Source organism: Carya illinoinensis, chromosome 7 (assembly GCF_018687715.1).
Source record: "Carya illinoinensis cultivar Pawnee chromosome 7, C.illinoinensisPawnee_v1, whole genome shotgun sequence".
NCBI classification, from domain to species: Eukaryota; Viridiplantae; Streptophyta; class Magnoliopsida; order Fagales; family Juglandaceae; genus Carya; species Carya illinoinensis.
The window spans coordinates 6,443,463-6,512,594 of record NC_056758.1 but is presented as its reverse complement, the minus strand read 5'-3'; the positions used below and the strand labels follow the sequence as shown (position 1 = coordinate 6,512,594).

Genomic DNA, 69,132 nt, shown 5'->3' with positions numbered 1-69,132 from the left:
AGACTTACTCTGAATGATAATATTTTTGGAAAGTAAATTATTAATTTTATTTTTGCAAAATTCTAAAGTCTCACTATTCATTTGAATAGGTCGAGCTTTAGTTAAAATATTTCTTATAAAGTAAAGAAACAACATATTTTTTCCTATGCCAAAAGACATTTGGAAGATTAGAACAAATATCAACAATCAATCTATTGTTAAAATCTTCAATTTTTGATTGAAGTAATTTACTGGACAATTGTTCAGAAATCTTTTTGAATCTGATTTCCTGAAATTCAAATGCTTGGATTTTACAGAAAGCAAAGATTTCAAACTTTTGTTAGTATCAATTTCAAATTTTGAAGCAAATTTAAACTTGACTTTCTAGCTAAAAGGATAAGTGATAGTACCATCATTTTCAGAAAGAAATGGATATAAAGAGGAAATAAAAAGAATGTCTAATATGACTTTATCAGTCATAGTTTTGACAAGCACGAAAGGAATTTTAAAACAAACATTATCTTGGCAAACATGAGCAGTATTGAGCTCATACTTGATCTTCATCTAAGATCCATTTACTGAAAATAATCTTTTAGTAGATTTTTCATAATATTTACTGAGAATTGTTCCTTCATGGATACAATTCATATTCGAGCCAGAATTAATCATAGCAATTATAGAAAATTCAAATTCATGACAAACAATGATAGTAACTTTAGAAAACCATTTTGGAGGAACAATATGGCGTATTAAGCAAATTTGGTTGTCAGCAAGATTATTCCTTTTGATTAGAATTAGAATCATTTAAATGCTCAGTATCAGAAGGAATTAATTGATCAAATTGTTTATCAATCTTTAAACACAATAATTCTTGTTTAAAAGAGTCATTTTTATATTTGAGATTATTAATCTCTATTTTGAGTTCAATAATTTCCTTTTTAATAAAACTAACTTCCCGTTGTAAATCATTGGTAGAAATATATTTGGGTTTTTCCTTTTCAAATCTTCCTAAAGTTTATTGAAAACTAATTTTTTGTTTAGAAGTCTCTAGTTCTTGATGAACCATCGTCTTATTGAGCTTGTGAAGATATTTTTCTTTGAACTCCTGGTTTGTAATATGAGAAATCAAAGTTAATAAAAGATTTTTTTGTTCCTCAGATTTGGATAACATATTAATTGTTTTACCCAAATGTTTGCAACAAGAATCATTACAACCAAACTTAATATTGAGAGAATCAGATGAATTTATTTCTAAGTGATATTCTGAATCACTAGAATTAAATTCATTGTTGTCAGATGATACAAGTGATTTTGATTCGAGGAGGTGAATCAGATCTTCTTGATCGTTGACATTAATATTTAACTAGTTAAGCTTGTTTTTTAACTTATTAGGCTTCTAAGGACATTTATCAGCAAAATGCCCTGATTTGCCACAATTAAAACACTTTTCTTTTGAATGGGTTTTAAAACTCTTTTCTTTATAAAAGGGTTTTTTCTTGTGAAATTTTGAAGGTTTTTTATAAAACTTATCACTGTTCTTTCTCCTTTTGTCTTCATAATTTTTGAAATACTTTGTTGAAATATTCTTCTATCTTGATGGAGCAATAAGAGTAAGGTCAAATTGTTCACAAAAATTTCCCATTTTATATTTGGCTTTCTTACTGTTCTTCATCTGTTGACGAAGCATTTTTTGATCATTACACATACTAATATCAAGTTTCTTAATTGTACTGATAATATCACTATAAGTATAATTATCATAATTAAGGAGTCCCGATATATCAGTAAGTTCATTCTTAACTTTGTGAGCAAATAAGTGAGGTAAACCATCAATAGATTTTTCTTTCCAGTATGGCCTATCACTATCATCTCTAAGCATAACCCTGGATATAAAAACATCTGGATACCATTTATAATCAGACATTTGACGGCATATTAAAGTATTCAAATAATCACTAATAGGATTAGTAATGTTGGAAGGGGTTCTAACAAAATGTTTAATAATGGTATAATCAAAGTATTAACACCATTAGGAATTCTCATTCGTATGGTTTCAAATAGGTAACCCTTCGTCATTATGCTTGATAGCATTTTGAATGGTTTCCTTTGCTTCTACGGAGAGATTTTGTCCCACCAATGTCGAATCATATCCGAAAAACTAGTAGTTAAAATATAACAATCTCAAGTTGTTTGTGATCATTATTAGTATAAGCATTTGCAACTATAAACATTTTACTCATGGTATTGAAGATCTCTTGTTCAGATAATTCATCAATATTCCATTCGTAAAATTTGTCTGTTAAAACAGAAAATTGGGTTTGAAAAATCCTTTCTTCAAACTGTAAATCAGGAAGAGTTGGCCTAGATATCAATTTTTCATCAGACTCATTGGTTTGAGTCATTTTGAAGAAAATCTGGCAATTTCAAGTTTATTTTGTAAATTAATATCTTGAAAATTATTTTCAATTAAAATAAGATCTTTAATAGTAGAAGAATCACTATCAGATGATTCATTAGTGGTATGAAATGAGAAATTATCCTTTCAACTGTTGTTTAAAGCATTGGTATAGGGTTTTTTTTTTTTTTTTTTTTTTTTTTTTTTTTTTAAATATGATTAAGCATTTGATCAATTTTATCAAGAGTTTTGGCCTACTTAGTTTTGAAATCAATATTTGGCCTATTCTTGGGCAAAATAATAAAAAAAAATTCAACAGGTTTTGAAATATTTGAGGATGAAGTAGAAATAGGTTTTTCTACTTTGTGTTTAATCCAATCCAGTTGTTGACCAATAATATGGAGACTTTGGTTAATAAAATTATTTTGTTGAATGATTTTTTTTTTTTTTTCTGTATGAGTGGTAGCATTTGGACTAGGGTCGGAAATTTTTATAGGAGAAGTTTTTATTTGTTCTCCGATGTGAGAAATAATAATTGTCTCCAAAAGAGATAGCTAGATTTAACCACAACCTTATCTTTGTCCTTGACAAAAATAGTTTTAACATCATTTAAACTAGACTTTAAAAGGTAGAAATTTTGAAGAAAATAAAAGAAAAGTATATGCTTTTGGAGCGCATATATTTTTTCTTTCCATTTTCTTTTAACACGTAATTTTTCAGAGCTAGAAAAAGTAACATGATAAGCTTTTCTCTTATCATGGTTTTCAATAGAGTTGTATTAATTAAATAGAGAAATCAAATCAATTTTGAAAACTCTGTTTATCACAGTAAACTGGTTGTAATAAGCAGGTGCAATAGAAACAAACATATCTGAAGTTGTTGGGGACAAAGATGAAGTATTTTCTTCTTCTTTATCAACTTCTTCCTTTATGGATTTATCCTTGGATGTTTCACCATTTTTGGTAGTATAATAGGCAGAAGTAACATGAGAGGAGGTAGAGACTCCTTTCAGTTTTAAATCAGGGTCGACAGGTTTAACTGTCTTGACTGAATCTTCCAGAAATTTTTTGAGATTTTGGTCTCTTCATTCTAGAATTTCAGAGGTAAAAGAAGATTTAGCAACAGCGAAATAATTTCCTATTTCATTGATAACTAGTGGTTAATCAAAAATAATTTTTACAGTGCCATCAAGGTACTGCTGAATATAATCAAGATAAACTCATCAGTTAGGACCTTAGCAGGAGAAACTTTATGTTCTAAAGTCCATTCATTAGGAAGGACAATGTCTTTTAAATAAATCATTTTGGGAACTTGGACATTTGCATTAGGAGTAAAACTTTGAATTAACACAGTCTTACTTCCTGAAAATTTTAAAATAGCTTTAGGGTTTAAATTAATATTTAAAATTCTATAGTAAATACGATGAACGATGGTAAGAGATTTACTTCCTTCTTCCATATCATAACTAGAGGTCAAAATATTCAAAGTTAAAGTTTTTAAAATATTTAGATCATCCAAAGCAAGAGTTAAATTAGGAAAACAGTCAAAGTGGACAAGACCACTAAATAAAGAAGATTGAATCATACCAATTATACTAGTTTTAAATTTCTTGAATCTAGCATCTCGTAAATAAAGAAGTACCGAAACATTGATGCATTTCCTCGTTAGAGGTTTAACAACAATTTGAACAGAATCAATGTGTAAAGATTTGTAACCTTTTACTAATCGATTTTCTATTAAAAATGCAACATTTTTCATGAGCTTTAGAAAGAGCATAGGTCTGTTCTACAGTTTTTACATTGAACTCAGTCTTAAAGAAAGACTGAACCCAAGTAGTTTTGTAAATAGATTTGACATCAATCTTTGGAATACTTCATCGATTGAAATCAACAGAATCAGTTTCTTTAATAGAAAAATCTTCCTCATTAATAATATCAAGCAGTATACTAGACTTAGAACTCATAGATGAATTACTTCTAAACATCCTATTCATATGAAATCAATCGGGAGAAGACTTAGCACTCGCTAACTCTACCCTTGCTCATATCTGTGTTGCATTTCATAACACATACCCTTGGCTCAACCTCATACCTACTATGCCCTACACGTTATTCCCACTTCAACGGACCTTACAGACAATTTAGGATGTCAATTAGAAACGGAGTGGCACCAACACAAACAAGAACTTAAGCATAAAGATAGAAAGTATATACGAAGAAATAAGGTGAAGGATTAGCACAAGGAATAAGAAAGGAACCAGAACCTGATTTTTAATATATTAATATTTTTTTAAAATTTTAAAAATATTTAAATATATTAAAAAAATTAAAAAAAATTTAAATTGTGCTCGACGCCCTGTCATTACTATAGATAACCTAGCATGACTCTTTATTTTTCCACTAAGAATAGGTCTAACAAATGAGATAAGATACAAAATTTTTATTTTATGTTATTTTATCATCATAATTTTTTAAAATTTTTAAATAAAATATAATAAACTATTCAAATTTTTTTAATATTAAAAAATAATATTTTAAATTTTTATTTAAGATAAAAAATTCTCGGCCACTATCCAAACCTACTTCCAATTATTGCATTCGTCTACCTCCTGCTGCCTCTTTTATTTCTCCAATGGACCAATTACTAACGTACGCGCAGCCAGTACAGACATTTAACACCCCTGCACAATCAATCACTCTATTGGAAAATTACTCTTTTATCTTATATTTTTTATTATGTAATATATAAACACATTAGCAGTAATTTTTAAAAAATATTTTTTAAAAAATTAAATACACTAACAACGATAACTTTACTTGAGAAGAGTAGGTAGCACATACTTTCCATTCCCAAAACAACGGTCGGACATCAGACATGCATGCTTTTCTGACGAGTGTACTATTGTATATTAAATTCATATATAATCACCAATATTCTAATAAATCCTTTTGTTTTTCGCTTGCAGGTAAAAAGTTTTGAAGTTCTCAAAATTACTTTATCCGTCGGGACTTTCCTTAGTAAGATTTCACAATATTAATGTTTCAAGAGAAATAACGTATCATTTATATTTGAAACGTTGGTCCCAAACGGCAAAAATTACAAAGTTTGCATCGTCATGTTAAGGTTTTAAATTTGAGAAATGCTTTGAGATTCGAATTTGGGTTCTGAATTTATATGCTGAATGCTTTTTTTATTTTATTTTTTGGCTTTATTCGGTGCGTTCTCAAGCTACGAGTTACATTTTTTGGAAGATGTAATACTACTCTTTAAATATTATATATAGAGAAATGCTACACATCATCCCACACCACACACTTTATATATTAAAATATTATTTTTTATTTTTTTATTTTTTATTTTATTTTATTCTTATTAAACTAATTAAATTATTCTATTTATCATCCACACATTACATATTTATTATAAAAAAATTAAAAAAAAAATTAAAATAAGTGTGTTGTGTGAAGTGTGAGAATAACAAGAAGATTTTTCCTTATATCTAATAGCATTGTTATTGACGTAGCCAAATATTAGTGACTAGTCAAATCATAACTAATTATATTAAAATTAGTGTACATTAAAATAGCCACAACTCAAGTATTTTTATATGTTTTTTAAAATTTGGTCAGTCACTATTCATCTTTTGAATATTATTTTATGATTAAAATATTTTCAAATGTATTTATTAGATAATTAGGTTGAGAAAAAAAAAGTTGGAAAACAATAATTTTAAGTAAAAAACAAATTATTAATTAATAAATAGAGTGTATTTATAAAATATTAAAAAATAAAGAATTATTTTTAAAATATATAATATTATATTATTATTTTGACCCTAAGACTAGTCCAATATTAATTAATATCTCTATTGATATTAATTTTAATCAAAAAATTTAAATTTAATCAAGTTTTAGACTTACAATACTAATGGTCTAACAATAGTGTTTTTTAGTGGCGGCAAGTTAAGTACTGCTCCTCTAACACAACTTTTATAAATAAATCATTGGAAAGAGAAATGATAATATATTTCATAATAATTTACGCAACATCTCGTAAGATAAGAATATTTTTATAAAGTGATGGTAATTTTATAGAGTAGTTTATAAAAATATCCTTCCTTTTAAATATTAATGTTGCATAAAATGGTGGAAAATGTGATGCGTGCATTTACCATTAAAGAGATCACCGTCGAATCACTTTGGACTGTATTTAAAGAGAGACAATAAGATCATGAGCTCAGATATCAATACCACCAAAATGGACGCCATGGTTGATGATCAGCCTAAGAAGCTTCACATAGCCATGTTCCCATGGCTGGCCTTCGGTCACATAATCCCGTTCTTAGAGCTCAGCAAGCTCATAGCTCGAAAGGGTCATCGTATTTCATTCATTTCTACTCCTAGAAACATTGAACGCCTCCCAAAGATCCCTCTAGATCTAGCAGCTTTCATAACTTTTGTGAAGTTGCCCTTGCCCCACTTGGAGAACCTCCCAGAAAACGCAGAGGCCACCATGGATTTACCACACCACATAGTTCCATACCTTAAGATCGCTTACGACAGTCTCCAGGAACCTTTGTCTCGTTTCTTGGAAACCTCCACTCCCGATTGGATTGTATATGACTTTGCCCCCCATTGGTTACCACCAATTGCTATTAAGCTATGCATCTCACGGGCGTTCTTCAGTGTTTTCAGTGCATCATGTCTAGGTTTCTTTGGACCACCAGCAGAGTCGAGTGTGATGGAAGATGCTATACATCCAAAGGGCATGAGGATGGAGCCTGAGCGTTTAACCGTACCTCCCAAATGGATTACCTTTCCAACAAAAGTAGCGTTTCCACTCTTTGTGGCGAATGAAGTAATACTTGCCTTCTTTGAAGAAAATGCTTCTGGTATTTCCGACTGGTTTCGTTTCAGTAAAATGGCTTTAGGCTCCGAAGTCATGGCTGTTAAAGCTTGCATGGAGGTCGAAGGTGAGTGGCTTAAACTTGTTGAAAATCTTTTTAATTTACCTGTTATTCCGGTGGGCTTATTGCCACCGTCGGGGGAAGGACAACTCGTACATGACGATCACAAGGATAGCGCTTGGGGAACCATTGTCGAGTGGTTAGACAAGCAAGAGAAAGGGTCAGTGGTTTATGTAGCATTTGGAAGTGAGAGTGAACCAAGTCAAGAAGACTTCAAAGAGTTGGCTCTAGGGCTAGAGCAATCGGGTTTGCCCTTCTTTCTTGTTATAAGAAAGCAAAACCTCCCGGAAAGTGAAGACTCAGATGAACAGATACCTGAAGGATTTGAGGAGCGAATCAAAGATCGTGGGATTGTTTGGTGGGGTTGGGCGCCTCAAGTTAAGATATTAGGTCACGATTCAGTTGGGGGTTACTTTACACATTGTGGTTGGAGTTCAGTGACAGAGGCATTCCAGTTTGGACGTCCGCTTATTATGTTGCCCATGTTTGGGGATCAAGTACTGAATGGTAAGCTTTTGGAGGAAATGCAGACAGGAGCGGAGGTACCCAGAAATGAGCAAGACGGGTCATTTAGCAGGGAGTCTGTGGCCAAGACGCTAAGGTTGGTGATGAAGGATGCAGAGGGACAGATTTATAGGGATAAAGCTAAGGAGATGATGACCAGTTTTGGAGATAAGCAACTCCAGTACCGATATGTGGACAAATTCGTTGAGTTTCTTGTGAACCACAGGCGTGTGATGCTCGCTACCAAGGGTTAGAAAGTGATCAGTAAAAGTTTCCTCTAAGTTCCAATAAATTAAGTTTGCATGAAGGTGCTGCTTCTGCTGTATTGTGTATTGTGTTGAAGATGCTGCTTCTGTTGGTTTTAAGTTTAAAATAAAGAAGGAAACGCAGTGCTCGTTACAGTTTCTACGTGTTTCTCCGCTAATTATCAATAGACTTTCTTTAAAAAAAAATTAAAAAAATGCAAAATGGGTTGAAAAATAGACAGATAAATTAATAGCTGGCACATTAGTATGCTTTGTAAACTAGAGAACAAAAGAAAATAATAAGTACACTGTAGAAAAAGAAAACTGGTATTGAGGCACGGATGGATGATGATTCCCCCATTGCGAGAAAATCATAGGGCAAACCAAAGGGAAAAAGTTTCAACTGGCAAGGAGGGATTCGATGATTAGGACTGGACGAGCTGTATCTTCTTCTTCCTCGTAAGAGGTAATAGATCAGTGAAAATATGAATGTTGAGAGTTTGTACTTTGTATAAACACTACTGATCTTTGCAAATAGTGCCTCTGGTCTCCATTTTCTGCACTTCAACGACTATTTTAGTAAGCCATTGATGTACGCCATTATAGGCACAACCCTTAGTGGCGTAACCGGTTTGGTTTATTCTGGTTTTGGACAAAATTTATGACCGAACCTGTAATACTGATTTTATATTTTTTAAAACTGATTACGCACCGATTACTTCCCTAAAACGGTACTTCCAGTTTTGATTTTACCGGTTTGGATCCAATTTTTCAATTTTAATATATTAAGTATGTACGTTAATATTTCTAATGCATGTATTTAACAAAAAAAATATGTTGAGAATTTATTAGGCAATAAAATATATTTAAAACATATGATCAAATAAATATTCATGTTTAAAATTAAAATGTTATCTTATAAATTAAAATATATTATTTTATACATAATTATATTGTATATTATATATAATATTAAAAATTAATAAAATATATATACATAATATGTGAACTGGTTTAGTCCGATGTTAGAAAACATAAAATCAATTTCGAATCGAATTTGACAGGTTTTTAAAAGGAAAGAACCAATTCTAGACCAGATCAGTTGAAACTGGACCAAACCATTTGGTCCGGTCCAGGTTTTCTAATTTTTCAATTTATTTTTACGCCCCTAACAACTAACATCGTGAGAGTAAATTAATTATTAGCATGAGTACGTCAATATCCAACCATCATCCAACCAACTGTGGATCAACGCAGCTCCAAATATGAACCAACTAACAAAAAGTAAAATGAGATGTGAGTAAGAAAATCTGACGAAAATTAGGTCTTAACTGAGAACTCAAGAAGTTTCTGATCATCTCTCTTTTTTTAAAATATATGATCACAGACCGTTATACTTTGTTTTATTCTGGTTAATTTGGGAATATTGACAATACTACGTACATGACCGGAATTACTAATTTACTACATCCCTCCACTTACTTGGGGATGTAATATTGCATGCAGCCTGCCTACACATTATAACTGATAATTGGACCACTCACTACAACATATATTGATAATTGGACCACTCACTACAACATATAATGCTTTTTGCAGTGCCAACAACTCGTCACAAAATAGCATTTAACTGTCGTAAATACCCTTTAGCCACGTTTATTTGATCGCAGGCTAAACGCCGCGATTTTTCTCTGACATATGCTTTAGTTTTCGCCGTTGATGGAAATGCCGCAGATGCCACCTATTTATCACGATTTAGCCGCTGAGAATGGTAAAATTTTGCTGCCGCTACTGCTGTCTACCCAATCAGGTGGGGCGCCGCAAAATCCACATACTTCTCCTTGCGAATTGAAGTTCACCGCGATCCCAAAAATGTTATCGGCAGTTTATGCAACCGCCAGTGAAGTTAACTGCGGTGTTCAGCCCCGCCGTAGAAGATCGTTTGGGCTGCGATGGATAGACTAATTAAGGCGTTTTCCCAAAACGCAGATTAGAAAATATTTTGGTAAGATTAATTATCGTTTTTGTCACATTTGGGGATTTAATTTGCCCCCTAGATTTACCCAGTTTCTAACGATTGTTGCAATGATTCCATAAATTCATTTCTCAGATTTGATTAAATTTCTTAAATTTAATAATGTTCTGAGATCGATCTGTGGAAATCCACGTATAACTCCTCCCTACTTAATCACTGCAATTGCTTATGGAACGTTTGACTATTATTTGCTCCGGATGGCTTACAAAGCAATTAGGCACTATATATAAACAATATCCAAGGTACATTTTACACTTTCAGTAACTAATTGGTCATCATTTGATCTTGATATTTCTATATAATCTCCATTGGGTGTGCAGATCATGATATGTTTTTCACACACGACACACATTCATATATATATATATATATAATTGCAAATCATATATATCGCCATCCAATTTGCCTTGTTCTTGCCAGATGCAAGCTTGCACATGGTTTCCATGCAATGCCTGCATCTAGTTTTGCACATGATAGATCAGTTAAGTAAGAATTATTACAACACTTGGTCTAACTGAATATCTATGTAAATGATTCAACCAAATTGCATGCATATAATATCATTCACACCAATAACTCTTGAAAACAACCTTAACTTGTTGGCAAAGAGTTGAAAGACAGCTGATATTAAATATAAGAACAAGCTGGGCAGTTTGTCATTAATCTGGAATGATTTAGATATTACTCTTTCAAATTGCAACAAATGGTAACTTAGTATATATAGCAGTTCCACAATGCATTTATACTTGCTATTTCAAACATGCCAGCAGTCCTACAATCTCTACATCAAGATATACATAATTCACAGAATATTTTACACTTAAAAGTTGTAAGGGGTATTGGCTAGCTCATCCCAAAAAAGCTTTTCCCTTGGATTGTGAATTGACCTGTTGCAATACACATCATGTTTCCAACATCAGTTGCTGAGGGCATATCATACTTACAATTCCATATTACCACCAAACAATTCCATATACCATTAGCATGCATATCCCATGAACATACTGAATTGTCTCTACATGCTAAACATATACATTAGCAAGCAATTCCATGCACATCCCTATGCATCACCATATATATACCATTACCATTAGCGTGCAGTACTACTGAATGCATTATATCATGCTTCATGAAGTACTTGCAATAGCCAAACAAGTAAAAAATAGTGATATAGATCTTATATTCCTTCAGTCTAAAACAGTGTACAAAACTCCCTCCATCTAAAACCATCATCCATCTATTTTCCTTCATTTGCTGTTGGGATTTATTTGTGGTTCAGTTATGTTGAGTAGAAGCAAGTCAAGGGGCTACATGTAATTTATATACAAGCTAAAAATTAATGGCATTTTCTAATCCATATTATGACGAGATTATTTGAATGTCATGAGTTTATATTTACCCGATGTTGACAGGGCACACCTTGACTGGAATACTAACATTTTCTATTTCATGCCTTGCCTATACAAGAACCTGTGTAAAACCTTTGTAATCTCAATTAAATTATTTTTTACACATTTGGTCAATGTACATTACCAAACTATTAATCTAGAGCACTATAGCAATAATCCTGATCCATTCAAACAAGTGTATCCCAAACAATAATGCTCCTCACCAAACCTGCAAATGGTTGCATTAAATCTTCATATAAATGTTCTCATGCATCATAAGCTATGATTTCAAAGCTGGAAAAGCAAACTACCACTTGTATAATTAATAGCATGCATGAGATATTGGGTCATAGTTGAAAACCATGCAGTATAAAAAATACCAAAGCAAATGTTCCCATATAATTTACCTCCATCAGCTTCCTTCACCCTCTCTAACAAGGGTATTTCAAAACAGTAGTTCTCACAGACAAAGTAATGCTGCTACCACATTCACCCCTACACAACTTCATCAAAAAAGTGTACCAAAAGTATATTAGAAACTTTAAAACAAAAGTAGGTACTGCTAGCACATAGAGGATGCCTAAGGAACTGCAGCTTGAGTCTCTCTTTGAGACTCTAATTCTGTTTGCATTTCTGACATCCTCATGTTTAAACTTGCTTCATATTCTCGCATATGCTCCTCCATACCCAAGACATTTCTTTCAATCTCTTTAAGCCGATTTTGGTAATACTCTTTATCCGTCCTATTTTGTTCATTTTCCAAGGCAAGTCGCTCATACTCCTCATTCAGTACGCCAGGTACTTTAGGAGATTCGGGCATAACAGAGTGGCCCATCCCTCTAGAATATCCTGGTCTATGTCCCAAGACCTCTCTAAATATTTTCTATGTGGCTTCATCTGTGCGAGCATCTGGCTCTTTTGCATTCATCTTGTTAACCATCTGCTTCTGTTGAATGAGATCAGATCCACCATCATCATATTCATATAACTAACAGCTTAGAACAAAATGCTACATATGTACTTATTTCCTACACTAAAACAGTTAAACTGGCATATACTAAGCCATAAAAAATAGCTTAGGGCAGGAATAAAAGTTTAATGAAACAGGCTACTCACATAATTGTCTTCTGTAGTTGGTGTGATAAATCTCCCCTTTTTGTTTGACCAATACACATCTTTATGGAAATCAATCAGATTTTTGTCCTTCTACTTGAACATAAAAATTCCAGTCACAGATATTACTTTACCAAATAATATTTTAACTAGATCTAGACACAACAACTAGGACATGAAATTTAGATGTCAATACCATTCTCTCCATTAGTACAACAAATGGTGTCCTTTCGCTTGTGTGGTTGACCATCTGTTTACCCCTATTTTCCTTGTTTTGGATGGACATTTTCTGCAATAAAACAGAGGACAATTGCAATTTATTAAGTTGTTATGAAGATATATGCCAGTAGGAGAAAGTTTAACCTTAAACTAGTTATCTCATTTTGGGGAATTATAAAGTCACTTCTCCAAACCCATCATTTAAAAAGATTACCATTGTGTTCCTGATATTCCTATATAATTACACTTGGAGTTCAAATTATCTATTCTGTTTTATAAAAACTAATCTTATAAATACTATCCACCTATGTTATTCTTTCTATATCAGCCATGTTATTTAGACTTTCTAAATAACTCTAATCGTTTACTATATAAAAATAAATGATTTCAAGTACTTAAGTATATTTTCTAAGTGGACATCACTGCATGTAAATAAATAAACTGTTTTCTTTTCCTAAGTAGCCACATATTTTACCCATGAATGACATGAATCCTACGTGTATAAATCATGTGCGTACCTTAAATGAATCACTCCCCCACCGAGTGCATAACCACTCCCAAACTGGCTGCTCTACCAATGCCCCTCCATTAGCTTTGGTTGCCTCTTCATGTGTTGCATAACTCAAGTACTTAAGGTGTAGTTTGTAATGAAAAGCATTATATGCACGAGATAGCTGACTTGTGACAGTCTGACGATGATTTGTCTTGGTCCAATCCAAGACAAAGTCAGCCTATGATCAATGTCATTGGGTTAAAAAAAAAATTTAGAAATATCTGGAATACTTTGCACAATTCGGTCAAATACTCAGGAAAGTGTTTTAAATAACAAAATGCACAGATTAATGGTCATAAGCTACTCAGTTTTAACTCATGGCTTCATTCCCTTACTTCACATTGGAATGTCCCTACTTTATTTTGCTATCTCAGTTCTAATAAGTAGGGAAATTCATTTTTAGAAACTAAAGATTCATTACACATACATCATGCTTATAGTTTGCCTCTACCATCAAATGACTCATTGAAAATCATCTCAAGCTATTACTCAACACTGCAATCAAATACAGAGTTCAAGTTTAAAGCCATACACGAACATGATAAATAAGTTCCTCTTTCTCCTTTTCGAGAACAACACTCTAGCTAACATGCCTCATTTCTGCATAGTGCTTCATGATCCATGTTACTCTCGTTGTGTAGATAGTTCTGTTGTTGCATGATGGACCTATCTTCCCCTCTTTGATCCCAAGTGATATCTTGCCATATTTTCACATCCTCTCAAACTCCGTACCTTTGGCCACACCCCTACCACGTTTACTAGTGTTTGGAACTAAGACAGCCCCACAAACAGAAACATATTGTTAATTACACCACGTATAAACCATGATGGCTATCAATATAAACTGCCTACTTATATATAGTCTATGAAATACCATAAGGCTAGGAGCTGATGATGTATACATTATATACTTACCAAGGGATGTTGTATTCACCTCTGCAGGAATACATGGAGGCAAAACTGATGGATGTAACTCAGCTGGCCCTTGAGTGGAATCATCAGAGTCTACCCCTTCTTCATCTCTCAAAGTCCAACCTACTGGTTCATGCTGTGGGTTTCGTATAATATGAGGAAAGCCATCACACCCTAGTCCAGAAGCTCCTCGCCCTCTCCCTGTTTTTGACTGACTCATTTCTACTGCACGCAAAACCAACAGTGTCAAAGCAAGTAAATGAAGCTGTAAACTACCAAGTGTGTCAAGCAAATGATAAAAGTATTGCATGGAGTTGTGCAACAGCCCATAAAACCATTTCAATGTATACTACTATGGTTTGCTCTCTAGAGTTTGGCAACCAAGTTATGTTCATACTTTGAAGTTATTGAAAAGTTGTTGGAGCGAAAGAAGATGGTAACTGGAAGTAGGCTACTGCTAAGTATGGCAAGATGGCCAGCAGAAATGAGCAGAGAAAACAGAGAGTTATACTCTCGTAGCTAGTTATGAGATGTCTAGCAGAAATGAAAGAGCAAGAACTGCTAGCAAAAGTGTTTTGCTATCTTCTAGCTAGTAATAAGACCCACCCAGCAAAAGTGTGTTGCTGTCTTGTAGCTAGTAATAGATGATTTCCCAGCAACGTGGTGATGAAAATAACAAAATCCCGCTTAAAACATTTCCCTCTCCCGCGCCTTCCGTTATGAAGAGACGTGATTTGATGTTGAGCAGCTGCAATGAACAGAAGTAGATACTACCAGACTTGAGGTGATAATGTAGGTCCCAGCTTCCAACTTTAATTCATGTCATCACATGTGTATTCTAACAAGTATATTAAACCACCTTGGGTATAAAAATGTAGAAAACATATAATTTGTCCTCGACCAGTCAAGTTATCTAACCTTAAAGCAGTATGAATTGATCATTTATCACATGCGCGCATTGGATATCACCAAAGTTTTATGTATACAAAAGTTATTTGAACTAAATAATGATTATTAATAAAAGAATATACAGTCATGTGATTTATATATATATATATGTTGCCTTCTATATATATTCCTTGTTGTACTTCATGATTTGATCACCTATTTTGTTTTATAATATCCACCATGGTAAACTTTTGGGAGTCCATAGTTTAATTCATGCTAAACTATGGAATTCGAGAAAAAAATCATTATGTTCTCAAAATGATTTCCTCTTTTCATTTCAGGCTTGTGCAAATACCGCACAAGTAGTACTCGGAAAAATACTTCATCATAGTAATTGGAGTAATATTAACTGAATGAGTCACACAATGATAAAAGTACATGTTCCTCATCAAAGAGGGCATCCCCCAAGGGCAGGGGAATTCATGAGATTTCTAGTTATTCGCATTTGTGTCTTTTTAATAAGTTATTCAAATATTGACATGTCGAAAGGGGAAAAACACTGCTCGGATCACGTAGATTCAGCTTTCCCGATGGGGAAGACAAAACATTTGGATAAATAGATATATATATCCACGCCAAACCTAATTAAAAAAACGTTGATTAAATCCTGGATGCACTGGATGGGGGTAGACAAATATTATCGCCCATTGATGTTGATTAATTCCTAATGCATCGTTTCGTTAGCCCGATGGTGAAGTTATTTGTTTTCCTCTATCCTTAGATCCCTCCTCTCTATGCTTCTCTCTCTATTCCACTAAATTCTCCTCAGAATCAGTTCTACCATTTTAGTATGGTTCTTAAAAAATTTCTTAAAAATAACATCTAAATGCATGATCCCTTTTGGTTACAACAAAAAGTAATTGAATTCCTTAATTCCACTGTCACAAATTAAATAAAATTCGTCATGACCTATGCACTTGAAATCCTCAATAAATAATTTTCAAAATTCACCTATGTTTATTTTTAGATTCGTCGTCGCTAAAATCCAAACCAAACAATAGGATGCAGTCAACCATGAATTTCTTTCTTACTTTAAATTATTGAAATCATAAATTGCAAAACATAGAAAGAAAAAGTCTTCTGATCTATTTCTTCTCTCTTGATGACGCAATGAGATAAATCCTCCAAAAATACATTCCTACATACTCCATATATATATTGTCGTAGGCCTCTTGAACTATTATAAATCTAAAGAAAAGTAATATCATCTTGGGGAATTCAAAACCATTATACATACTCAATTACTCAATGTACACAATGCCCTCATGAGGCACACAAAATTGTTTATACTAGCAGGTTACAACAAAAACTCTGTAATTAAATTACCAGCATGCAAAGTTCTGGTGCCATTACTGGCTACATCTTCACCTGCACCTTCACCCACCCACTGCACTCAGACTTTCAGTCACCTGCAGATTACACTAGAATGTAGCTGAAGCAACATCATGTATTACAAATGAAGTAATTTTAGATGCTTCTATATCACCATACAAAATAATTGTGATAATCATGATGCTGCCATTATAAAAGTTGATGCATGAGATTGGCGAAGTTTAGATGTTAATTAGATATCCCTTCCATTTCCAGCAGTCCTTCTACAAGGACTGCACATATTTTTCATCAACCCAATGTGTAAAAAATAAATGTTAATTAAGGTTTCAATTCAAGTTGACAATTTGAGTAACCTACATCCGTACCATCAGTTTTCTTTCTTATGTCTGAATCTATAGCATTGTTTTCATCTTTCTCTGCATCAGATGCTATAATATGAAGTATCTCTTCAACATTTTCATCGGATTGATTCACCACCAACACAGACTACATCAACAATGATGGTTCCACCATCTCAGGCTTAACAACATCTAGTTCTAATTTGACATGATCAGTAAATATATTATCCTTTAGTTCATTGTTTTCATCAATTGACACGGAATCGGTAGAAATAGGATCAGCTTTTACTTGAGAGACAAAAATATGGGCTGACCTCATATGATACCTTGTTGTCTGGGGTAGAACAGTCGAGCTTGACACTCTCAGGATTCTACCCAGTCAGAATCAATTCCACTGAAGCTAGCTTCCTCGACTTCTTCTTGATCCAAGGCTGCCACACAGTCAATTCTGTCAACTTGAACCACAACCTTATCTGGCTCTTTGTTCTTTTTGCCACAATGATCAGCAAGGTATTTAACTGTTTCTGCAACAATAGGCACTGACTGTGCATCTTTTGCACCAACAAAAGGTCGGGGTCACTATTAAGCACATTATCCACATAATTTCCAGCACTTTCTATCAACAATGTGGATAGCTTCATCCAAACGTCTAATGCTGTCATCCTTCAACCCCTTAATTGTCAATTTCCTTCTCTTAAGTTCCTCATTTAGCTTTGTAACCTTCCACTGATCAATTGAGCTGATTGCCAAGAATGGGGTACTGTGACGACATCTTTCCAACTAATTAGAGTCATCTTTTGCACCAATTAATACACTTTTTGATACAAAGAGAATAATGAACCAAGAATAGCTTCAGCAAAACATAAAATAAAAGAGGCAGTTTCTACGTGGCACTAAACATGGAAACTGAAAACTAGCAACGACATAAGAATAAAATTTTTGAGAATGTAGTTTTATCGAATAAAAAACATGACATAAGAGAGACATGGAGCTGTAGATGATGCCCAAATGCCTAAGCAACCTAACATTAGTCCAGTAAAAGAAAATTTTACAGCAGTAAATCTTGTATACAAATCAGTATCAAGGCTGGGGTAACAGGATTAAAGCCATACTTTTTTTATAGGTAATCCAGAAGTTTTATTCATTAGATCAGGATCTTAGTCTATTAAGTAGTTCATCTCAAAATCTATCTGGCATGGTAATGTAGAAAACTAGGGAAGGCATGGTAAACTATTGAATTTGTTTTGTTGTTTCCACCAAAATATATAATATCCAAACATGTTCTTAATAGCCTAACGACATTGTATTTCTCACATGCATGTATCACAAAAGTAACTTTAATGCAAGAAAAACACATCATATTAGAAGAAAAAATAAAACATATCCAAATCTAACTATCAATGGGAGAAAAATACTACCAAGAGTTTCAGTTTTTTGCCCATAACTTACTAATCATTTTTCCCTTTGCAGGGGAAAAACTACACAATGATCAGTTTTTTTCCCACAAATTACACCTATTTTTCCCTTTGCACCTAAAACTACCAAGAGTTTTAGTTTCTACCTTGTCCTTCCTATATTTTTCAGATGGGAACCTACATTACCAAAACTTCCTCAAGAAGCTTGTTGGTATATTAAATAAAGAGGAAGAGTGAAAGCATTGTCAGTTTAATTTCTAAACCAGGTGGGTTAACTGATGTTAATACATTGTAAAGTATATTAGAAATTAAATGTGAATACAGAATGCATTTTGTATCTAGCATTATATCAAAATCTAGCCTCCTAGTAATGAGCAATCTAGTACTATACTTGAAAACTAGCATGGCTTGAGCAAGCTTCTCTTGATTTTGAAATGGTTAAAACTTTGTATATGCCAAATACAGAGTATATACAATAATACTAATACGCATTCAACAAGCATGAACGGTTGACCCTTTTGCATGATATAAAAATTACGCTTGAATGAGCAAAGAGAGATACCAGTTGGAAATATGTAGCCATACAAAAATTACATGAGTCGCCCTCAATCACCTATAAAAATAAAAAGCATGGAAGGTTAAGTACTTCATGAGATAGGTTCAAGTATGCATTACTACGTTAAATGCATCGAAATAAATAGTTGGGGGGGGGGATTGTTAACTTATTGCATGAATGCATACCATTCTCAGACGAAGTTCCACAACTAGATTCAGCTTCTTTGCTTTGACCAATTTCTTCATCATCGGTTCTCTCTATATCGTCATCAATGAAGTCTTCATCACCTGGAATGAATCTTGCATGTTGCAATGGTGTATTAACAGCAACATGGATTGGTTCTATGTCCGACCTATGCAAGGGATTCCTGATGCCACTATCATCATATTCATGTTCTACATTTGCATACGAGGGTTTGTTCTCTTCGAAAGCAGTAAAATCGAGATTCTAATCATGAGTCTCATCATCATCATCATCATTGATCAATGGTATAGTTGGAACATCATACATGTTCCTATTGGTCACCTCTTGCACGACGGACCAATTACCACGTTTACTATTGTCTTTAAGATAAAACACTTGGCATGCTTGACAGGCAAGGACGAATGGCTCATTCCTATACCATTTTCGAGACATGTTGGTGCTAGTTATGTGCTCCCCAACGACTATTCCTCTCCTCATATCACCGACATCAAACCATTCACATTTAAACAAATATACATGATGCCACCCCATGTAGCGTAATTGCAAGATATCAGTCAAAACTTCATAGAAATCAATAGGATTACCATTGTGTTCTCCTTTAACAACCACACCACTATTCTGGGTTCGGCGATTTTCTCCTCTACATAGTGTGTGGAATCTAGCCTCATTCATGATGCAAGCGGAAAATGAAGCAACCCATGGGTCTGGTCCACAAGCGAGTGCATACATATCATCGGATACGTCATCAAGATTTGCTAAACACATTTCTTGAATCTGTCAAATGAATTCAACAAAGTTTAGAAATAACATGAACCATGGAGTTCTAATTTAGAGGTGAGGGTTAATTACTCAAAGAAACATACTCGTGTCCGAAACCAATTGTGGAATTCATTTTGATGTCTACGCTCTACATTATCTGGAGAAATTCCAGACGTCTTCATATAGTGCTCACTAAAAGTGCAGATAAACAAACAATTAGGTTGTTCCGATCATATTCAAATTCAACTATCTATATTAAGTAGAATAATTTGAAAGAAATAACAAAATACTTATTCTACGTACTGACTAATCTCTGCACAATTATTGAGCACGTACCACCTTGCCTTATGAAGTACAGTTTGATCCAATCGATTAGAGGTAGGGGATCCCAAAGGACGTAGCTTTTGTGAGAAAACATAGAAGCCATCTTCACCTGTAGTATCTTTATCTATATCTTTATTTTGTTCCTCTCAATTATATATAGTCTCAACATCATGGATATACAAGGAGCAGAAGGTTAAACATTCAATGTGAATATAGGCTTCTACAATTGAGCCTTTCGGACGAGCCTTATTTCTAACATAACGCTTGAATTTTTCCAAATATCACTCAAAAGGATACATCCATCTATATTGAACTGGCCCCGCAAGAAAAGTCTCGTGGGGTAAATGGATGGTGAGGTGTATCAAATAAGTCAGGTGGAAAAATCATCTTAAGCTTGCAGAGGATGATTGCAATGTCCAATTGTAGTTGCTTCAATACTTCCAATGTTAACGTGCGTGCACACAAAGGTTTGAAGAAAGAACTTAACTCGGTCAATGCAAGTCATATGTTAGGTTGGAAAAACCGGCTTATTGCAACTAGCAATAATCTTTGCATAAACACATGACAATCATGACTTTTCATTCCTGATATCTTTCCCATCACCAATTGAAACACATCTAGAAATGTTTGAGGCAAAACCATATGGGAATTTAATAGATGCTAGCCATTCACAGAAATGTCTCCTTTGATCTAAATCCAACGTGTAGGACTCAAGCACCATGGAGTACCCAATAGTGGTAGGTTATAGATGTAATTCCTTTCTTAATCCAAGCTCTTGCAAGTCCTTACATGCACTAACCGTGTCTTTATTTTTTCCTTCAATATCCATCATGGTTCTTAACACATTGTCGCAAATGTTTTTTTCAATGTGCATAACATCGAGATTGTGTCGTAAAGGCAACGTTGACCAGTGAGGTAGTTCAAAGAATATACTTTTTTTAGTCCAATTCAGTTCAACTGGTAAGCGTTTTCTCTTTTGAGCACCTTTGCCAAATTCCACATTACTAACCTGCCGTAGTTGCTCGATAAGCAAGGAAACATTGAGCTCCTGCGGAGGCAACCGATTCTCCTCATTTCCATTGAATGCAACCTTTTTCTTTCTCCAAGGGTGGGTGGATGGCAAGAAGCGACGATGACCCATGTAACAGTGTTTTCTACCATGTTTCAACCACATGGAATCCATATCCTCATTGCATGACGGGCAAGCCATCTTTCCCTTTGTGCTTCACCTAGAAAAATTGGCATTTGCAGGAAAGTCATTAATAGTCCACAATAGTGCAGCATGTAAATGAAAGTGTTTAGACTTTGATGCTTCATAGCTATCTACACCATCCTCCCATAACTCTTTCAGTTCATTCACTAAAGGTTGCAAATAAACATTGATGTCATTTCCTGGTGATCTGGGGCCCGGAATGAGCAAGGAGAGTATTAAGTACGGCTCTTTCATGCATAACCAAGGGGGCAAGTTATATAGCACAAGTATGATTGGCCATATGCTATAAGGTTTGCTCATATTATTGAATGAGTTAAACCCATCACTAGCTAGCCCCAGTTTGACATTGCGAGAATCCTGGGTGAACCAAGTGTGGTGTTTATCAAATTGTGTCCACATCTTAGAATCAGCAGGATGCCTTAAGGTACTATGGTCATCAACTTGTTCTTCTTTATGCCATTTCATGGACTTTGCTATATTTTTAGACATAAAAAGTCTTTGTAACCTCATCTTAAGAGGAAAGTATCGCAAAACCTTCTGAGGAATCTCCCCTTTTTTTTCCCTCTAGTTGACACCCACCTTGGCTCCTTGCATTTAGAACAAACTTCTTTATCCGCATCATGTTTCCAAAATAGCATGCAGTCATTTGGGCAGGCATATATCTTCATATAACTAAAACCCAAACCATGCTCTATGTGTCGAGCCTCGTGGTATGAGTTAGGTATTTGGATGTCTGGAAATGCAACCTTTAACAATTCTAAAACCATGTTAAATGACTTGATAGTCCACCCACTAACAGTTTTGATATGAAGCAACTTGACTATAAATAAGAGCTTAGAAAACTTCTCACAAGTTGGATAAAGAGGAAGTCTCTTATCCTCAAACAACTGGTCAAATGTTTTCAATTGCCAATCACTCATGGGTGGCTCTGAAGTAGTACCACTTTCACTGAACGCAGGGTCAATGAATGATGCAGCCCGAGTGTCCTCTATCATCTCATCCATATCATCAATAAAATTATGAGATTGAACATCTGTATCATCATCAGACGATGATTAATTGACACTCCAATTTGCACCCTCCCCATGAAATATCCAATGTGTATAACTTAGATCAATACCTATTATAAATAGATGATCTTCAACTTCATTGAATGGTAGGAATAGGTTATCATGACATCTCCTACATGAACACCTTATGGTAGTTCTTCCAGGTGCATGGGCTTTTGCCATGGTGAGGAGATTATTAATCCCTTCACCATATTCACGTGAAGTAAACCTGTTTGGCACGTGCATCCAATTCTTGTCCATTTCTTAGGACAATCCCGATTAAGCGAAATCAATAAAACCTTGCACACATCGATGAAATAATTTAGATAGGTTGGTAAAAATGATTAATTAAACAAGGAAGTCAATGGTTCCAAACACCTTAACTCATTGGCATTTGATCGTACGTCATTAATAATTTGGTATATTACTAACAAGCAAAAAACTTATAAGAAGCATAGAACTTGAGAGGAATTTGTAGACACGTCACATAAGACACTTTATGTTAAGAGGATATAAACAATGAACAGATCTCTTGAATGAATTAGACGAGAAGTCCTTCTATCTTCATAAGTCACATGTTAAAATCATGACATCAGCATCAAAGAAATGACAAATCGAATAGGGATATATACTATATTTTGATATAATGTCATTGCTGGAGTATAGATCTACCATACAATCAATATGCCTCATAAAAAAATATTAATATAAAAAATTTCTAAATTATCTCAAATAATGGTTTCTTGGGTGATATGTAATATTTTAGCTAGTTTGATCGAAGCCCTAGGTCACCCAAAAAATCATTCAACGTGCTCTAATTAAGTTTTCTACCAATCTTAATCACCAATCCAGATATCAAATATGCATGGATCTCTTTTAGGCAATACAAATGGTGTACTTCAGGTATTATTTACAAGAAAGAGATAATTGCTATAAAAGAGATATATCTACATTCTAATTATGTTATTAGAATATGATTCATTCCACTGCAGAAATGGAACCACCACTAACTATGTTTGTGAATCGAAATGGCGGAAGCAATATTCTAGATTAAACACAATATTTGCCAACAGTACTATACGGTGGGCTGCCGAATCATGGTGGGGTTGTCGAATCACGGTGGGCTGCCTACGGATCAGAGGATTAAGCCCCCCTCCCCCCCTGACTCAGAGTAGTAGATAGAACTTGATCAATGACCATCAATCACCAGATCAAAGAAGAGAGAAAGGGTCGGAGAGTTAGTTACCGAAAAGGAGACGACGACTTTCGCGGAGGCTAACAGGATCAGTTCCGGTGGTTGCCTACAGTCTTCGGTATGCCCTATTTCATTGCCGAAGTAGAGTAGTGAAATATTGGGAAAAATAGAATGCGAAGATCCCTTCTTCGTCGAAAGCTTGGGAATTAAAAAAGAAAGTCACTGCATGTAAAATCTGATTTGTTGAAGCGAATGAAAGTGAGAAAGTGACGCAACAACCAGTGATTTTGCTGCGATATTAGTTGATGTGCCGATTTGCTGCCTTGAAATCTTTTGCTGTGTGGAGAACAAGTAATCCGCGGCACATTTGTCCAATTGTTGTTAAAATGCGGCGAACTTCATCCGCCTTAAAAAAAAAAAAAAAACGCAGCAAAAAGCATTATATGTTGTAGTGACTCATGATAATGTATTAATTAGGCTCATTCAATCCTTTGCATGCTACCTTTTTTGTTTGTACAACTCTGCTTCTGCCTATAAAATCCACCAACAAAACATATCAATTGGGTTGTTATTGTTTTATTTTTTGTTTTAAGAGAATATTTTTTTAATGAATTTGTGATTTTCTTTTGTATTTTTTAAAAATTTTTAGAGTGTTTAAAAACTGTTTGAAAAAAAGCAACAAAAACAACAAATTGTTTTACCGTTTGGTAAGGCTCCTCTGTGGGTGTAGCATCACTCTTTTTGTTTTCAATTGAGTAACGTATGCATACGTGGGCAATGTCATATCCTATTCTATAAGTTATATATGAAAGAAAAGAGAAATGATATTTGCAGTCGTGGTTATGTAAGGGGTGTGCAGTTTCTTTGAAAAAAATGAATTAATATGGGACCCACAAAAAATAACTAAATTTTTAATCGTATATCCCACTCTTTTTCAAAATGATTGTGTGACATTTGCATATTCCACGACTGTATGTAACATTATTCATTGGGTGGCCCGCTAGCAATACTCATATATAAAGTCGTGCTAGCCTGACAAAATGTCCCGATAAGACTAATTGCATTTGTTTTTCTTTTTTCTTCATATATTTTTTTATATCCTTAAATATTTCTTTTAAAAAAAATCACAATATCGTTAAAAAATACTTACTTAATTATTAAGTATACAAAAAATAGAAATAGGTAGAAATGCTCGAGACCCAAAATTGGACCCTAAGCATTTATCATATATTTATATATATATATATATATATATATATAGTATTTTGTTTTATTAGACCACATAAATCGTCTAATTTATTGGAAAAAGATCGAAAGAATGTTGATTTTCTGTTCTACAATCTACATACATACAGTCCCAAAAACACCGATCGAACATGCATGCATGTTTTCGTCATCTGAACATGTATTAGTACTATCAACTATGAAAAACATTATAAAGTGAAAAATCATTGCTTCAAATTTCAAATATACCTACATAGGATGAATATGTATTTTTCAAATTTACTAGACTACTTAAATTTATAATCCACTAACTAGGGTTGGGCAATGGGGCTCAGCACCTCACTACCTCTCTCCTGCATGGATGAGGCAGATCCCTCATTTGCCAGATGTGGGTGGCGGGCCATCCACCCGCCACATTTCCTTGGAAAGTCTACCCCTGCATATATATATATATATATATGAAAATATCTTCAACAAAACGACGCCGTTTGGTCTATACTAAACAGCGTTGTTTTGTTTATTAACTAAAACAACCTCCTGACTCTCTTCCTAATCCCTTAAACTCTCACTCTTAAGCCCTTGACACCCTCTCTCTCACTCTTTGCCCATCGCACGCCATCATTGTCACTGTGAGGTTGCCATCTCTGTCTCGCGCCGTTATGCTAGCTTCGTCACAATAAAGGTATGTATCCCATCAATCTCGAGTCAAATATTTTTGTTTTTTTTTTTTTTATTTCTTGAGTTTTGTTAAGTTATGAAGGATATGATTGAATTAAAGACTTAGATGATGAAATTATGAATTGTGTGCTGTGGAGATTTGTTTGTTTGTCATGTGTTAAAAAAATTGTGTGATGTGAATGTAGATTTAAAGTTTTAGACGTAAATTTAGAGTTTCGGATTGAGACCCTAAATTATTTTCAGGTTGGAGTTTCGATTTTGAAATCCCTAACTTAATTCAATGTTTCGGATTGAAACTCTAAACTAATTTAGGGTTTCAATCTAAAACCCTTAATTTGTTAGTGGTTTCAACATTAAAGCCTCTAAATTAATTAAGGGTTTAGGATTGAAATCCTAAATTAATTTGTGGCTTTAGTGAAAACCTTAAATTAATTTAGGGGTTTCAATAGAAATCTCCATTCTGTTTGGGGGTTTCGATATAAAACTCCATTCTGTTTGAAGGTTTTGATATCAAAACCCCATTATGCTGTGGGGTGAATTTTGTATGGTTTCGTGTGTATTGGACCCACCCATGCCATTTGCCATTGGTTTGTATAATTAGTGCCTTAATTATTTTTTGTATTTATATAAATTTGGATAATTCTAATTGTTTTTCTTATATTTATTTAGCTTTATAGTGGATCTCATTATCATATGCCCAATCCTAATTTCAATGATGTCATTCTCATCTTGATCCCAATCTTATTTTGGTTAGTACTTTTAATGTTTGTAATTTTTACATATCTATTGTGTGTTTGTATTTATGATTTTTGTATATAATTCTAATTTGTTTACCTATTAATGTTTCAAGTTTTATAATCTCACAATCTCATAGCATAGCTCACTGACTTCCCCACTACCGTGACCACTGACCACACCAAATTCTAATGTCAAAGTCAATTAAAAAATGTGTAATATTTTTATTATTATTCAATTAAATTACGTGACAATTATTTGGTTATTGTAATAGCCTACTTAGGATTATTAGTTGCGATATAGAAGTATACAAGTTTTTAATTCGTATTATTGCAATACCCTAATTTTTTTTAATTTGTATTTTTCTCACCAATATTTTACAAACTCCTGAGCCCAAGTTCAAGGCCATTTTCGACCTAATATATGTGTTTTTGCCCTTTTTGGGCCCAGAAATGTATTCTAAGCCCATTGGGCCTTGGGCACTTAGGCAGGGTGGAGGCAAGTGCCAGTGGGCAAAACCCTACCCTTTGCCCATATGGAGGCAAGGTGTGGGATGGGGATCCCCTCGCCTCGAGAGGTGTAGGTAGCACCTCTACAACCAATTAATCAATCAATGAATCATACTACAAAAAATAACCCATATAAAGATTTTGGTTATGAAGTAAAAACTAATTTGAAGAATGCTTTCAAAATCTTAAATCACTCCTAATGTAAGTTACTGTCCAAAGTCCACCATAGAAATTGAGTTCATTACAACAAATTTAAAAACACTTGCAAGATTTTTGAAGTAGCCAAATTTAGCTTTTAACACCACCAGTATCCTACTCAATCTCTGTACTCTAGCAGTTCTAGACTACCGACCTTTCTATAGTTTCACCACGAGCACCAACTTTATCTCTACATCAACGGCAGCTCCGAAAATCCTTTCGACCAAAGAATACGTCCACTCCAATGGACTAAGCAATACTCAAACATAAGCACAATATGATTGAGGTATGTTTATTAAGAGAGAATCAATTTTCAATGTGCAATGGATCTCCATGGAGTTTTTCTCTAATGAATACAACTGCTTTGGCCTCCCTCCACAACCTAGAAGTCCTGCTTATTATTTTATATATACGTAGGTTTGTGTAGCCCACTTAGAGAGTCAAAACCTTAATGGAAAAGTGAATTTAGGAATTTTCACTTGTATTAAGTGTCGAGTGAGTGTCAAACGAACTTTCTATCCAATTGATTTTCTTGAATTTTTTTGACATCGTAAACTTTGAGATTTGAAAATACTTGTGAAATATGAATGTGTCATAATTGAGTTAGCTTTCCAGCGAAACCAAGATCACCTCAATCCACTAAGGGAACTAAAAGTTATGACTAATTTATTTTGGCTAGGTCAATCTCATTAAATTTTGAGAATTTGCAATCTTTAAAATTTCTGTTTCAATTGCAACCTATACTCTAGCCAAGGAATTATTTTTACACTTAACACATTGATTGTTCATTGAATTGATAAATTAATAATATTCGGAGACAATATTCCATGTTTTCTCGCATGCAAGTGAAAGTTTTGAGGTTCTGAAACAACTTTATCGTGAACTATTCTTGTCTTGCAATGATTTCAATCGAATGTTTGAAACATTAATTGTACCAAACTAAAAAGCTAATGAGTGCTCCTGTCTGTTAAGGTTGATGGGACTATTTTTTATGATGCGCTCCTCTCGCAGCAGTCGGGAGGATTAATTAGTACTGTGCGAACATTCAATGTGTGAACGAATCATGGTTATGAAGTGAAGTTTTCATCTTAAATTGGTGGGAGATCAAGTCTCAATCGTTTAATTAATCGAATCATGTGTAGGGCTGTAAAATGAACATGTTACTTATAAGACAGTTTGAATTGGACTTGATTAAATTTAAATTTGACTCGAATTTAATATTAAATAAGTCATTTATAAATATAAAATCAGACTCGATTATTAAACGATATAAACTCGTATCAAATTTGACAAACTCGATTAATTTTCATGAACAAACTCGTATAAAAGTCGACTCGTATATTTTTATAGATATATAATACAATATATAAATATATTATATACATAAGTTATGTATATATGTATTATCAATTATGTATATAGACTTATAGTCCACTACATATACTATATATAAATTTATAATATTAATATATCATATAGAACTCGAAGTTATGATGAATACACATATAATTATATTATGAATATTATTTATGATGAATACCATATTAGCTATAACTTATCTTATTCTTATCAAATTTTCAAATGTCATATAAAAATTTATGCTTACAGGCTATAGCATATAAACTAGTCATAACTTATAACTTACGATGCTATCATTCTATGAAGTACTATTAAAGACTTTATAGGATTACTAATTATTAATCTTATAAGATTAATCACTAGTAATATTGTATTCATAAGATTATATAAAGTAATATACGTATTTAGTGTTACAACCTATTATTAATAATTAATAAGCACATAGTAGTAGACTACTAGTATGGTATTAGTACGTTTTTTTTTTTTTTTAATTTTCAAAAAATATACGGTATTAGTATAATAGTATTATAGTATATAATATTAACTATGATATTATGTAATGAATAATAAATTATAATGTTTGATAAAATATATTGTTAGACAATGTTATTATATATGTATACGACTATAAAATGTATTGCATATTGATATAGTTTTATAGTATATAACGTGTATTATATCATGTAACTTAGTAGGCTGATATAAGTTATTTAGTATACTAAGTTTGATTCTGTGTCTTACTTGTGGAGCTATTGAGGCCCTTGGATCTTTAAAACCAATTTTGAGCCGTTGATTCCATATTCTAAAGTTAGGGTTACACAATGCTCATCCTATTTCTTATTAGCCGTTTCACACTTCCTCACTTATTCTTTCAGAAACCCTAGACTCCTAGTCTTACCTCTTACGCGATTTGTATGAAATTAAGGCTTGGATCGATCTTTGATTCTTGAAGGCTTGCAACCATCAAGATTCAAGAACCCAAGAGTGATACCAGTTGCGACTGCGAGAAACCCTAACAAATGCAACTGGCAATCGTATTTTCAAGGAGCCATGACTGCAATTTTAGCCTCAGAGATGGCAGTCGGGTGGAGATTGTAGTCGGGCCTGGACAGATGGGTCTCTGGTTCGTCAAATCGTCTATCTATTAGGCCTGGATTAGTTACACAATATCAAAAATTTCATCTTAACGCATTATTATAACTTTTTCAAATCTCCATACAAAATATAATAAATAATTTAATTTTTTCAAATCTCAACACAAAATTAATATTAACAAATTATATTATAACAATATTTTATTTATTACTATTTAAAATATATCATCTCATCTTATCTGTATAACCAAACGGGCCTTAGCCAATTAGCGAGATTCTTTTCCTGTTTCTAAGCATATAGTTGGGAATTTGGGAGATTTGGAACAACTTATTTAGTTATTCCTAAGTTTTCGACAATTCTGATTCTCTCTTAACTCTTTCTAATTAATTGTGGTATCGTAGATCCATGGTCTATTAGAATCTCTACAAATATGTTGTTAATAGGCGAATCCAGGGTCCAAACAGTTCGTCTGCTTGACAAGTCGGAACAAAGTGCCAATCATGTGGAATGGGGTAGCTACCTACTCCTATAGGGTGTATAACAACCTTAACTACAAAAACTAAAACATTGTACTCTCAAACCATCCGAAATTGACAATATACATTTCCTTTGAAGGTTTACGGCCATTTTAGGTAGTGAGATGAATGATGTAGTTTTAAATGAAAATTAAAAGATGAATAAAATATTATTAAAATATTATTTTTTAATATTATTATTATTTTAAAATTTGAAAAAGTTAAATTGTTTATTATATTTTGTATAGAAATTTGAAACAATTATAATGATAAAATGTGATGAATTGAGATAGTTTTTTAATCCAAACAATTTCTTAATCATCGAGATTGGGATTGTGTTACATTTTGTGTTTTTCATCAATCTTAATTAATAGTCATAATTAAAGTTGAGTTTAAAGTGTCAACTGCTAATAATTTGAGAGTGCAATTTGTTAGCTTTGGTAATTTGAGGGAATGAAGAATATTGTTTTTCTTTTTATTTTTAAATATATAAGTGAATTTTACATTTTTTTCAAATTAATTAGAGGGGATCTATTGGATGGTATAGTGATTGATTGATCGTAATTTTATCCAAAAACTTTTGGTTTAAAACTAGGAAGGTAACTTTTGATTGTAATCTTAACAATTAAGTAAAAATATATAAAATAAATTAGAAAACGGTAATTTTTGTTGTGGCTTGTAGATGTAGCATTTTCTTATTTATAAATGATTTATTATTATTTTTATTATTATTTATAAATTATCTAAAATTACTTTAATATAATCTTTATATTATATATATTTATAATTTTATTTATAAAATTCATTTAATTAATTTTTTTTAAATTCAAATTTTATAAATATTTAATATATCAATAATTAACATAAAAAAATTTTATAAATTTTTCTTTAGGATCATGTTACACACACCGCTCCCAACGTTACCGTTAGTGGTTTTTCGTATTTTTTTAAAATTTATTTTTTACATCTATTTTTTAACACTTTAAAATATATTTTAAAAAAAAAATTATAACATTATTAAAAAAAAATTTCTTAATTACGAAATAAAATAAATAAATAAATAAACTAGTCTTAGCGGTAGCTACCAGCGGAGCCACCAGCGGTGGACTAGTATTATCCTTTTCTGTAACAGTAAAAAAACCTTAAAGTCTATTTGAACCGATGATATGTCATTCTCGTTTGAAGTAACACATATCGCATTCCGAATAACCGCATAATTGCTCGACACAACTACCTTTGCGAGCTTTCCCGGCATCTCGCTTGTCACTCTCTGGAGTCTGACCCAAACTTGACGAGTTTCAGTTCAGTGCTGTGCCTTGCCGTACAAGCGTAGCATCTCTCCCAGTATCCCCCTCCTCCTCCCTCCCGCAAAACCCCAACGGATGCACACACCTATGGACGATCCGAGTCCCTGTTCATCAATTTCAGACCAATCGAACGACGGCGTTTCCTCCACGCTAGAACGCAAGGCTTCGTTCAACAACCGGGATCGTCCCAAACGCCTACAGATCAAACTCTTACCGGGACAGGTTTCCTTCCGCTTCCTTATCCACGTCTCTGACGTTGGCCGACTCCTCTGCAACAACGGCGCCGTCGTCTCCCGTATCCGCCGAGAGACGTCCACAAGAATCCACTGCGAGGCGGTCGACCCCGGTTCCAACCTTCGGGTCGTCCTCGTCGTTGGATTTGGGCCGAGAGATGGGCGGGACGTTTCGAGTGCTCAGGAGGCCGTCCTTAGGGTTTTCGAGAGCGTATCGGAAAAGGTGGGGGACGGGGGCTGGGACGTTGCTTGTTGGAAAATGCTAGCGCACACGTCTCAGGTTGGTGCGGTGATGGGGAGAGGAGGGCAAAACATCAGAAGAGTGAGGACCGAGACCGGTGCTCAGATTAGGATCTTGCCGGCTCCGCATTGGACTGCCGAGGACGATGTATTGATTCAGGTGAGAGATGACGAGAGAGATAATTCTTCTGGCCAAAGGATTCAGCCACCTGTTTGCTTCTCGTGAAAGACAACTACCTGATTCGCAAGCATCATTGCGAGAGAACATACTTTACGAAATGAATAATTTTAACAGTTGCTTCTTTTCTATTTTTCGTTTTCGCTTTTCTGGAGAACAAAAAGTAGGTTATTTTCCCTATGATGATCAGATATGTTGTCTTTGTCCGATTACTTTGTCTGTTGAACTTCATTTTATTTTATTGATTGAAATTAGAATCTGGTTGGCATCATATTCATGGCCAATCTTACTTGTCAAAAAAAAAAAACCATGGCCAATCTACTGAACATTTGAAAATTTTGCTTTTCCTTTCTCCATCTGAGGATTTGTTTATACTGTGGGGGCAGATTACGGGTGACCTTTCGGCTGTAAAGAAAGCCCTGGTTGATGTTTCTAGCAGTCTCCAAGATTGTCCACCGTTTGATAAAGCCCCAACCCATATGACCAGACCTCTTGAGGATTCTCCCTACGGAGCCTGTCCCGAATCACAGGCACATCCTATACATGTTAGTTCATCGTTACCGCTGCCTTTGCCTCAAAACTCGGGAACTAGTGCTTCGCACGGCGATACATCACCGTTGTCCTTGCCGAGATATGCCGAAAGAGTAGTCTGCGACAAAGACAAAAAGGACTCTCCACAACAAGAGGTTGTGTTCAGAATGCTCTGTTCCGATCATGCGGCTGGGTGGGTGATTGGCAAAAGAGGGGCCATTGTCAAAGCCCTGCAAAATGAAGCCGGTGCATCAATAATGTTTGCAGCTCCCACAAATGAGTCCGGTGATCGTGTGGTCACCATTTCTGCTTGGGAGGTTCGTCTTCTTACCATAATTCGTGGAAGCTAGTGGATTAATTTGTGTATAAATGTTGTTTCATTGATCTGGGGTTGACTTAATCTCTTGTAGAACCTTGAATCATCACAGTCTCCAGCACAAAATGCTGTAATTCTTGTCTTCACTAGAATGATTAAGGGTGTCATTGAAAGGGGATCTCTATCAGGCTCTAGTGAGGGTAGACCTGTAATGGCTAAGCTTCTAGTTGTATCAGATTTGGTTGGTTGTTTGGGTGGCAATGATGGTAAGGTACTTTCAGAATTGAGAGAAGTTACTGGTGCTGATATACGGATAGTGGAAAGGGAGCACATTTTGACTTGTGGTTCAGTGAACGATACAGTCGTACAGGTTGGTTACCTTTCCTATTCATATCTGAATTAAAATGTGGTTTATATAGGATTTTACAGACTACTTATTAGCTAACACAGTCGAAGTAGCGTATGTTGTGATATTTTAATTTTAACAGCTGTTTTAGTTGTTATTTAAAAAAAAAAAAAAATTGGAGTTTATGAAGTGTACATTATAGTAGACCGTATATTTACTGATGCCAGTATTTTTCTTCTGTTATCCGTTTTATTTGAGATATTACAATCCATTGATACATTTAATAATCTCTTTTTATTTTGAAAATTTTTGAGAATGCTAGATTTTTCTACCAAGCATCTATATGCTTAGTTCCAGCTAAATAAGAAAAAGAAAACATAGAGAGATTTATGTGTTTATCGCAGGGAATCCCATGTGTGTATTGGTTCAAGAAAATATGATATATTTTGATTCCTTAATTATTTAATTTTTCCTGTGATTGTGTTTCGGAAAGTTCTCATATAACAGCAGATCTTGGAATGTCATATCTTATGATGTCGGGTGATTTTCTAACTTGTAGATCACCTTCAAGGGATTTAGGGAGAGTTATTAGTCCTTTCTTACATTAAGTGGTGTAGGAAACATTTATTGCCACCTGCTTGCCAAAATTATGTTGAAATAATTTGTGCAGATTACAGGAGATTACCGGAGTGTTGAGAATGCTCTGTTTCAAGTTACTTCTAGTCTGAGGGATAATCAATTGAGAGCAAAGTACCCCTACGTAAGATCGAGTGAAGACCCTTCTAGAACTGATACTGTTCCCAGCAACATAGGTGCTATTTCTTCACCACCGAGGTTGCAGCTGCCACAGGTGAAAAAATCCACCTTCTCCTCTCCTCTCCTCATTTTGCAGTTGTTTCTGCGATCCTTCAAAAATATGTAGATGAATCCAAAAGTAAATACCTTCTTTCAAAAGCACCTGAAAGTTATTTCTTTCAGAAAAATACCCAGGACATAAATATATTCTTAAATGGTATGTTAACCTCTATGATTACTGCATGTTGAATCTTTAATGCTAAATTGTGACCAATGTTCTACCATTATCTTGACTAGAGATTTTTCTTTTTAAGGGAACTTCATTTTATATTTTACTGGGAAAAGTTTACTTGAATATAGAGTAGAATCTGGTTAGCAACTCGGCCCGGTGAATCTGGTGTATGTAATTTTGTATCTAAACAGAGGAAAGTCGTGGTCCCTTTTGTTCTCATCTGATGATTTGTTTATACCATGGGGGCAGATTACAGGCAGCATTTCAGCTATGAAGAAAGCACTGATTGAGGTTTCTACCTCTCTCCAAGATTATCTTCCAATTGACAAAGCCCCAACCCCTTTAACCAGATCTCTTGGGGGCTCTTCCTATGGATCTTCTCCTGATCCACATGCAGAGCTGTTACCACATCTTAGTTCACCGTTACCACCTTTGCCTGGAAATTCAGGAAATATGGCCTTAAATGGCAATATATCATTGCCAAGACATGCTGATGTAGTAGTTTCTGGCCAGGACGGAAAGGGTACAGAACAAGAAGTTGTGTTCAGAATGCTGTGTTCTAATCATGCAGCTGGTTGTGTGATTGGAAAAAGAGGGTTCATAGTCAGAGCGCTGCAGAATGAAGCTGGTGCTTCTATATCATTTGCAGCTCCTTTAACAGAGTATGGTGAGCGTGTGGTCACCATCTCTGCGTTTGAGGTTTGTCATGCTACATGATGCTAGCAGAGTAGTTTTTTTTTTTTTTTTCGAAATATTCTACTCTTTTCTTTTTCTATTTATTTCCTTTGATCTCTTTATCTTTATGGCGACACAAACATGTGTGATCTTTATCATTGATCTGATGTTGACTTGAGCTCTTGTAGAACCTTGAATCATCATACTCTCCTGCACAAAATGCTGTGGGTCGTGTCTTCGCTAGAATTATTGAGGGTTTTATTGAAAAGGGATTCCTGTCAGGCTTGGGTGACAGTCGAGCTGTAACAGCTAAGCTTCTAGTTGCATCAGATTTTGTTGGTCATTTGAGTGGGAATGGTGGTAAGCTACTTTCAGAAATGAGAAGGGCCACTGATGCTGATATACGGATATTGGAAGGGGAGCAGATTCTAAATTGTGCTTCAATGAGTGATTTAGTAGTACAGGTGTGATTACCTTTCATATTTATCCAAATTCAATTATGATTTAGGAAGGATCTTGGGATTAATATTATTAGTCAGCATGACTGAACTAGAGTATCTTGATTAATATTATTAGTCAGCATGACTGAACTAGAGTATCTTGATTAATATTATTAGTCAGCATGACTGAACTAGAGTATCTTTGTGAGATTTTATCCTTTAGTCTTGAGGATTATATTGTGAAAAAAAAAAAAAAAAAAAAAAAAATTTCTCAAAAAAAAATTATATTGTGAAAATTTTGTTTATTATTTGTGTTTATGAAGGGTGTATTTGTGTAATTTCTTTTTTCCATATTGGTACTTCCTAGTTAATTTGAGATATTAAATGATCAGTTGATACTTGATAATTCCTTTTTCTTTTCAAAATTTCAGAATAACTCTGCGAGAGTTTTGTTCATGTGATCTATATCCTTAATTCCAGCTTTTAGGGAATAACTTATCAAAACAAAATTCCAGCTATAGGGAATAAAAAAGAGTAAACATTATATGTTTATTACTGACACTTCTCATGCATGTATACAAACTTGCATGCATGATATCTTTTTGGCTTGCTTTTAAGTTTTCTTGAGCCTATTTTTTGGCAAGTCGCCATATATGAGCAAAATTTGGATGTCTAATTTCTGTAAAGAATGAAATGTTATAATGTGATGTTAAGCAATTGCCTAACTGGCAGACAGCCTTTCAGGCATTTAGGGAGAGCAATGGGTCATTGTTTCTAACAACAACTGATAAGAAACTTATGGTGCCACCTGCTAGCCAAATTTATGCTGAAAAGAGAACTTGTAATGGGTGCAGATTACAGGAGAGTTTAGAAGTGTACAGAATGCTCTGTTTCAAGTCACTAGCAGTATCAGGGATTATCTTTTACTCAGTGAGGTTTTCAGGGAAGTGACTTTGAAGTCCCCCGATTTAAGATTGAGTGAGGGCCATCTGAGAAATGAGGCTGTTCCCCATAACATAAGTGCTCCTTCTTCACCAAGGTTTCAGCTGCCACAGGTTAAAATTCCCTCTTTTGCAGTTGTCTTTGCTTTCTCCAGATTATTAAAAGATTCTATTCAATCTAAGAGACTCAGTTTTAAGGGTGGCTATAATTGCAGACTGCTGGAAGAGGACAAACAACAGCAATCTCAGACAATGAAGGAGGCTTCACAACCTTTAGGGGGGATTTAGAGCTTGGGAGGTCAGTATCGTGTAACATTAAGTGAGGAAGCTGTCCTGTCTGTCATCTTTTCTGTATTTTGTTTTCATATAAGTGATATGAGGGAATGGTGAGATTGGTATGCATGCACATTTTTGTACGATATATTCGAAGTTTCATATTTACTTAGTCCTAGCTGGCTAGGTGAGTACTACTATAGTTAGGGCGTGAGCAGGAGCTCAGTAGTCAGTATACTCCAATAATACTTTAAAAAAAAAAAGGAATACACTCCAATAATCTAGGTATAGCAGCATAACTGTTTGTAAACTACCACTTATTAAAAAAAAAAAAAAAAACTGCTATAAACTACCTTATGCAAAGGAGGATGGTCTGAAAATAATACAAGTAAAAAGCAGATGGGGACAATGGACAATCTTCCAACAAAAGACGACAGAGGATTACATATTTTAGAGAATTTTTCTATATCTCTTTCTATAATAGTAAAGTAAAAAAAATATTAGTAAAGGAAAAAGCAATCTATTAAAAAAGAGTAAAGGAAAAAGTAAAAGAAATTAGCCATGTTAAGACTTAAAGGGCGAAAAAAAAGAAGAGAATTTGGGGGCTGCAATGATTTGTATGACTTGTATACTGAGAATCTACTTGCATTTCTATCCCTCAGTAAAGTGAAATGGGATGACGAAACTGTTGGATTCTTAACCTGACCTCCATAGATGCAAATCTATTTCATTTTATGAAAAATATGTCAATGATGTAAGGTGTCATCAATAAAACTAGTCACCTTTGATAAAAATTCATTTTGAACATTCCTTAAGACTGCAAAATTTACCCTCAAAGCTTCTAAAAAAGACGTTTTATTTTTGTGCAGTGGAAACAAACTAGCTACTGTGACAGCAACTACTGTTGAGATTAAGATCTCTGAACATGTTTTTGGCTCTGTTTATGGTGAAGATGGGAGCAACTTGGATCGAATAAAACAGGTAAATTACCTATAGAAAAAGGCATTATCACTTTTGAACTATGTGCTTATCAAAAAAATCATTTGTGAACTGTGTTGTACTTGTATTCATGTTTTGTGTCACATTGTCTTGTGAATAGCTTGGTTTGGTCAATTGGTGGCTATTATTATTTTCTTTTCTCTGAAAAGGCAAACGAATAATATCATGAATTAGCATACAAAAGAAAGTTGGAAGTTTAAAATATTTATAATAGGTAGCTTATCCAGAATGATTAGATAAGGTTTACTGTCTTGTACTTGTTCCAAATTTAGATGGTGATTTTACATCTAAACTTTAGACTAATGTTTAGTTGTTAATGTTTGGTTGATTTATATTCTTTGTTGCAGTCTTGGGTTAACTTCTCATCAATGCAATGATTATTAGGTAAATTATGTGGTTTCAATTTTCAACAAGTACTTCAAATGTTTAAAGAAAGATCTTGGGCTCTTGCCAATCCTTATGATCAATAAAATCTTATTTACCAATAAAAAAAAAAAAAAATTGTTTAAAGAAAGATCTTATATCTGACCCGTAATGTCAAAATCAGTGGAAGAATATTTGGAAGTTACAGACCTAAGCTGGGAGATACTTCCTGACGTGACTTCCAAAGACTGCCTTATCTTCAGGGGTGGCACTGTAAATAAGTCACTAGGATCCGAAGAGGAAATAGAAAAACTTTTCTGAGCACTCATGCATACAAGCATGAACGCCTAGCAGAATTTTCTTCAACTTGTGCTAACCTTGCAGTTAGTTAAATCTTTTACCTCCAGTAATTATTCAGTTGCTATATCCTTTCAGTTTTGTCCTGGAGTTGATCAAAGAAATTCATTGTATGGTTTTTAATATTGGGTAATCTGAATCAGATTTCAGGAGCAAAAGTCGAGGTGCATGATCCTCGTCCTGGCGAAAGAGAAGGGAGGGTCATTATATCAGGGACACCTGATAAAACCTTCGCAGCCCAGAGCTTGCTTCACGCCTTCATACAATCTGCAAAGAAAACACCATATAATTGATTGATCCATGCTTACCCATTTGTTACTCACTTTAGTTGTCCTTAGGATGAGCTGGTCCCTGTGCATTTCCCATACTTACTGTGTAAACTACGCTTAAAAGCGAAGGCAAAGTTACATATTACTTGTGTATTAGTTCACTAATTTTTTGTTCTGAAGTTTTACTAACAAAGTTCGGTACAGAACCATAGTAGCGCTTCTTAACATGTTTGTAATCTTTCAACTTGTAATCATAGTTCTCTTTATATGGGGGCTTTGGGGAGGTGGGGGGGACTTGTAATCACAGGCTTACCGTTGGCTTATCTACTTTATGTTCATATTACAACACTAATTTTCTTCTTCTCTACTCTCTTTTTGTATTGGGTTGCCTTTCTCAATTACCTTACCCCTGTTCTTTTACTCTATGGCTGCTTCATGTTTCAAGAGAAAGAGCAATGCTACACTTCATTCTATTTTATTTAAATGTGTCATTGATTTGAAGGGTTGGATGATTACTTGGTAAATCACTTGAGTTAATTGAACGTGGATATTTATATCAAAGTAAAATTAAATATTATATGCTTTTGAATTAAATGGTTTGGACTTTGCCATATATATATTTCACTTCTAAACAATGCTCAACATGATAAATATGAACACAAATGTTGGGTTGATGGAAGGAATAAATAATGAGGTTTGAAAATATTGACCATTTAAATTACAAGTAATGTTTCAGATTTATGAATCATATACATGGTAGAACACCTAAGGAATTTTTGCTTCATGAACCAATCGTTTGGATTGGGTTAAAGATAACTAGCCAGTTAGCCATTGATTTATTATATTGTAGTTTGCCAGTAGGATGGTAAATAAATTAGTCTACCCGACAGGCAATTCAAATTCGGCTCGATTAAACTCGAATTCAACTTTTTCTATTATTAAATAATTTGTTATTGAATAGAAAGTTAGATTTGATTATTAAATGATACAAATTCATATATAACTATTCCGACTTGGCTAACGTTCTTGAACAAGCTTGTATAAAAGCTCGGTTCGACTAGTTAGCTTGCTCATATATTAGTGCGCACATATATTAATATACAAAAATACATCATATTATATGTATGTATACAGTTCACCTTATATATATGGTATACATAGTAGTTATGAAGAATACATATAATATACATCGTGTGATAGATATATATAAATATACACACACGTGTGTGTGTTTAGTTCATTATTTTATGATTATAATTGTATAAATGTTATCTTATGTAAGTATTATGATCAGCGTTGGATAAGAGTCAAAATCAAATAGCCTATATAGGTCTTATAGACGTCTAATTATATTTATAAATAATTGTGATTAAAAGAAAAAAAAATTGTATCTAATAATATGTTATGAGTAAGAATATTATGTTATTTTATTTTTAATTTTCTTTAATTCAATTTTTTTAATAAAATGATAAAGGAGTGAAGTCGAGCTGAATTGTAAATTTAGCGCTCGATTTGATTTTTAGTCAAATTTGGACATGATGAAAATGTCTCACTCTGAAGTTGAGTTTGAACATTTAAAAAATTTCAATATGAGTTCGAGTCGAGCTCAAGCCAGATTTTTTTAATAATAGAGTCGAGTTTGACCGGACACTGCCCGCTCCAACTCGGCTAGGTTAAAGTCCTATACGCAACTATTAATAAAATTCAGCCAGGTAGCCATTTTGCAACCTACATTTTGTGTTTGATGCGGCATTCGTTACTGTTATCTTTTTTGTTTGATAATTGAGCATTGTTATATGCTATACTGGGTAAAGTAGTAAGTGTAGACAATGGGGGAACCCACGTTGTTTAGATTACATTTATGCACCTTCATATGTTCCATCATTGTGATTGCAAATTGAAACAAACAAACAGATAAACAGCAGAAAATATCATGTTTTATGTGATCTTCAGTATGACAGAATTAGTCAGTACTTGATAAAATAATAATAATAATAATAATATTGGCTTTGTTGATTCATTTTTTACCCTATGATGCTTTGGATTACTCGAAAGATTACTGATCGCTTTGTGGGAGTATCCAAAACAGGCATCTCTGAGTTGGATTCTCACTCCCTCCTGTAGCTAGAAAAATGAAACCATACGTTCCAAAGATGGAGATGCGTGCGCCTTTTTCAAGTATCTCAAGGCAGGAACTTGATTCCATGCATGTGCTCACTTTAACTGAAGCGCTTCTTTTGGCCTGCCCAAGAGAGATAAGATTGTTGCTGAGATGTGCCGTGCAGAGAGCCCTGATTCTTCAATCTGATCTTGTGGCGATCCATGGTCAATGTATCTATCAGGAAGCACCATTGCTCTCAACTGCAGAGAGAGCTCCGAAAGGAATCAGGAGTCAGGACAACAAAAGAAGGAAACTTTCCTCAAAATGGAGCTTGAAGCATCTATATTGAAGTAAAATTACCTTGAGGGGTCCATCCAGAATACCAGTTAAGCTTAGGTAGTGTGATACGTGAGATCCGAAACCTCCAATTGAACCCTCTTCCACTGTGATTAGGATTTCATGCTCATGGGCTAATCGCTTTATGAGATCTGTATCCAAAGGTTTACAAAATCTTGCATCAGCTACTGTCACAAAGATGTCTCTGCTTTTCAGCTCGCTTGCTGCTTGCAGACATTGCTGAACTATTGAACCATATCCCAAAAGAGCAACTCTGCAGCCTTCCAACAGTATTCTTCCCTTTCCAATCTACACAATTTTCGGAAAGAGGGCAAGCATTTAATCTATATATGTTTCCGATATATACTTCTAGTTGTACATTTTACAGCTACTTAGTTGTGCTAACCTCAAGAGGGATCCCTTTGTTATTAGGAGGAAGAGCCGCTCCAATCCCATTACCCCTTGGAAACCTGAAGCAGCTGGGTCTGTCATCAATGGCTGCTGCTGTGGCAACCATGTGCATCAGTTCTTCTTCGTCCGATGGAGCCATGACCACCATGTTAGGCAAGCAGGCCATGTATGTAATATCAAATGCTCCGCAATGGGTGGGTCCATCAGCACCTACCAAACCAGCTCGATCCATTGCAAAACGGACGGGTAATTTTTGGAGATCTACATCATGTATCACCTTCGTAACCATTTTAAAGTGTTAGCAGGAATCCGAAAATGCAATAAAATCTGCAAAATGTTCTTGACTCACCTGGTCATACCCGCGTTGCAGGAACGATGAATAGATAGCACAGAATGGCTTGAGTCCCTCTGTGGCTAAGCCAGCCGCAAATGTGACAGCATGCTGCTCAGAGATCCCCACATCAAAGCAGCGCTCTGGAAATTTCTTCTGGAAATAATTGAGACCAGTCCCACCGCCCATTGCTGCGTGGATGGCTACAATCTTTTTGTCTACTTCAGCTTCTTTGATAAGAGATTCAGCGAAGTACTGAGTATATGTAAGTGTTGAGGATTTGGTCTTAAATTGCTGGCCTGTTTTGGGATCAAACTTAACAACCCCTGAAACAACAAACTTAGAAACTTCTAAAGAACTCATACAACAAGACCATGAATTATCAAAATTCATCTCACCATGCATTTTATCAGGTGCAGCCTCAGCTGGGGGATAGCCCTTCCCTTTCTCTGTCACGATGTGGATCAATACTGGCCCTAAAGCAGGCATTGCTTTTACCTTTTCGAAAATGGTGACTAAATCTTCAACATTATGGCCATTCACAGGACCAATGTAGTACAGTCCGAGCTCCTCAAAGAGAGTGGACCCAGCAGCACTAATCATACCCCTTGCATACTCATCAACTTTGGCAGCAACTTGGTGTGTTTGCCATCCAATTTGCTTTGTGATGCTCTTTTAACAGATATTAACTTAGTCATTATCTTTCAGAATATTATAAAGATTTAAGGAATCTGTACAGGGTAAAAACATATTTAAGTTAGATGTTTACTTTAGCTGCTTCACGAAGTTTACGGAAGTTAGTGCTTGCTTGGAGCTTCGACAGCGCACTGCTGAGGGCTCCGACCGGAGTTGCTAGGCCATCTAGAGTAGCCGTGGGTAAAGAGACTTGCTTATTGTCATTTAGCACAACTATCAGGTTAGCATCAAGATATCCAGCATTGTTCATTGCCTCGTATGCTTGGCCTGCAGTCATGGCTCCATCTCCAATCACGGAGATTACATTGTTCTTGTTCCCTAAAAGATCCCTTGCAACAGCCATACCTGCCGTTTTTTTATTTTTTTATTATAAAAAAAATGAATACTTAAACTTAGTGATTTTCTTGTATATATCTCATATATACATTTATTTATTGTAGAAAAGGATGGGAAAATAACAGGAGAGAACCAAACACACCAAGGCCAGCAGATATGCTTGTCGAACTGTGCCCTGCACCAAAAGCATCATAGATGCTCTCATCCCTCTTAGGAAACCCTGCAAGTCCAGAAGTTTTCCTAATGGTGTGCATCCTCGACCTTCTTCCTGTAAGAATTTTATGTGGGTATGCCTGCAAAACTTAACATTTCAGAAACTGTACCTCGGAAAATCGAAAAATGAAAATTTAATATTCTGTATAAATCGAATCGACTTTTCGAGCCATTCACGTTCAGAAAATAAAGTTTGCTCACCTGATGGCCCACATCCCATATGATTTTGTCTTCAGGGGTGTTGAACACATGATGCAGAGCCACTGCTAACTCCACCACTCCTAAGCTTGCACTCAGATGCCCACCTGTCTTTGATACTGAGTATACAATATCTGCTCTAAGCTCTGCAGACAGCTGTTCAAGATCCTGGAAAGATAATTTTAATTATTAGAACCAAAAACAAGCTGCTATGGAAAGAAACAAGAGACAAACTCTGAGCCGGCTGTGGATGTGTAAAAGGAAACCCGAACCTATTTGTATTGATGAACTTTATTGCGTAACCGAGAAAAAAAAAAAAAAAAAAAAAAAAAAAAAAAAAAAAAAAGATTATCAATATGATAATGCATAATACAATATGGTTTACCTGTGTGGATAGGTTCTTCATGTGAACTGGGTAATTGATGGTGTCCAGCAATGGCGTGGCAGGTTTTTCTCCAGAGAAATTGATCTTCCATCCATCTTTTTCTTTCCATATCATCTTCCGTTTCTCACCATCTGAGCCACTTGCAGATGCTCTCAAGCAGAACTGTTGTAACACATAATCAACCCAATTGCACCCCGATAAACATGGTTTCGAGATCATAATACCCACAATCAAAAACAACCAAAAAGTGTCATCTTTAAAGCAAATTATTGGAAAGAAAAAGAAAATGAGAACCGCTGTTCCGTTTATAGAGCATAAAAAAATGGAGCCCATTTGGTAATTAGAATAGCTAACAGAAAGGGAATTAAGAAAAGCATATAGGATTTATTTTTCACCTGGTTTTTGCAACTATGATTTAATCTTGGAGCGTTCAGGTGGAGATAAAGAGATTGGTTCGTTCTGATAAAGGAACCAGAAACCGCCATGACTGATACAATCTAGCGAGAGAAAGTGGAGTGAGAAAGGCTGAGCATTGTGGAGTGGACAAGAACCAAAGCTTCTGTTTTTATATAGGCATAGGACAGAGCGAGGAACACCAACTTGGCGTTGTACAGTGTACTTGACCAATATCTCAAATCTTTAATGAATATAAATCCTCCGAGATCGTCTGTATTAAATGCTTAATAATCTATTGAATTCTCAGATAAAGGATGTATAATCTATTAAATGCATGTTTGTTAACGAAGAAAATATAATTTATAATTTTAGAGTTTATAATTTAAAGTTTAAGTAATAAATTTTATTATTAAAAAATTATTTATTATTTAATAATCATATATTTAAAATATTTTTAAATATGTTATATTTATTTAGAAACAAATTTTAAAAAATATTTTATGAGATAGAAACAATAATTATTGGATTTTTAAAAATTATCATCATATTTTTAAAAATTTGAAAAGTGTAGTTATTTTAAAATAATACAGGTATTTTTACTCATTTAATAATATTTTTAAAATTAAAACTACATTTCAAATACTTTTTCTTAAACGTACTTGTTCGTTTATTTGAAATCAAAGAATACTTTAATATGTAATATTTAAATATCTTAATTTTTTTTGTTAAAGTGTTTTTAAACCTATCTAATCACTTTTTAAGATTACTAATGCAATCCTAAACATGCCTCTAGTCTAAATTATAGCTCAAATAATTTGAGTCAAACTAAAGGATTCGTTGTTAGGATTTTTTAAATCATATGACATAAGATCTAATCTCTAAACGAGAGAACATCTTCGAAACTCTCACCCCATATATAAAATAAAATAAAATAAATCAAAGAATCGTTTGTAGCTACCTGATGTTTAGGTCCCTTTCATCTAATTTACACTAGGTAGGGTATTATTCGAATCATATGCACATAGAAAAGACAACTCCGATTGCTTATTCATATCCTTTTGATCACTCCAAAAAAAAATACCAATCTACTTCCTAATACAAAACGAAGAAGAAATTAGAAAAGAAACTAAAGAAAAGGGCATTTGCAATCGAAGAAATATTTAATTTATAAAAGATTTAATAAAAATAAAGCTCACAAATTGTATTAAATTTATAAAAAGAATTTTTTAATCTAATGTACAATAACAAGACACGTCAATATATACAATCTTTTCGAAATATGTTTAATGTAGTGATCATAATAATAAAATAGCATTTCGTTAAAATTATTCATATAAATATTAAATTTTAATAACGCATTTTGTGTTGCAATAAGAGCATAAGCTTTATTACGATAATGAAAATGTTTCATTTTATCTCATCGTATTATTATAATTTTTTTAAATTTATACATAAAATATAATAAACAATTTAACTTGTAATGCAAATTAAAAGTCACAAGTCCTAGTTTAGAGATGTGTTTGAGAAAAACACTTGAAAAGTTCGAGGATTTATTTTTACAATTAACCCTAGATATCGAATATATTTTGATATTTTTATGATATATTAATAAATTAAAATGAAGAGACATGATATCAAGATTCGTTACGGCTTAAAATTTTAATCATTTGACAAATATAGTAAGTTCGATGGTTTTATAACTATTATCATATATAATTGATCATTATTGTATGTTGGGAGTTCTTTTTCTTTTAAAGATGGTGACGCTCTAATTTATTCGAGAACCCTGAATAATACAATAATTACAACTGAAGATTCTAGGCAGATTGGGAGCTAGTATTCTTAGATGTCCTTTGAATTTTAAGTTGAAATGAGATGTATTGAGATGAAAGTTAAGTAGAATATTATTAAAATAATATTTTTTAATCTTATTATTATTTTGAGATTTGAAAAAATTGAATCATTTATTATATTTTGTATAAAATTTTGGAAAAGTTGTAAAAGTAATATGATATGAGATATGTCATTTGGATGGTGAATTAAGATAAGATGAGTTGAGATGAAAATTAAAAATTGAATAAAATACCGTTAAAATAATTTTTTTAATATTATTATGATTTTGAAATTTGAAAAAATTTAATTGTTTATTATATTTTATGTAAAAATTTAAAAAAATTGAAATAATGAGGTGAGATAAAATATTTTTTGTATCCAAACAGGATATTTAATACAAATGTAATTTCATGCATGTACACTTTTTTTTTTAAAGGAAATGTCACCATTTATTCATTTATCAAAAGAAACTTACATCCATAACTAGATACATGTGAGAATATCTCCATATCAACCATCTGGAGTTTTACTAGTATACTGTTAGACTGGTCTGGACTTCATTATTGCTGATGTTCTCTACAAACAAACGTTCAAGAGAGATTACTCTGTCTAAACAGTGATTCAACTTCACCCTTCATAGAAATGAAAGATTCAACCTCTACTAACAAACCATCTAAAAGACGAACACTGATGCATGTATATACCATGTTCATATGAATGCAGGATTTGATCAACACGTAAAGTATATACCATGTTCATGATTATACATACATACATATATATATATATAAATATATATATATATATATATAAACTCATTATTTAAAGTCGTCGTCATCATCAGTTCCATGATCAATTTTTTTTTCCAATCACTTTGGTTTTCGTTTTAAAGGTAGCAAAGGAATTATGTTAGATGACACGTTTTATGGGTAGATCGAAAGCACAGACTACAACAGTACTGTTAGATGCTTCTGTTAGATTATGGTCGGCAACTTTTTGGAGTTCAGGCTGCTCATAGGTTATGACATTTATTTGGCTTTTTCTAGCTTTATTCCTTTTTAAATATTTTATATATTATTTTCCTAAGATTAATTATACCGATCACCCACCGTCTTTCATAGCATTCTTTTTTATGTTATATATAAATATATATATGAAAAATATTTTATTTCTATAAAAAACTTAGGTAAATAAATTTATAAATTGAAATACCTTAATATGATCTATCGAATGGTAAAACCACGTTAACATACAAGTTTAAGAGTAGATATGAAAATTTTAAATTTTGAATGAAAGTTTAAAATATTATTTTTTAGTATTATTATTATTTTAAGATTTGAATAAATTGAATTGTTTATTATATTTTATGTAGAGATTTAAAAAAATTATATTAATAATATTAAAATTTTAAGTTTAAGATGAAAATTTTAAGTTACCAAACCTGTTCCGTTGTTACGATGAAATATCATTGAAAAAAAAAAAAGAGCTAGCAGCTCTAGCTAGTAGTGTAGCAAATATCATTGTCAGCGTAAGGTTTACCTAAAACGAAAGTGATGTAGAATGCAATTACAGTATACCACAGGCGTGGGATTATAATATTAGGAAAGAGAAGCATGAGATTGAGCAGCATTACTTGAATTAAAATAAACTTGACACAATGATATGAAGAAGTCAAGGTAAGGATAATGGAATATTGATGAAAGAGTCGAGGATTAGAATTTGCCAAAATAGCCTTAAACTAAAACATGAACCAATCACGTACAAAGAATTATGTAGCTTGATCTTTACAGTTTGTAACACATTAACCAATAGCACATAGGGTGTGTGTGTGTAGATATATATATATATATATATATATATGTTACAAAGGCCATCAACTAGAGACGTGGGTGTTTCGGCGCTATCTTGACGTGTTTGAGGGACGATCTAGGAAGCTAGTCTTGACTGAAGGAACACATTTTGTGGCCGGACTATTTTTTTAAGTTAATTTGCGAATCTTAAATTTATTATATTTTTTAAATAAAATATATAAAATTTACATACTCTAAAATTGTATAAATTATTTCTATTTTTTTATTAATATCAAATGTTCGAAACAAAATTTCACCTAATTTTAGAAGTATATATATATATACAATTTATTAATATGAGATTTTTCACAAATACATTCTAAATAATTAAAAAAGAAAATCGTTCGACCCAAAACTGGCCAGATCCTTTTGTAAACAAGTTTTGCTACGTACAAGCAAAGTCGTATACTAATTTACGTACCAATACTAATTTTTTCAAATTCAAAATTTAAATTAACATTATTTTCAATAAAATTTATTTTTTGATCAATCATATTAGATTGGTATACATATTAATATTAGTACATAATTATACTTGCAACTAAAATTTTTCCTTTGCAAACAGAATTGGAGAGGGAGCGTTGAGTTTCTACTGAAGAGAGAGATCATCACCAGGTTGGTTCATGACCATATGCCTCCGACATTACTACCCTTTGTCTTCTTTTACACCACTTTTTATGTCGCTCTCTCTTAATTCAATATAAATATTACGTATATATATGGAAAATTTTATACATGATACTATTATCTTATTTGTATCTAATTTAATAAGATATGATACATTTATTATTATTAAATAATTCTTTATTATATTTTTTTTATCATCAAATAATAATAAATACATCACATCATATGTAATGAAATATAAGTGAGATGGTGATATGGTGTATAGCATTGCTATATATCTATATATAATCAACAACCATCATGTCATCATTTTATAATTCACCACATATATATATATATAATTAATATAAGTATGTTTGGTATACAAATAGATATTATAAAAATAAATTTATAAATTGATGTAATGTAATATGATATATTAAATTATAAAATTATTTTTATTATAATACTGTAAATTTAATATTTTCATAAAATCAAATATATTTTCATAAAATCACATATATTCGTAAACTTATTTTAACAAGTTTAATTATAATTCTTTTAACACTTTTAGTTATAATTCGTTAAAAAGTTTTGCGATTTAAAAAAAGTAAATATAAGGGGAAAAAAAAATCATGAAGCATGCATGCCAACTTTTGATTTTTCATCTTTGTTTATATCTATATATCGAGACCAAACGCTGGACAACCAAGTACGTCTGAGCATGACTGCAATACCATAATAGAAGTCGTGGGGTCATATTTCCGTAACAAAAACTCTGTGGGTCACATTTGTCAACATCCAATAAAAATCATTTTAATACCTGACGTCTGATGAGACTAAGGTTAAAGAACTTATCGAGAGTGACACCAAGCAGTGTAATTTATCTCATTACAAGACATGTTCTGTGAATCTGAAGTTGAAATGATCAGAGAACTTCCTATAAACCCTTGTTACAACTCAAACAAGTTATCATGGAGATGTATAGCTGATGGCAAATTCTCTATTAAAAGTGCATATCACTTGCAAGGGGAAATTGTAGAGAGAACCAGTCATATGCTAACAGTTTCAAAACAGAAACTTAGAACAATATTTGGTAACTCATAGTCCCAAATGCTATTGAGGTTTTCCTATGGAGCGCAAGCCAAGAGGCTCTACCTACAAAGATGAACTTATTTAAAAGGAAAGGTGTGGATAATCCTACCTATCCAAAATGCATGGAAAGTCCTAAAACTGTAGTACATGCTGTGTGGAACTGCGTATCGGTACAAGATGTTTGAGGTTTATGCTCTTGAAGATTACATAAACGCAACACCGAGAAAAATTCCTTCAAAGAGGTTCTGAAACATTTCTGTTCACATGAATGATGAGGAAATTGAATAGTTTACAGTGACAAGCCACCAGATTTGGAAAAGAAGGAATACATGGATTTTTTTAAGGCAAATTCATACCTCCATGCTCATTGGTGAACTATTCAAGCCAAGCATTAGAAAACATTAGAAGGTACTCTCCACAGCACCTCAATGAGACTAGCCTTGCACCTATGACAAACCTCCACTGGCAAGTGCCTCCCTCAAATTTCTACAAAATCAATTGGGATGCTGCTATCAGCAAAGTTCAATGCAAGTTGGGAATTGTAGTAATTGTAAGAGACTGGGATGGAAGGGTAGTGTAATTGGAGTAATGGTCAGTAAGGCATTTAACTAGAAAGGTCAATATTGTGGCTCACACTTTAGCAAAAAGTGCACTAGATCTCTACGAGGAGATCACTCATTTAGAGTATTATTCTCATTGTATTCATTCTTTGCTTTAAAGAGAATCAATAAAGATAGTTTTTCTCTAAAAAAAAAAGGTAAGGGGGCAGTAAGATATATAAAAACTTGTAAATTATAAAAATTAAAAGATTACTTAAAAGTGTGAATAATTATATAAGAAGTTTCAAGTTTGAATGTAAAATAAAAATAAAATCATTTAACATGTCAATTGATCTCAATGTTTTTTCAATAAATAAAAATTGTTAATTATCACATTTATTCTCAATATTGAATTGCAAATAATTTATAAAAAAAAAAAAATTGTAATTTATTTTGTTTAGAAACCTTATTTTAATAATATTAAAAATTGAAAAAGTTCGTTCAATTTATTTTTTATTTTAAAACTTAATTTATTAATAAAATGTATAAAATAATACATAAAAATGACTGTATATAAAAATTTTATTCTTATAAATTATTTTCACATTACAATTTGCCACTCCTGCAACCATGGCCCAGCTATCTGGGCCTAACTACCCCAGCCCAACCTGAAGTCCGAACGACGATGACATTCAGGAATGAGGGGAAGGTTAGTCCAAATCATAATCATTCGTCCTTCCTTGGATTTTCCCAAATGAAATGATGTGTAGAAGGGTACTGGGGACAAGTAGCTCTTCTTTTACCAAGTGTAAGCTTCCTTTCGTAAGGTACAAAACAGGCTATAATCCAACTATATGTTAACAAGTAATCATAATCATAATATGGTATATCATTTAAAGTTGATACTTATACAAGAAATTTTAATTATATATCTATTATGATAGAATAAAAGTACCACGTCATCCGTATTCTAAGGAGTCAAAAATACAATCTTGCAGGCTGTCCAATCCCTACATCAAGAGGCCACCAAGGAAAAATGTTTTGTTAATAATAATAATCAAGAGCCGTTACTACTTATGCCCCTCTATTTGACCTCTTCTTGCTGAAATTGAAATCCAAAAACATCTGGCATGAAAAGGAGAAGAAATGTTGTCTTCTATAGAAAGCAGAATGCAACAGGTGTTAGAGTATTAGTAGTGGACTCAATAAATTTAAAATTTGACCATCATTTAACTAGTAAGCTTAAAAAGGAATTACAGTAGACTCAACAAAGATAAAATAATTTTAACTTTTATCAATTCTACTGGCCAAATTTATTGAGCCTCAACTGCTGACCAAAATATTATTTTGACATAAAAAATATCATTTCCCGCGTCTACTCGTTTTGCACCCACTTGAAGCACGATTTCATTTCTTTCTCAACTCTAAAAGCACGATTTTAGCTTTTTCATAGGCTCAACTTTTTCTACTCTTAATATTATGCTTGAAACATCTTACTTAATTGTCTTGGATTGTACATATCAGACCTAAATTATAGTTGAAGCCTTACTCATTGAGCCACTAGGGATATTTTTAACTTTGATATTTTAGTATTTGCGACAATGCAATGATTTTATCATCCCATCAACACAGCAACAGGAATAGATTTCTCTTTTGGTTCTAGTAATTTAATACAATCATAAATTTTTATACAACTATATATCAGTTGAAAAATTATGACTATTGTAAAAAAAATGTTAGAAAACTTTATCACTCGGAATAGTATGAATGTTAGAAAATTAATATATATTTTTTTAATAACGAATAAATATTTAAATTATAATTAGAATTAAAATAAATGAAAATTTTAAAATCAATATCTTAATATAATATTGATAGATTTGTTGAATTATTTGATATTGTTGAAAAATGGCTAACTAAATTTGTAAAAATGAATGTTCTAATCAAATTTTAGACAAACTTATTAAACCCACTACTAATGCTGTAAGAGTAAACGAGAAAGTTCCTTTTAAAGGACAGCAATAATGCACTCCAAAAACTTATAATCGTTTGTAAAGATTCCAACAAGTTGTAATTTCCCATAACGCGAAAGAAGTCACCTGGTTCGATCTTCACAGCAAGATCGGATTCGTAAACCCAACCACAAGCATTACGGCTTGAAATCCAGCTTGAGCGTTGTCCCTTCGGTTCAATCAGTCCAAGTCGTATCACGAAGAACCCAGAATTGAAAACAAGAAAAGTTTACAAACCGCACTTCCATCCTACTATGATGAGATGGTACTGCCCATCAATCTTTAAATTTCTTTGAAAAAAAAAAACTATTCAAGGATGATAAAGGTAACACATTTTACATAATGTGATGAGATGAGAATGAGATGTGAGTGTGATTTGTAGCATTACTCTGAAAACAATATAGTGACTTCTCACAGACCCAATACACAACACTTCTGATCTTGTATCATTCAAGAAATTAATTAACCAAAGTTGCAGGTACAAAATGGTAGGGGGAAAACCTGAACCAGGGAAAAAACAAGTAATGCCCCCAACTTTACTTCCCTTCACCATAAGTTAACTAGGTAGATGCGAGAATGGTGTATAACAATTTACAACCTTTTGGGTTTCTAGCCAATTAGCGTACAATGGAATTACATACTAATCAATATTTGATGACATGGTGGCGCAACCAAAGCTCATACATGACCATATGGAATGCATCAAATTTGATTGGCGGAGAGTTCCATTGGTAGTGTCTCTGAACCTGATAAGAAACAATCCAAAAATAATCTCATCGGTTCTTTCTCCTTTTTTTCCCACGAGTTATTCACGCACTTGCACTAAACAGAAAATATAAAGGACATAGCAGATTGCTTATATGTAAAACTTAAAGCAAGTACAAATAAACTATACTATTTAAAGTATTCAAGTTGAAACAGAGAGGCATCTACCTTAACCAAGTTCTTATGGAGTGTGACAAAGTCAGCATCAGGTATATCCTTGAGGATTTGCTTAAGCTGGTATACGTCATTCTCCTTGAGCACAACCGCAAATTTATGCCAATCAAGAATATCATTGAATGGCAGGTCGTAATAATTTGACAATATCACTGCAAAAGATCCAATACATAAGAAGTTGGGTGGGGAAATGGTTAGATGGAAAATCTCTACAGAATATGGGAATGGGAAGGTTCCCAATCAGTAATTAGAAATATATATACATATATATATATCTAAGGCACCCAACAAGCTCTGGACATTGTTCACACCACTTTTAGGAAAATATGCAAGCCAAACACCACGCTAATATGTTAGTCAAAACAGCATGAGTTCTTTAACAATAAGGAGGCCTGACCTCCATCTTCAAAAAAAAAAAAAAATGACAAGTTCCTTTGATTCTGGAAATGTAATCCAAGTCTTTGTGCTAGAAGGGGAGATGAGTAACGAATATGTTGGAACCTCTCTAGTATGTTGGATAAGTAATAAAATAAGAGACAAATGTGTGGGAACCCAGCACACTGAAAGTACCCAATGGGGTGAACATATGGGATTCACCACATTAGAATGCTATCTGCGTCTGCCAGAAACCTAACCCTTACATAGTTCACCTTTCATTACCATAACAGAAACATTCTCATCTCAAAATTACTCAAAAGATGAACAATTTCCAATGCCTCCCATGGAACGTTCTCCCTACTTGGAGTATCATCAGGGGCAGCTCCCATCAGGTCTAAAAGCAGAAAACTGAACTGCTAGTAGCTGGGTAACTTTAATGTTTCCTCATCTGGCTCAATCATATTCTACAGGTGTTTGATGGAGACTGCCAGTTCAGTTTCAGAAGTAGTTTAACATAACTAGTTTACAAAGCAGAGACGAAAGGCATCAAACACGGGAATAAGAAGCAAGCTGCACTTCCCTTCTATTTTTTTGTTTCAATCAGGTGAAAAAAATTCAGACCTACATTAAATTGGAAAAATGCCACAAAGATCTTCTTGTGTTCAGTTCTTCTGTTTTCAGTTTGTTAGGCTGGAGTATAGTGAAGGAAGAAAGTGTTTGAAATAATTCATGCCTCATGAGTCTTTAATTCCCAATAGTTCAGGCATATGATTCGACAATCATAGTTACCATGCATGTAAGAGAGAAGATGGATAAAAACCATCCAGTACCATTCTCATACAAACAGCCAGGAAGCACTCAAATCTTACCAGGCACACATCCATAGTGGATCGAGTCGGTTATACGAGCACTATTGACCTGGGAACCACCAGGGCATATGCAAAACTTGGTTCTATAAAATCTCTTTTGATATAGCAGTGGTCCCATAGCCCTGTTTATTCTGTTGTTGGAAATATCAAGCTCTGTATCATTCTCCCAAACGCGTGCCAATATAACTCTAATTTTAGAGTTCCGGTGTCCAGCCCAAAAACCAAGCGTCGTCCTGCAAGACACGTTTGTTATAAATTTATAAGCAATGCCTTGAGAATTCTATAAGTTACAAAAATAAGATAAATCATTTTCAGCTACACATGTAAGGCATGCCTTAACCTATTTATTAATTAAATTTCCAATCTGTGCGTTTTTTTTCCAATATGGAATTTTCAGGAAATAAGAAAGCAAAGCAAATTGTTTTTTCAAGGAATAACTCAGAGAAAAAAGGAACAAATAATCAAAAAAGGAAAACCCCATAAAATCGGCTGTCATCTACTCTCAACTCGGTCAACAGGTGAAGGTTTGTTAATAAGATCATTAAAATTTCACATCCTACAATTCTACCTGTTTTCGAGATCATTTCCTCCAGCTGGAAGCGCAAATGGCTGCAATACTTGAGGAAGAGCAACATCTTTGTGTGGAATGAATCCAACATCATAGCTTGGGGAGCACACGACCCGCATTGAATTCTTTACAAGAAGTGGAAGTCCTTCTGTTGCCCTAACACCAACATCATGACAAGTGACGAAAAAATGATCTGCACCCAGGGTCCGATTCCAGTAAGGATACTTGGAAATTAACATTTGCACATAATTCTGGACAATTATGGTCATATTCTCGTATGAAGTGCCCTGCACACAATAAAGCAAGCATCAGATCCCAGCATGTGTGTTGTATTACTTACCAAGAAAAGAAAGGGTTTGTGAATTGTATTAGTAGTATATTTCTTGAACATGATCAGCATCTGAAAAATAGAGCACTACTTTTGAGTTTTTGAAGTTGCACTTCCTGCCATGTTCAGCAAGGTAGAATATCTCATCTAAAAATTCACATATGCGGCTGTTGTACTTGTCGTTCTTCAAATTAACTCACCACAGTACAAATGACACAGGATGAAAACAAACAGCAATTGCAAGAGAAAGGGCTGATCCCTGTGTTCAATATTATAAGAACACTCATTCATCCTTTATCTTGACATAAATGATAAGACAGGTAAATTCGTAGTCTTTAGCATTCATTTGAAAACACAAAAATGGGGCCTGGAAATTGAAACCAAAAAAGTTCATTCAGCAAGCTCTTTCCGTGAAAACCATTTTTTGTCCTTTTTTAAATGAGCAAGAAGGGGTTAAAGCTTTTGTTGTCTTTTTCCCATCCATTTCGTGAGTCATTTAAGGAAATAAAGATTGGGAACAAAAATAGTATAATTCAGTCAAAAGCAAGTCAAAGTTACACGTCCTCGGATCCCGAACGGTGAAAATCCTCAAAATAGAGGAGAAATTCCACTTCTGTTATTTAAAGCATTAATGCAAATCCGTAACTAACGATCCACGATTGCATAAAATTCTTCAAAACAATGCAAAAGGTTGGCAATAGAAACCTTTACCTTGCCTCGCATTTTGTGGCAGGAAATGGGAATGAAGAAGAGGTGAGCCTGATCTGGATCTTCAGTGCGGAAGCGACTCTCCCGAATGTTCTGGAAGAAATAGCCCTCGCTGGCGTACTTCCCCGTGAGCTTCCTGGGCGTCTGGTAGAACGTGTTGGGATCTCCATCCGGGTATATATACACCTTGAATTTCCGCTCCATTTCCGCGTAATTCAACCGGAAAACCTCCGGGGAATGGTAAATATCATAAAGCCCGTCCTCCTCCACCCCATCCTTCGCCGCTTTATGATCATCACGAACCAGTTTAGCAACAGAAACCTTCGCACCAAAAAAGAGAAAGAAATTCAGTAAATAAATTTTCTTTATTTCTCGGGAAAGAGCGAAGTGGAAGTAAAATCAACGAACCTGAGTGGTGGCAGAAGAGGAGGGGAGAGGAGAGCGGAGGGAATTGAGAGAGAAATAGGTGAGGGAGAAGAGGGTTAGGACGGCGAGTGTGAGGAGGGAGCCTTGGAGAGAGCAAAGCGGTAAGGACGATGAGAAGTACGCCGTCTGAGGTGGCTTGCCGGTCGACATTGCTCGCCGGCGGTGGAGCTGTGTTGTGGGATCGACTCAATTGAGTACCAGTAACCAAGCGAAGTAGTAGTAGATTACTGGACTAACCGTTCCAACGTAAAATGTTTTTTATTTTATTTTTAAACGGGTGCGTAAATCATTTAGAGTATTGTTATTGGATTATTCATATATAAATGATATTTTTTATGAATATAAGCTGAATTTAGATATTGACTATTCTATTTATATAAATATTCACATTAGAATAGCCATTTTTACATTATATAATAATAAAATAATATAAGATGAATTTGACTTTAATTATTTATATCAAATTTCTACATTAGATTATCTATTTATTTATTATATAATAATAAATAATTAATAAATTAAAAAATTATTTTATTTTTTTAATTATTATTTTATTTTATTTTACTATTTTACCTATTATATGTTAATTAGCAATCATATTCTAATTAAATTATAGATTAAAAAATAATAAAAATTTAAAAAACAGTAATTATCAAAGGAGAGAGATTTAAAAAACAATAAAATAAAGATTTACTTGTAGAATAGTAACTATCAAATTTGCTTTTTTATAACTCAGAGTTAAAATATTTAACTACGGATAATTCATTGCAAGTGGTTTTTATCTCTAATAGGTAAAAATGAACTTTAGTTTTGGATATAGATAATCCGGTAACAATGCTCTTACGTAGTTTAAAATTAATTGAGTTGTTATCCTTATAATTATATATTTACATTATATATTTATTATAAAAAAATAAAAATACATAAGATATGTGATGTATGGAGATAATAAGTAGAATTATTCTTATTAAATATGTTTTGCACACTAACTTGAAGTCATTCCAATTTAGCTAAAAAGGAAATGATATTTACATTTGTGAGTGTACAAGTACAGCATAATTATTTAAAAATAAATAAATAATTACGGGTTTTACATGAAAAGAAAATTAATTTTTTAATAATAAATTTTACTAATTTTTAAAATGACTACACAACACTTATATACTTTATTTTTTCAAAATGACTATACGTAACATTACACTTTTTTCATTTTTATGTATGTCAAAGAATAATTTATATATAGTACAGGGTGTCCAAGTTTAGTGAATTCTCTTTGAAATAAAAATTAGACCTACTATTAAAAAATAAACTTTTTTATATAAGTTTTATATTTTTTTTATGCTATATAAATTTCCCAAAGAGAATGCACACTTACATATTCTAAAATTGTAATTAGTATTAGTCATATTCCAAAACTATTTAATCATAACACTTTAAATACTATTTTTTTAGTGCCATTACGAAATTTGAAAATAGATCAAGGAAAAGGAGTTTAATTGCTAATTTGAGTTCAGAGTACTTATGTATATTTTTGCTAGATTTTTTCATAATTATTATAATCTGATGAGAAAAAAAAAAAATTATTCGGAAAAACATTTATAATAATACTTGACGTTTAGAGTGGGAAAAAAGGCTAGTATGTAGGCTTGTAGCTCCTATTTACTGAATAATTTGAAAAATACTGGCCCACTTAAAAGAAGGAAAAAAAAAAATATTCTTTACTTGATCTGCCGTCCAGAGTTTTAAAAAATTGTATGAAAAGTTTTATCAGCCTTCAGCTCTGAGAGGTTTACTTCTGTTTGACCTGCTGAGCTATGGAAGACAGTGCAAGCTCAGGGTTGTACGACGGTAAAGAGAAACTCGGAGCGTTCAGTCTGTTATGAAGATTAAAGACAGTGGAAGCTCAGCCTAGTATGGCGGCGATGAGAAGCTCACTCAAGCTCCAACCACGAAGATGAAGGGACCTCTGCATTTCTCTTCCTCTTTTTTATGTCTATTTTTGTCATTTTTTATTTATTTTTTAAATAAATTGGCTGATGCGGCATTTACGTCAGCCAATTCTCCCATGGTTACACATGACGACTGTGCATAGAAGAATTGTTTTAAAAAATGCCCAGCACATGTAAAGATGGAGATACTTGAAACATTTGATGCAGATATATAAGACATTTCAGTCTTAGGCAAGGATGCTTGATATAGTTTTAAAACCTAAAAGGATGTGTATTAAAACCTTTTAACAGCTTAGAGGTAATGCATACCCAAAAAAAAAAAAAAATACTTGGTGATAAATGTACATATTGAAAGTTCGGATCCCTGGTAAAAAAATACTAAGAACCCTCCATCTTTGGAAAAGGATCCTTTTCATTTAAAGTTATTTTGGTCATTTCCCTTGTCAACGTTACTAGAAATGATTCAAATATCTCATAATTTACACTAAATAGATACTATTCACTTCAAGGGAAATAGAGAGGATCCCATTCCTCTCCATTGTCACAGTAATTAATTCACAAACATCTCGAAACCTCTTAAGGATATAATACCATTTGATGCTTCTGCAAAGTATTTGCAATTACATCCTTAACATCTGGCTACATTACAAACCAAACTGTTAAGGACAAAGTTACCCCTGCACCCACAGTGAGCAACAATACCTCACAGCAGCAGAATTTGAGTTTTATCTCTGCGTAACAAACTCTGCAGAGCATGCACAATGCACTCCTGAATATTGCACTCGTTTGATTAGCTGTCATTGTACAAACCGATCACTCCTATTTTTGTATTGAGAACATTCTGGATTCTTTGTAGCACAGCCTCTATAAAAGGCAATCATGTAATTGCTCCACATGCAGAAAATATAATAAAGAGCTTAGTATTTCAACATGGTATCAGAGCCTAAAAGGACTCATCGTCCATGGCCGAATCCGACTCTGACGCATCTTCCATCCCTCCAAATTCTCCTCCTCCTATCATTTCTCCCTCCCTCCCACAACCCAATTTTTCTCATATTCTTGCTGTGAAACTCACACCCGATAATTATCTTCTTTGGAGAACTCAGTTGGTACCGTATCTCCATGGTAATCGTCTTTACAAATATGTGGATGGTTCCTGCCCAGCACCGAAACCTGAGCTTGATAATCATACCCCAAACCCAGCTTATGACATCTGGTTTCAACAAGACCAGCAAGTCATGTCCACCCTCATTTCTTCTCTGTCTGAACCTCTAATGGCCCAAGTAGTTGGTTGTTCTTCCGCCCGTGCAATTTGGCTTTCTCTGGAATCAACATATGCTTCCGTTTCTCAGGCTCGACTTCTTCAGACCAAATTTCAATTGGCTTCTCTCAAAAAGGGTGCTGATACCATTTCTGCTTATTTTCGTAGAGCTAAGGGCCTTGCCGATATCATGACAGCTGCAGGTCGTCCACTCCCTCCCGATGAGTTTGTGCCGTATCTGCTTGCTGGACTCGGTTCCGATTATGATGGCATCGTCACCTCAGTAACCGCTAGACTTATTCCTATTTCTCCAGAAGAGCTACTCGGACACCTCCTAGCTCATGAAGCCAGGCTCCTTCACCATTCCGAAATCCGCACCTTTCCAAACGAAGTCTCGGCTAATTTTACTGCTAAATTTTCTTCCAATTCACGAGGAAGAGGACATCGTGGTGGACGTCCTTTTACTCACGGCAGAAATGGTGGACGTCCTAATACCACTAGGGGGCGTGGCAACTATGCAGGTAACCCATCTCATAATTCCTTTTCCTCTAATGATCAACGTGTGGTGTGTCAGGTTTGCAATCGTCACGGTCATATTGCCATCAACTGTCTGTATCGCTTTAACCAAGCCTACACCAGTCCATCACCCGCTGCCAACTTCACCTCAACAAATTGTTCACCTGATACCAACTGGTATCCTGATACAGCTGCAACCAACCATATCACCAGTGAACTGAGTAATCTTAATTTGAATGCACTCGAGTACGGTGGTGACGAACAACTTCGTGTTGGTGACGGATCCTCAGTTCCTATATCACATTCCGGTTCAGCCTCCTTCCTCTCTTCTTCATCTCATTTTTTACTCAATAAAATTTTGTGTGTTCCCTCCTTCAAAAAGAATTTGATTTCTGTCCGACAATTCTGCCTTGATAACAATGTCTTCTTTCAATTTTATGCTAACTCTTTCTCTATTCATGATTGCAAGTCCGGGAAGCATCTTCTTCAAGGAATCACACGTAATGGTCTCTACACCATTCCACCTTCGGTCTCACCACCTTCTGCGTTTTCCAGTCATCTTTCTCTACCCACATGGCACAACAGGCTGGGCCACCCTTCCATCAAGCTCGTCCAGTAAATCCTTCGGCAACATCAACTTCCTTTTGAGCATACTTTAACTCCCTTTTGCAATGCCTGTGCTCAGGCCAAACATCATAGATCACCTGCTTATCATCGACTAAATAAATCAACTGCACCATTTCAACTTCTATTTTCAGATTTATGGGGTCCATCCCCGTATGTATCTCCTGATGATTATCGGTTTTATATCACCTTTGTCGATGATTTTTCCAGATTCACATGGTTAATTCCACTCAAAACAAAATCTCAAGCACTTGATGCTTTTATCACCTTTAAGACTAATGTTGAACTTCAATTCAATACCAAAATCATGCAATTCCAGTCAGACTGGGGAGGTGAATATCGTTCATTTTCCAACTACTTAAAATCATGTGGCATCACTCATAGAATCACCTGTCCTCACACGCATACTCAAAACGGTATTATTGAGCGAAAGCATCGCCACATCGTTGATACGGGTTTAGCACTTTTAGCTCAATCATCTGTGCCTCTCCATTTTTGGCCTCAAGCGTTTCTTCATTCCGTGTATTTAATTAACATGTTACCATCTGCTAGATTACAAAATAATTCACCTCATTTCTTACTTCATAAAACTCACCCAGATTATAAATCTCTGCGCGTCTTTGGCTCCGAATGCTGGCCTCTAACCGTTGCTTACAACTCACAAAAATTCAATTTCCGTTCCCTTTCCTGTGTATTTTTGGGACTAAGTCAAAATCATCGTGGTTTTTTATGTTACCATATTCCTACTGCTCGAACATACATTTCAAAGGATGTTCGTTTTAATGAAAATAACTTCCCTTACTCTTCTCTGCCGAAACCTACCACCTCGTCTCAGCCAACTCACACTCTTCTTCCTCCTTTTTACAACAGTCCCCCTACGCACTCTACTTCAGCTTCTCCATCAATTCTTGGACCTCCCCCTTTGCCTTCACCTTCTTCGTTGCCATCACCACGTTCATCGTCTCCACCACCTCCACTGCACACACACACAATGGTTACTCGTTCACAAACCAACTCTCTCCGCCCCATTGCTTTTCATGATGGTACCATCAAATGGCCATTACCCCGTGCCTTCATCACTGCTGTTGATCCCATTCCCGAAACCCCTGCTACATACACCATAGCCAACCAATACCCTGAATGGCGGGATGCCATGACCAAGGAATTTCAAGCCCTTCTCACCAACCAAACTTGGACCCTCGTTCCTGCTTCACAGGCCACCAACACCATCACCTGCAAATGGGTTTTCCGAACCAAAAGGCTTGCCGATGGTTCGATTGAACGTCGTAAAGCCCGCCTAGTTGCCCGAGGATTTCTTCAGCAATCCGGCATCGATTTTGAAGAGACTTTCAGCCCTGTGGTTAAGGCCACCACGGTTCGTACTGTGCTTGCACTTGCTGTCTCCCGAAACTGGAATGTCCTTCAGTATGATGTGCAGAACGCGTTCTTGCACGGACCACTTCATGAAACGGTCTTCATGGCTCAGCCGCCTGGCTTTTCACATCCTCAGTATCCATCATTTGTCTGCAAATTAAATAAAGCCATCTATGGCCTTCGACAGTCACCTCGTGCTTGGTATGCACGTCTAAGCTCACGGCTAGTCGACCTTGGTTTTACGATCTCTACAGCAGACTCTTCTCTATTCATTCGTCACTCTGCCAACATCACTACTTTTATTTTAGTATATGTTGATGATCTATTGGTCACCGGGTCTTCCATGCAATATATCTCTGAGCTCATCCAAGCTTTGCGCCGTGACTTTCCCATCACTGACTTGGGCAAACTGCATTACTTTCTTGGTGTCGAGGCTTCTTATAATGTCAAGGGTCTTCTTCTGACACAGCATAAATACATCAATGACTTGCTGCACCGAACAAATATGCAACATGCAAAACCAGTCAAGACCCCCATGTCTACGTCTGAGAAGTTCAGCGCTTTTTCTGGTCAACCATTCGAAAATTCTACGTTATATCGCAGCACAGTTGGCTCTCTGCAGTATCTATCCTTTACATGGCCTGATCTTGCCTTCGCCGTCGGGAAAGTCTGTCAATTCATGCATAGCCCCCGTGTGCCTCATTGGCAAGCAGTCAAGCGAATCCTTCGCTATCTCAAGCATACGTCCACTGTCGGCTTGCAATTATCCCCATCATCTTCTGCACATCTTACAGCTTGGTCTGATGCCGATTGGGCAGGATGCCCAGATGATCGGCGTTCTACAAGTGGCTACTGCATGTTCCTCGGCTCTAATCTTGTTTCTTGGTCCTCAAAGAAACAACCAGCAGTTGCTAGATCATCAACCGAAGCTGAATTTAAAGCCGTTGCAAATGCCACTGCCGAAATCATCTGGCTTCAACACCTCTGTCGTGATCTTGGTGTTCCTTTAACAAGTTCACCCCTACTATATTGCGACAACATGGGAGCCACGTACCTGTCCTCTAATCCCGTTTTCCATGCACGAACTAAGCATGTCGAAATAGATTTTCATTTCGTGCGAAATCGGGTGCAAAACAAATCCTTAAGGGTAGCCTTCATTTCTGGAAAATATCAGCTTGCCGATCTGCTTACTAAACCTCTTTCGTCGTCTCGGTTCGCATCGTTGTGTTCAAGTCTTCAGCTCCAAACTTTGCCGCTCGACTTGAGGGGGGATGTTAAGGACAAAGTTACCCCTGCACCCACAGTGAGCAACAATACCTCACAGCAGTAGAATTTGAGTTTTATCTCTGCGTAACAAACTCTGCAGAGCATGCACAATGCACTCCTGAATATTGCACTCGTTTGATTAGCTGTCATTGTACAAACCGATCACTCCTATTTTTGTATTGAGAACATTCTGGATTCTTTGTAGCACAGCCTCTATAAAAGGCAATCATGTAATTGCTCCACATGCAGAAAATATAATAAAGAGCTTAGTATTTCAACACAAACGATAACAAATGAAAGAAAAGACTGTACCTTTCCTTTCCTATGTGGCTACTCAACATGCTTGAGCTCCATGGTTAGCTTCTAAAAAGAGTACTGATACATCCAAAGGCAAAATACACGGATTGTGCATGGACACAGTGTATCAACAGTTAAAAATTGGATCCTTGCCCGTGCACAATTAATTTTCCTTCAAAAAGATAATTGTAATGACAGATCTCTGGTTAGTGGTTCTTAGGCTGACAGCATATACATCAATATCCCACCTGCAACTGAAACATTCAGAGACTCAAACTCTCCAGTCATTGGAATGCTCACAAGATCACATACATGCCGAGATTTCTCTGACAGGCCACTCCCTTCACTACCCAATACCAAACACAAAGGAAAATCTACTAAAGAATCGGCTAGCCCTTTAGAAAGCTGAGACACTGGCTTTAAATCTCCAGTACTCTTTGGATGGCCGGCTAGCACCTTCATTTGAAATTCGTTTACAAGGGCTTCAAGATGGATCCAACTCCCGCAAACTATGGGGATCTGAAAGGAGGCTCCTCGGCTAGCTCGAAGTGCTTTCCCATTAAATGGATCACAACAACCAGGAAGTAGAAAAACACCACCCTGTTGGGCAATAGCTCCCATATTATTAGACTTCCTTTAAAAATATAGATGGAAAACATATAGCTCATGTCAGGCAAGAAACAGCAGCATTAAATGATTGGGTCATAGGAATTTTATTGATTTTTGGGCTCACCATTGATCCTGCTGTTCAGTAAAAGGAAGTTTGGGATAATTTACTGAAGGATGAAAAGATTGCTGGTTTTGATAAGTAAGACCCTTAAATCGTTAGGACTTGAGATATCTTTTATTGAGAAGTCTCAAATTATCAAACAGATCAGGGTGAAGGCATAAAAAACTGTCAAGTTTCTAATCAATAAGTGATCCTCAAGTAACAACAAACAGCAACAAATAGTTGGGATTCAAACTGGTCTTGATTGAGACTCGTGAGAAGTAAATATCACTTTATGTTACCTTTGAAGCTTTGAGTACAATTGGAGTTCAGAAATATGCAGTGGGTTGTTGGAGAAGCATATGCATAGTACATAAAATAAGGTGGGGGGAGGGAAATGTATACAGAAGACATAATTTCAGATTGCAGCTTATTCCATACCCATCTAAAGGCCAAAGCTGATCTGAGTAATGTACCAAGGTTTCCTGGATCCTGCAGCGAGTAAAACTATTGAGTTAGTGACACAGATGCTCAAAAGTTTCCTGAATCCAATTGCCCGCAATTATAACCCAGAGAGTAAAGAGCATCTTAGAAATAGCATTTTATGTATTTTAATTGAAGGGAAGAGATGAAGGTGAATCCAATTAGTTCCAATATTTTGTTCCAACAATTTTCTTCAACCAAATGCATTTCATGCTTTATTTGCTTTGGGGTTTTTGTCTTGCATACTTGTTAAACTAATATCAGCACTATTTAAAATTGATTGAGAGAATATGCTAATATTAGTCTAACACTTCCGTGTACTTAAATATTTAGGTTTCTTTTAGATTCAATGACAAATTATTTATCAGGTTACCAAGTTGCAGCCTTGAGGCATTATAAACTCTTGGCTTCATATGACTGTACCTAAAAGAAAAAGAAAATTTGGGATAGAAATCCTCTTCATTGTCATTTTTATTCTATAATTTCTAATAATACAGCTTTCATATGTAGAAAATCTCCACTGAGCAGAAGACTAAAGAGGCCTCCAAAATCACCCTCTTTGTTTTTTAGCAGTCTTCAGAAACCAAATAGACAAGGGATGATCATCTATTTATTGCACAAAAATGCAAGGCTACCTCATGAGGAGAAAAGCTGACCGAGAAGTTCTGAAATAGTGAGAACTACTCTGGAAAAGTGTAAAAAATCACCTGGATTCCATCGAGAACTAGAATTCGATGTGGGTATGGGAACCATCTTCGACAATCTGCCTTGTCTTGATCATTTTCTAGATTGAAGAACCTGGTAGGAATTCTCATCAGGGCAATCGCATCAATAGATTCAGTTGACTTCAAACCAGAAAGCTTTTTCATCACTGCAGCGCTCACACGCACAATACGTCCGGGGAAACTATCTATCCCTTCAGGAACCTCGGCTTTATCAAGTAGAAGTAAACAATCCATTTCCACAGTTTTCTCTTGCAAAGACTGTTGAAACTTGTATATTTCCCTAAAAAAGATAAACATGCAATGACTATCCCTCATAAAGACTAATACTTTTACATGTAGATATACCATTACAATTTTCATTACATCGGACCGAACTATATATAGTGTCACCATCATGAATTTTTGGAAACCAAACACCAAAATACGTATCATGACATTCAATTTTCTGTCCATTTTTTTCCCCTCCATCATGAATTCTATTTCAATTTTGCTACTCTTCTAAGCATCCGGAAAACAGGAAAGCAGGAATTCATTTGAGAAATGGCCAGTTAATGACAACTACAAAGTCCCTGGCATAATTCACTTGGATTTTTCTAGTTCTTGGAAGCCAAGACAACAGACTACAAAAATTAAAAGAATCAATTTCCTTTTACAGTCCCACATATTCTCAGCAACCAAAAGCGAAGGAAGAAAAATGCTTTATACCCATTTGAACTTTGAGCTACTTAATCGATTGCAACGTAGAACCCAGATAAATTGAGATCAAAGAGAGAGGGATAAGCATGAAACCTTACAGTGGTAGCGCCCACAACGAGAACTGAACCATGGGAATGGCGGTAAGAAGTGCTGTGGCGCAGCTTGATGCAGTGCTTCACAAATGGGTTTGAAGCGCTGGTAATGGATTTCACATGAGAAGGTAGAGGGAGTTTGACATCCACGGAATCACTGGTATTCTCTTTGAAATGGGTTTGTGTTTGAGCAATAGAAAACGTTAACTGAGAATTTGAAACTCCGAGTTTCGGAGGATAAGAAGTGGGCATCAAAGATGTGTACAGGCATGGCATTATCTTCACCGACTCTAATTCAGCTGCAGGCTTGTGGTTTCAATGTTCGCAATTCAGAATTCAAGTAATTTTAAGGTAAACAGAAAAAGACAATATTATCCTCCGGATTGGAAATAATCTCTGCCTATCACATTAGAGTTTTACTACATATAAGCATAATCGCGCATTAATCTGTATACCAATATTAATTTATTCATACTTAAAATTTAAATTAATATTGTTTTCAATAAAATTTACTTTTTAACCAATCACATCATATTAACACACAGACTAATACATAATTATGCTTGCAACTATATTTTTCTATCATATTATACTTACTTTAATTTTTTTCCTCTAATTTTCTTTCCTCTGGTGTATGAATAATAAGTTGAATAAGAATAAAATAAAATAAAAAATAATTTTAAAATATGTCAAATATGTATAATACGAGATGATAAATAGCATATCTCATATCATATTTATATAAGATTGAAAGAAAATTATATAAAAAATGTTAAAATAATAATATTTACTATATCTTTTATCATCATCCTTACCTTTTTACTATTTCGTATTAAATGATTCAAGATTATCTGTTATATTTTAATAAAAGACCAATTATTTAATCACATATTTAAAGATATGGAGGAGATAATAATAAAAATCACGATAAATAATTTTTTTCATTTTACATTTTAAAACACATATACTTTAAATGGACTTTTGTTGATATATAAAATTATGTAAATGTGTCACGTTAGCGTGTATGATTGAGAGAAAATATGCCATATAACAAGTGTAACCGATATAATAAAAGCTGAAGAATGATATTTATATTGTAAATCAATCAAAATAAAGAAAGAAATTCAACGATAGAAAGAGAACTCAGAGAGAATGAGAGATGTTCTCTTATTGATCTGTATATCAAACTTATGAATTTCTTAAATAATTCAACGATATATATAGGCGTACAAAGGGGACTATGCTAGCTCACTATGCTAGCACTATGCACTATGCATTTGACGACTAGATAAATATAGTCATACAATTCAAGATAGTTTATAACACTTCCCCTTTGGATGACCATATTTAAAGAATATGCCTCGTTAAAACCTTGTTAAGGAAAAACCCTGTGGGAAAAAACTAATGGCGAAGGAAAAAGAGTACATTATTTATATGTATCGCCGAGTGCTTTAGGATTGCCTCATTAAAACCTTGCAAAGGAAAACCCAGTGGGATAAAACCTTAGCGAAGGAAAAAGAGTACAATCAGCACAAGTCTTCAAGACATTACTTCCCCTGAAAAGTGCATGATAACAGGTCTTCAAACCTCCGCATTCCAATGTTCTGCATAATCTTCTTAAATGTTGCAGTTGGTAATGCTTTAGTGAATAAATCTGCCAGATTTTTTTTTCTACTTGACCGTACCTTCTTGATATCAATTTCAACTTTCTTCTCATGAATTGCAATGATCTTCTTGTGTGTATCTGAAAGATAACTCGCATTTGTACATCCAACTAACTGTGGACTTGATCCATGTTGATAAAATAATCACAACTGGATCTTTCTGCTGATCACTACTCTTCTGGAGTTGTACTCTTCTGGAGTTCTTGTAAATAACACAGTTAGTGGAGAATTCATCAACATTAAACCGTTAACCTCATTTTTAATAAAAACGGTGGCCAGCCTTTTGAGATCAGACAAGCACCGCAGATTTTCAACTCCTCTGTAGGTGTCAGGCATGCTGTTAGGTGCTGCAGCTGTCGGGCGTGCTGTCAGGCGCCTCAGTTGTCAGGCGTGCTGTCTGGCGCCGCAGAGCTATGAAGCTATATTTCGTCTCTTTTCTCTTGCTTCACGAGAGATGTTGTATCATAATTTTCTCTATAAAAGAGATATTCAGCTCATCTTCATTCACATCTCATCTTCTTCACTTTTCTGTAATCATACTGCATTTTTACTCTGCAATCTCTTTCTGCATTTTTACTCTGCAATGGCTCAGCGATCTTCTCATGGCCAATATATGAGGTACTCTGCACCTCGTTCATCAGCTGTTCCTGCTTCTACCACAGGTGCTATCATGCAATATAATGATCTGACTCGTAGGGCAGATAATGAAGCTATCTATGAGCTTGTGAGTCTCGGTACCCGATACTCATCATCCATTGTCGCATTTTCTCAGCGACTGCAATCCAGACCTTGTGGAGTTGACGATCTCCACAAGAATATTGCTATACTTCAGCGACTTCTTCTGGAGTCCAACATGAAGATAGAATCAATAAAGCAAGAGAATAGGAATTTAAAATCCTTGCTTAAATCTTCTTTTCAATTGCCCACCACTTTAGATAGGGATGCCATGCAGATTCTTGAAGAACAAGAGCATTTGAAGAATGAGGCAAAATGCCTTAAATTTCTGTAATTCTTGTTTCAAGATAATAAAATAATATTTCACAAATATTCATATTTGTGTTTCTATCTTTTGGTAAATGTTCTGTGTGCTTCCTTTTATTTCTTCTTTAATAATACACACTTCATATCAAACCCATAATATGAATCTGAAATACTAATTGTATTTAAGAGATGATATTTCAGAATTAATAATATCATCCATCTTCCCCTTGAAGCCGCAAGGGTTTCAGATTTATATTTCAAATATGTGCAGTTTTCATGAGCTCTTCTGGAGCCTCAATGACATTTAAATCATATATATAAACTGTAATAATAGCTTGTTTTCATTTGCGTTTGGATTGCTTTAGATCATATAAGGATCTTTGAAACTTGATAGAATACATATTTACAGATGTATTCATATTAGAAGTTTCAGACATTTTCTATCCTTCAGGGATTTTCATATATATATCATGATCCAATGATCCATATAA

At 34.4% G+C, this 69,132-nt stretch overlaps 5 protein-coding genes across 7 annotated transcripts; 2 read left to right on the top strand and 3 right to left on the bottom strand.

Annotated features, from left to right (window-relative positions):
• The first annotated feature begins 6,572 nt into the window (after nucleotides 1-6,572).
• Nucleotides 6,573-8,250, top strand: LOC122316787 (putative UDP-rhamnose:rhamnosyltransferase 1). The gene has a single exon (XM_043133574.1). It carries the CDS (start codon nucleotides 6,605-6,607, stop codon nucleotides 8,096-8,098), a length of 1,494 nt encoding a protein of 497 aa, XP_042989508.1. The 5' UTR covers nucleotides 6,573-6,604; the 3' UTR covers nucleotides 8,099-8,250.
• Nucleotides 8,251-31,128: 22,878 nt separating this feature from the next.
• Nucleotides 31,129-38,817, top strand: LOC122316785 (KH domain-containing protein HEN4-like). 2 transcript variants are annotated; one of them, XM_043133570.1, is made up of 10 exons: nucleotides 31,129-31,895; nucleotides 32,300-32,761; nucleotides 32,855-33,130; nucleotides 33,777-33,956; nucleotides 34,383-34,832; nucleotides 34,997-35,272; nucleotides 36,103-36,303; nucleotides 36,405-36,508; nucleotides 37,332-37,443; nucleotides 38,325-38,817. In XM_043133570.1, the coding sequence occupies exons 1-10, from the start codon at nucleotides 31,338-31,340 to the stop codon at nucleotides 38,472-38,474; spliced, it is 2,769 nt and encodes a 922-aa protein (XP_042989504.1). In that variant the 5' UTR covers nucleotides 31,129-31,337; the 3' UTR covers nucleotides 38,475-38,817. The 2 variants fall into 2 exon arrangements, with proteins under 2 accessions (XP_042989504.1, XP_042989505.1); XM_043133571.1 differs by having other exon boundaries at nucleotides 31,130-31,895; nucleotides 36,405-36,487.
• A 1,542-nt stretch (nucleotides 38,818-40,359) lies between these two features.
• On the bottom strand, nucleotides 40,360-44,037 carry LOC122316786 (probable 1-deoxy-D-xylulose-5-phosphate synthase 2, chloroplastic). Of its 2 annotated transcripts, none has more exons than XM_043133573.1 (10): nucleotides 43,853-44,037; nucleotides 43,458-43,619; nucleotides 43,076-43,240; nucleotides 42,804-42,954; nucleotides 42,399-42,670; nucleotides 42,028-42,301; nucleotides 41,648-41,928; nucleotides 41,294-41,575; nucleotides 40,912-41,196; nucleotides 40,360-40,811 (listed from the first exon to the last, which is right to left on the bottom strand). In XM_043133573.1, exons 1-10 carry the CDS (start codon nucleotides 43,940-43,942, stop codon nucleotides 40,665-40,667), a joined length of 2,109 nt encoding a protein of 702 aa, XP_042989507.1. In that variant the 5' UTR covers nucleotides 43,943-44,037; the 3' UTR covers nucleotides 40,360-40,664. The 2 variants fall into 2 exon arrangements, with proteins under 2 accessions (XP_042989507.1, XP_042989506.1); XM_043133572.1 differs by having other exon boundaries at nucleotides 41,648-41,955; nucleotides 43,853-44,035.
• An 8,174-nt stretch (nucleotides 44,038-52,211) lies between these two features.
• On the bottom strand, nucleotides 52,212-56,256 carry LOC122316788 (probable glycosyltransferase At5g03795). The gene is made up of 6 exons (XM_043133575.1): nucleotides 55,987-56,256; nucleotides 55,582-55,899; nucleotides 54,543-54,829; nucleotides 53,975-54,207; nucleotides 52,722-52,879; nucleotides 52,212-52,534 (listed from the first exon to the last, which is right to left on the bottom strand). The coding sequence occupies exons 1-6, from the start codon at nucleotides 56,152-56,154 to the stop codon at nucleotides 52,433-52,435; spliced, it is 1,266 nt and encodes a 421-aa protein (XP_042989509.1). The 5' UTR covers nucleotides 56,155-56,256; the 3' UTR covers nucleotides 52,212-52,432.
• Nucleotides 56,257-63,418: 7,162 nt separating this feature from the next.
• On the bottom strand, nucleotides 63,419-66,322 carry LOC122316789 (uncharacterized tRNA/rRNA methyltransferase YsgA). Its single transcript, XM_043133576.1, has 4 exons — nucleotides 65,998-66,322; nucleotides 65,191-65,488; nucleotides 64,442-64,492; nucleotides 63,419-63,891 (listed from the first exon to the last, which is right to left on the bottom strand). The coding sequence occupies exons 1-4, from the start codon at nucleotides 66,270-66,272 to the stop codon at nucleotides 63,508-63,510; spliced, it is 1,008 nt and encodes a 335-aa protein (XP_042989510.1). The 5' UTR covers nucleotides 66,273-66,322; the 3' UTR covers nucleotides 63,419-63,507.
• Nucleotides 66,323-69,132: the final 2,810 nt, after the last annotated feature.

Coding starts and splice junctions, on each gene's coding strand:
- LOC122316786 (XM_043133572.1), bottom strand. CDS start 43,942: ATGGCGGTTTCTGGTTCCTTTATCAGAACGAACCAATCTCTTTATCTC. Junction 42,671..42,803: donor AAGCATATCTGCTGGCCTTG/GTGTGTTTGGTT, acceptor AAAAAACGGCAG/GTATGGCTGTTGCAAGGGAT. Junction 41,956..42,027: donor TGCACCTGATAAAATGCATG/GTGAGATGAATT, acceptor TTGTTGTTTCAG/GGGTTGTTAAGTTTGATCCC.
- LOC122316789 (XM_043133576.1), bottom strand. CDS start 66,272: ATGCCATGCCTGTACACATCTTTGATGCCCACTTCTTATCCTCCGAAA. Junction 65,489..65,997: donor GTGGGCGCTACCACTGTAAG/GTTTCATGCTTA, acceptor TATCTTTTTTAG/GGAAATATACAAGTTTCAAC. Junction 64,493..65,190: donor TAGTTCTCGATGGAATCCAG/GTGATTTTTTAC, acceptor TACTCGCTGCAG/GATCCAGGAAACCTTGGTAC.
- LOC122316788 (XM_043133575.1), bottom strand. CDS start 56,154: ATGTCGACCGGCAAGCCACCTCAGACGGCGTACTTCTCATCGTCCTTA. Junction 54,208..54,542: donor GGAAATGATCTCGAAAACAG/GTAGAATTGTAG, acceptor CGTGTCTTGCAG/GACGACGCTTGGTTTTTGGG. Junction 52,535..52,721: donor TCCATAAGAACTTGGTTAAG/GTAGATGCCTCT, acceptor GTTTCTTATCAG/GTTCAGAGACACTACCAATG.
- LOC122316785 (XM_043133570.1), top strand. CDS start 31,338: ATGCACACACCTATGGACGATCCGAGTCCCTGTTCATCAATTTCAGAC. Junction 32,762..32,854: donor TCACCATTTCTGCTTGGGAG/GTTCGTCTTCTT, acceptor AATCTCTTGTAG/AACCTTGAATCATCACAGTC. Junction 33,131..33,776: donor TGAACGATACAGTCGTACAG/GTTGGTTACCTT, acceptor TAATTTGTGCAG/ATTACAGGAGATTACCGGAG.
- LOC122316787 (XM_043133574.1), top strand. CDS start 6,605: ATGAGCTCAGATATCAATACCACCAAAATGGACGCCATGGTTGATGAT.